Consider the following 72,089-nt stretch of genomic DNA (forward strand, 5'->3'; position numbering starts at 1 on the left):
AAGATCTACTACCGATGTGAAAAAGGAGACTTGTCCAGAGCAAACGGATAACACGAGCAGAAACAGGAAACACCTCAGAGTCTCAAGGAATGAGAACCAAGAACAGGCAAAGGTAATAGGGCAACAGGTGCCTTAAGTACTGAGAGGTGATTAATTAACCAATGAGACTAGAGGCGAGGAATTACCGGTTCAAGGTTTCTGCACATGCGCAATCTTAGTCAAGATGGCGGACGGCCGCGGCTCAGGAAAGGCGCCGGCAGGAGCGAGAGAGACCCATGTCCCAACCTAGAGGCACTAACAGTCCGGTGAGTGACACTTATCAGTTATTATTTGGGTCTGTAACTAAACCAGATGATAGAGCATGAACAGTCAACAGCTTTTTGGGCTCTCCCATAGATGAGAAGGGAAGGGGCATGGTGCGGACACGTAGTGGCAGTGCAGCAGAAGGGGGCTAGGCCACAGTTTGGAAAGTGTGGTTAACATGGGCGTGGCTGCGTCACTTTTTAACATATTGGGTGAGATTCAAATGGATAAAAATATGCGGGGTCTCTCCAGAATGACCACAAAGACACCTCGCGTTGTGCAGCCGTGATGTTCTTGAATTTCCCCCATTATGTATTAAAACATTGTTGCTCTCACCTACCTGTAGCTTTTACAACCTGGTACTGGGGGGTTATTGAAAAGTATTTTGGGCACTCTGAAATCTATTACTGCGGTACAATTGGCAGATCATATAGGGCGAGAGGGAGTATGAATAGTGATGAGGAAAGAGACTTAAGAAACAGTGGAGTTAGACAGAACATTGTAGGTCGAAAAGAGGAGTTTAAAGAGGATACTATAATGGAGGGGGAGCCAGTGTAGTGCTTGACAGAGAGTGGAGGCATATGCAGACTGCTGAGAGAGGATGAGTAGAGGGGAAGCAGCATTCAGTATGGACTAAAGAGGAGCAAGATGGGATCGGGGCAGGCCAGTAAAATGGAGGATGGGAGATGGTCAGAGAATGGATGATAGCTTTGGTGGCATCAGTGGAGAGGAAGGGTCTAATATGGGTGATATTGCGGAGATGGAAGTGCCAGGATTGGGTAAGGTATTGAATGTGGGAGGTGAAAGAAAAGGAGGAGTCAAGGCTGACACCCAGGCATTGAATTTGGGGAGAAGAGAAAATGCTGGTATTACTAATAGTGATGGAGAAGAATGGAGGGGAAGTGTGTCCAGTGGGAGGGAAGAATATAGATCACTTGTCACCTTGGTGAGGACAGTCTCTGTGGAATAGAGAAGGGGAAGCCCAATTGTAAAGGGTTCAGGGGAGATTGAACAGAGAGAAAGTGTTTTAAAGCGTGTAGACTAGCCATTAGAGTTTGGAATGGAATAGGAATAGGGGAGGAAGCTAGAGAGAGTGTCGGGGTTGAGCGATGATTTCTTGACAATGTGAGTGATGAATGCATGTTTGAAGGTGGAAGGAAAGATGCCAGTTGAGAGGGTCAAGTAGAAGAAGTGGGTAAGGTGCTGTCAAACATCGGAGGAGAGGGTGTGGAGGAGGTGGGAGGGATCAGGGTCAATGAACAAGATGATGGGGGAGTAGGAAGGGAGGAGTGAGAGGAGATCTGAATCCATGACAGGAGGAAAGATGGAGAGGGTTGTAGGGGGGTTGGGGGTGTGTGGCTATGGGGGAAGGGAGAACCTTAGGGAGGAGATTTTGTCACAAATGGAGTTAATTTTCCACTTGATTTAAGAAGTTGTGGGCAGTGAGGGAGGGGCAAGATGTAGAGGGCAAAAAAACGAGTTGATGGTGGCATAGAGCTGACAGCGATTGTTGGACTAGGGGGAATAAGGATTTTTTATGGGCAGTGTATAAGGAAGATGGGCCAAACTTGAAGTGGACAGATTTGCCATTTGAGTGCCAGGTTTGGGGCTTGATGGAATCGCAGTGTGGGTGTATGGGTGACTTCACCCAGGGATACAGACAGGAGAATTGTAGAAGGAGACTGTTGCAGTAGGGGAGGAAATGGAGGCGAAGGGAGTTGTTCAGGGAGCAGCCATAAAGGTAAGTGAGAGAAGAGGCCCACTAGGTGAGACCATGGGTGGAGATGGGTGGAAGGGAGGGAAAGGAGTTTGGAGGCAGAAGTCCCAGTGGGGTTGTCATTGGGGATGCTGAAGTCCCCAAGGATGAGAGTAGGCAGGTTGAAGGAAAGGAAGAGGGATAGCCAGATGGCAAAGTTGTCAATGAAGTGATAGGTGGGTCCCAGGGTTCATTAGGTGACTGCAACATGGAGGTCAGTAGTAAAACATCTCAAGATAATAGAAACAGCTATTTGCACGGGAAGTGTGTGCAAAGGACAGACCACCATAGGAGAGGGTGGCGGGGAAGGCAGAGGCTTTTTGTTCTTGTTCTGTGTTAGTTACATTTTAATGGGGATTTTGCTAGCAACAAAAGGAAGAGAAATAATTTAACAAATTGTAACATACTTGGTGCAAAAGCCTAAATTAGTATATCTTCTTCTTTGATCTAATACTGTTTAAATAATATGTGCAGGCAAAAATAGGTTTGAATGAAAACCCTCACTCCCTATGTAGTAGGACTGTGTCCCACCGACATCACCCCCACAGCCCTGAACCGCACATTGACAACAAGCCAGCAGGACCGTCATCATGGGGCGTACGATCGTCGACCTGCGTTAGACAGTTGGTAAGTGGTTAATTAGTTTTAGTCTCATGTATTGTGCTAATATATACAAATCCAATTGTAGGAGGTCATAAACTCAATGTTGTTTAGTGTACTGACATCAATATCTGCATGTGTGTGCTGTAAATGGCTGACCGTACTTACAACGTCCCGATGGGATGTGAGTTATCCAATTGAACCTTATACATGTAAGACTAATGTGGACACAGATCTGGTATCTTGCACTTAAATTAAGTGTAAATTTAAAGTAAAAAAATAATTAGCTGTCCAATTGTACGTAAGATATACGTCCTGCCTACTTTATTCTGAAAGAGTTCCATAGCTGAATATATAAGGTGAAACATGCCTCGATATTTGGATCACCTCATACAAGCATAATTTTTTTTGTATTGCCTTACTTTTCTCTTTGGTTATCGTTAGATTATGTGACTATGCCTTTTTTTTTGTGGGACTCTAATGGGCATGTAAATGGCATGTGGAGAGCTCTGATGGGCATTTACGGGCATGTGGTAAGTTCTGATGGGCATGTCGGAAGATGTGTAAGGTGGATGTCAGTAGACTTGTGGGGCATATGGCATGGTCTGACTGCATGAAAGAGACATGTGTGGTGGTGTGAGTGGCATGTGGGCAGGTCTGATGGCATATGTGGAGGTCTGATGAGCAGGTAAGGGGCATGTGGGGAGGACTTATGGACATATGGGGAGGTCTGATGGGCCTGTAAATGGTATGTGTGTGGAGGTCTGATGACATGATGGGAGGTCTGAGAGGCATGTGGGGAAGTTTTGTAGCATGAGGGATCTGAGAGCTTGTAGGAGTCTGAGTGGGTGCATTTTATGGTAAGTGGGGGTCTGAGCATGTGTGGGACTATTTTGGACCTTATGAGAGATCTGCGTGGCGTTGGGTGGAATTTTGTAATGAGTGATGTGGGTGTGCCATTTTTGAGATTTTTCTTCATTCTCATAATGTGCAGCACTTTTGAAGATTGGTAATTTGTATTATATACTGCATGATTTATGTTATCTACTGTGTTCACTTATAGATTGTCTTTCGTACTTCATTTACCTATGTTTTTCAAACGGTCCTCCAACATTCCAGGATCCAGACAAGAAACCAGCAGGTTGGGAATGCTGCAATAACAGGTAGGAGAGAATCACACAGTCCACTAACAGGGAAGAAGCATAGCATTTGCTTGCTCATGCTCCATAACTCTGTGTCCACAAGGTCCAGGGAGGGGTTCAAGGGGAGGGGGCCCTGCCAGTTTCATTTGTACTGGTCCCCACGATTTCTGATGGCAGACCTGAACAGGAGATTTCAAATAGTGAAGTGTCTCTTACAAAGGCACTGCTTCTTCCCTGGTTATTGATTCATGGACAGGATCAAGTTAAAACTGCTGGTAATAAGTTGTTTTGATGTTGTTTTTATTAGATGTAGCTTTTAAAAAAAGCAATGCATGCTAAAACTAATTTATAAATGTCCATGGTAATTTGTAAAGAATGAGAAGGGTAAGATTTTAGATGCTACCTGAAGCAGCAAAGACACACCCCTGACAATACTATACAGACCATAACAGGCTACTTTGCAGGAATGTCCGGGTTACGGTGAGATCTCCTGGACTCCAGCCAGAGCAGGCTATTCTCCCTGAATTTGGGATAGGATGTGCCATCATAAAACAAATTATGTCTTCAGGCCCAGACCACCACAGTGAACACTGAGTGGGCAGGTGATGACATGATGGTGAAATTTGGTTGGTCTACCTACTTGAAGGCACAAATGGTGCTATCAGGCTGCATCTGCCTCTTCTTTTCATACCTCTTCTCTACATTTCCTGGAAAGTAGGCAAGTATGATATAGGCTAATGTCTATGCGATAATGGGGATTGTGACCTAGGTTTGCTGTTTTGAAGCAAAATTCTGTTTGTTAATTAGTACTGATTTCCTGTGCTACAATGTAACATTTTGTCACCCAGAGCTCCTAAATACTTTAGTCCTGAAATAACCCTAAAACATACAAAATGTGTCTATGACAAAAGCATGTAGCAAATGCAATAACAGATGAGACATTAACAAGCAGTGCATAAACACCTTCCACCACTCCATCCAGGAAGCTAAAAATAAACGGAAAGAGGCTTAAAGAACATGAAGTAAAGATTAAGTGGAATACCACGAAGAAAGATTTGGTTTTATGTGTACCCTGGATATGTATTGCTGACATATGCTCATTAATATGTCTTGTTTACTCAAGTCACCATGGTACTTGGAGACAACACAATGGAAAACAGGCTTTCTCTGAATCACTGTCAGTGATGAATGGACATATCGTTTGTAACACTGAAAGATGTAATAATTACAGTAGCCTTCCTGTAATTTTCAATAAATCATTTTTCAGAACCTATTGCTGAAAATATGTTGAAATCACAAAAGTCCTAATTCCAAAAGAAAATCTAAATGTTCTTTTCAATATGTATTCAAATGAAAAAAATATATATGTTAATTTTTTATGAGCCCTTTCTTAATTCAACATTTTATTTAATAAATTCATACACACCACAAAATTAAATATAATACTTTTCAATCTTCAGGATAAAAAAAACAGCACTAAGATCTTTGTATCTCAACAGATCAGTGTGCAAAATGTGATGACAGCTTTTAAAACTGTGAGAAAATAGTGGCAATATTTAGGAAACATTTCACTGAACTGCCCATGGATCCACTATGTTTTCTATTTAGAGCTATTATCATAATTTCATATTAACCCTGCTCATTAACCCTTTCTATGATGCTCTATGTATTCTGTTTGTATGATATTGCATAATATAAAAAAAATCATATATATATTGATAGTGGGAGAATGGCTGTGCTGTCATATACAGTGTGGGGATGATGGAATAATGGCTCTGCTGCCGTATACTGGTTGATTAGTATGGCTGTGCTGCTATATACTGTGTAAGGAAAGGAAACGCTCATCAGACAGACAAATTGTACCTCGTTTTTCACAATGCTCCCCTCATCAGACGCTTCAATATTAAAATGTGTTGCATGAATACCCAGTCGAAAGGGACACATGTATTTTATTTGCTGTGTTTGGTCATAACTATGAGTTAGACTCGGGGCCGGATTTACCGCTAGGCAACCTAGGCACCTGCCTACGGCCTAGCGGCTCTCCGGGGGCACAGCTGGGGGGGACAGGAGCAATTTTTTATTTCTATTGCCTTTCTTCTCCGGCGCGCTGCTCCTCCTCGGTCAGTCCAGATTTTTTTTTTTTAAAAAAAAAAGAGTCACGTGATCGCTCGTCGGGTCCCGGCAGCCTCTTCTCCTCTCAGTGTCTCAGTGATAGAGAGAGGAGGAGAGGCTGCCGGGACCCGACGAGCGATCACGTGACTCTTTTTTTTAAAAAAAAAAAAAATCTGGACTGACCGAGGAGGAGCAGCGCGCCGGAGAAGAAAGGCAATAGAAAGGTAAATAAAACAACGGAGGGACAGAGGTGGTGATGGTGAAGGGGCACAGAAGTGGTGATGGTGATGGGCACAGAGGTGGTGATGGTGATTGCACAGAAGTGGTGATGGCGATTGGCACAGAAGTGGTGATGGTGAAGGGCACAGAGGTGGTGATGGTGAAGAGGTACAGAATTGGTAATAGTGATTGGCACAGAGGTGGTGATGGTGAAGGGCACAGAGGTGGTGATGGTGAAGGGGCACAGAATTGGTGATGGTGATTGGCACAGAGGTGGTGATGGTGGTTGGCACAGAGGTGGTGATGGTGAAGGGCACAGAGGTGGTGATGGTGAAGAGGAACAGAGGTGGTGATGGTGAAGAGGCACAGAGGTGGTGATGGGCACAGAGGTGGTGATGGTGAAGAGGCACAGAGGTGGTGATGGTGATTGGCACAGAAGTGGTGATGGTGAAGGGCACAGAGGTGGTGATGGTGAAGGGCACAGAGGTGGTGATGGTGATTGGCACAGAAGTGGTGATGGTGAAGGGCACAGAGGTGGTGATGGGCACAGAGGTGGTAATGGTGATTGGCATAGAGGTGGTGATGGTGATGGGCACAGAGGTGATGGTGAAAGGGCACATGTGATATTGTGAAGGGGCAAAAGTGACAATGAAGGGGCACAGTGTGATGATAGAGGGACAAAAGTGACAAGAGCACATACTTGGATTTATGCGTATTATTTTTGCAAACAACCTAAGTAAGTATTTCTGCCCTGACTTCAATATTTATTAAGTTGTTTTGACCCAACTACTTAAAAAATGGGACTGCTTGGTAATTATTTAGGGGTGCCTTTTTCTGCAGCAGGGTGGCCTTGCTCTTTTCACATGTTAGGTACGCCCCCAAAGATGCAAGCCACGCCCTCACCTCCTTTGGCGGCACATGCTTTCATATCTACTTAACTATAGGGGTATATGGTAGGCATGCGGCGGCACATGCTTTCACTTCTACGTAACTATAGGGGTATATGGTAGGCTGCAAAAATATAGTGCTATAGATTGTTTTAGGGAGGGGGCCCAAAAACAGTATCCTGCTTAGGGCCCTATGAGGTCTAAATCCGGCTCTGGTTAGACTAGACCCTGAGCAGGCGCAGACTTCATGTCTGAAAAACGGTGTACTTCTGCGTGCACTGGAGTTTAGATTGGGCATATCTGCAGGGGAATGCCTTTACTGTACATTACCTATGAGCCACTTCCCCACTATGTTCCCTCCCTGAAAACGTAGCCTGTTGAAAGTGTCCTTTGTGTTCATAGGTGAATAGGTTCAGCTGTGTTCTGTGATGTATGGTCCGGTTCTGGACATGTGCAGTGTTATTCTGCGTAATATACATGTAAAAATGACGAAAAATGTTATTGTCCTATTATAACTCTTTTTGCTGTTCTTCTGTAACCACTTGAGAATAGAAATCTTCTTGGCCAACTATTACTGTAAAAATCCTACTTTGTGGATTATGTCTTAATAAATACAACAACACCAACATATAGATAAGAAAAACACTTAGTATAACTAAATGTGGAATCTCTGCATAGCCACTTGTCTAACGAACAAATAAAGTCACCTAAGGCTAAAAAAAAATTTCTGGTCCCTTTGCCAATGGAATTCAGTATTGCCACGTACTATGAAAGTAATGTAACATGGCCATTACTAGTGTTAATGGTTCATTTAATATTGTTACTAAAGTTTTAATAGCAAGAAAAACTTTACAGCTTGTTCTATAAATATGTGAATAAAACATTTTCCTTGGAATAGATCAAAAAAGAATAGTTTTATTCTGTTGAGTCTCTTGTTAAATGCACAATATTCAAATGAAGGCCAATGTTTAGTCCTATTGCTTGGTTCTCATTCAACTGTCCATTAGAAATGTTTATTGAAACCAAAGTAGATAATATCTTTTAAATTACAAGACTATTAAAACTTGGATCCAAAACTTTGTTAAGGACTAGGTTTTATGTTATGTTCTGTAGATTTTCCAGCAGTGTTAAGGACTCAGATATAGACTGTTAAGTAGAATTGATTATATACCCAAAATTTCCATTTCTCATTATTATGGTAAGGTAGCAATAGAAATTTGTTTCCTGCAGCCCTGCTGATACTGTTACTATGCAGCTAGATTAGATATTACCCCTTATCAAATCATCTACTACCTACTGTGATATAGCATACACCTAGATAGGTACAACATTGCCAATTTAGTTTATAGAAAGAAAGGTTTGAAACGTGACAGAGTGAAACTATCATGATGGGTTCACAGTAGAAGTAATCCAAATCAAGTTGTATATTTGAATATTGCACCTCACACAGAGGTATGTTTGACACCCCAATCTTCCTCCATCAGATTGATATGTATCTCTGTGCTTTTAGGGACCTTTCTCTTTTCATCATCTAACTATCTGTAAGTTTCCCAATTGCCTTTGTTCTCCTTCCTGCATCTGACACTACCCCTGTAACTTTTTAGTCCAGTCCTCACTTTTTAATACTATCTACATAATTACTGCGCTCAGCCAGATGTTATGCTTTTGCTAATCTGTTGTTTCAGAATCCATTCCAGATTTTGCTGAATACCAAAGTTGTTGTGTTTCTTTGTTCTGGAGGTTGCTAAGCAACCATACTGACCCTGCTTCCTTAACTGCTAACAGGAATTCAACATTCCAGCTGATTTATCAGCTCTTGCAAGACTCATCCCTGCTCACTACCTAGCAGCTGATCAGTCAACACCTTCTGCTCACATTATTTATATCCAACAGCTGATCAGTGAAGAGTTTCTACTCGATGATTTCAACCCAACAGTTGATTGGCCAGGACCTACATAAATACACTCATTGCCATAATTGCCTTGCTTGCGCTAGATTTACCTAAGCTAGTTCCTGTATCTTTATCCTATATAGATTGGCATATCTTCTGCTGCTGGATTCAGTGTGTTTGACCTTGGCTTTGTTTACTGGACCTTGCTGTCTGTTCTCTGTTGATCTCTCTGCCTATTTATTGACCTTGTGTACCACTTCTGTCCTCTGACCCAACATGCCAAATGACTATCCTGTTTGTGTCCTGTTTATCTTGTTTTGCCTCCATGTTGCTCCATAGCTGCGAGTTTCCCTGACTAGTTTTTTCAACTATACACTACTGAGTACCAGTGAACAGTGTGGTTCCAGGAAAGACAGCTGCTAATGGTGAAAAACATCCCATGACATAGGTTCTGTTTAGGGGTTATCAGTCGCTAATTGTGAGGTTTATAACACTAGACTAATTATCTCATTGTCTATAGATTGTCCTATCCACAGCCACTTTAAAACTAGGAACACAGATGTGCAGGATATAAAAATTTATAATGAAAAGGAGGGTCTGACTGCAGTGAAATTATTATTATTATTATTATTATTATTATTATTATTTATTTATTTAAAAGGGGGCAACATATTCAATGGCACTATATATGTATACATGCATACATGCATATATATGTATACATGTGTATATATATGTATATATGTAAATAAATAGTACACTCTAAGGGGGATATTCAATTGTTCGGCTTGACGGACGAAAAACTCGCGCTCTAAAACTATTACCGTTAATACGGTAATTACTCGCTGAATTTCAGCTCGCAGTTCAGGGAAGTAAATTACCGTATGAACGGTTTTTAAGCGCAATTTTACCGTATTAACGGTAATAGTTTTAGAGCGCAAGTTTTTCGGCCATCAAGCCGAACAATTGAATACCCCCCTAAGAATATAAAGCCACAATTGCACTCTGGTAACGCTACCATAGACATTTCATCATGGGGAATTGCTTGCAACCTCTTATTTTCATCATGTTCCCTGTATCTCCTGCTGCTACCAGCTTTACCACCTAAAGCTTGGAGATTCTTACCCCCTGCTAGTTCCTGCTTTTGACTGTCTCACTGTTGCTCCCCAGTGGTTCAACTCATATCTTATCAATGATCTTTCCTGGAAAATGGAATTATTGAAAGTCACATATAGAATGGATGTAAGGTTAAAGCTAGGCTGCTAGAGTTAAGGTGAGAGTTAGGAGGCAGGAAAGGGTTGGGTTAGTCTGGTAGGGGGTCAGGTTAGGAATTATAAGGACAGGTTAGAATTATGCTGCGGGGAGAGGTTAAGGATAAAAGTTGGGGTAGGGTTAGTTTTAATGACTACCTTACTAGATTCATTAGTGTCACCACGTACTGAGCAATAGATCACAATAAAGTGAGCCACTATAAATTGTTTATGATAAATTGCCTGCAAATCATTATACTAAAATATATATTTTTTAATATATGCAACATATAGTTATATATCTTAGTTTTTGCTTCCTGGTCTTTCAAAGTAAATGGTGGTATTTATACCGAGAACGTATAAAACTATATGCTAATTGAAATGTTTTCTGTAATCATCAATTATTTTAAAAGTGTCAGATGTAAACAGGTGGATTGGGTACCTTATCCCAACTGTCAAATGCCCGACACCAAGGATACCTACACAAGAAACATGATCACTATAAAACCAACATGTATATAATACACACTGCTTAAAAAATGACACAGCACATTTCCGAACAGAGCACCATGCTGACAGATGCTAATTACGAACACCCTCATTGCCAGCACTTCAGTTTGACGGTACTTAGCAGAGCGACATACAGAAATCTGAATTTAAAGTGACAATGTCAGTTTAGATTAAAGTGTGTAGTTGTGGGGGCTTGACATTGCCGATTTAAATTCAGATTTCTGTGGAGGGTTCCTTGATTTCCCTCTGTTTTTGCTTGTCAAGAACATTACCCAACGAAGAGCCTACTGCACTCAGATCAAGGTGGAGGCACTGCGCTAACTGAGAATAGAAGTAAAGGAAACACATAGGTCACAATACACTTCACATAGACATCCAGGTGATCTATGGGAAAGGGGGTGCTATATAGGTATCCTCAGTGTCGGGCATTTGACAGTCGTAAAAACGAGTACCAGCGAAACAGGTAATGCTAGTTATTAAAAATGTTACACTATATATTGCTGATAACAGAACAATTTATTTTAATCCAAGTGAGAGCCTTGGGATGTGGAATATGCATTTGCAGGAATATGACAAAATGCTGTGTGCAAGTAAATTTTTTTACAAGACAAAAGAGCTATGTTGACCTTAAAGAAAAGACAAAGTTACGTAGCTCACACTGTACTGCAACATTATAAAACTCCTATTTGTAGGTGTTAGACTGTAATGCAGATCGTACCTGGTCTCCGGATTCTCTTTTTTGAATCACGACACGGCAGTGGGACAGAGAACCTTCAGGTCCCCAATACAAGTAGGACACCAAAAATCAAGTAACATTAAATGTATTATTCAGGAACAATATATTGCTAAAATGTTTATTTGGGGGCTAATAATGATTACCAAAAAATACCATATAACTACAATTTTCTAGTTATAAGCAATGTTACTCACAAATATTTTACTCTTAGGGGTAAATTTACTAAATTGCAGGTTTGAAAAAGTGGAGATGTTGCCCAATCAAATTATAACTGTCAGTCCGGTTTAATAATCTTTCTCTGTGATCGCTATGTACTTACATCTAAACAGGTTTTAAATTGTGTTGGTACGAGTGTTCGGATATTCAGGAGAATCGTTGCAGCTTATACAGAATCCATATGCGGTCTAACATCGCTACATCAGAATCTGACAAGTGATATGGTGCTACATGTACGGAGCCTGTGGAGGCCTAGGAACAGGAAACCAGGGTAGACGTTTTGGGGGGAATCTCCACAGGATAAGATATATAGAATTATAGGTGCACCTTTATATTTTTGTGGTTTCTCTATACTTTAGCTTATATTGTGATTTTACAACTGTTTGTTTATTGAGTAGTAGTATCACAGTCTCATGTGAGCTTATATACTGTTTTTAAAATAAATGTGTATTTATTACAATTATCCGCAGTGCATTAGCAGTTTATTGGTGGCTTGAGATACCATTGCATTTTTTTGCTTTTCTATTTTATGGTTTTGAGGATGCAGACCTCACGCATTGGCATCTCACGTCCACTGCCATACCTAGCGCCAAAAGAATTTTCTCTTTTCTTATACAATAGATAACAGTTTACTCCCTATAAAGGGTGGGTAACATACCTTTGTTACATCTTTTTGACTGTCAAAGGGTTAGTTGAGTTACATTACTCTCAGAGGAGCTACAAGTAGGGGCATTGATGGCGTCTACCTCAGCCTCCACATATATTACTGACCCTGAAGCTGTTCTACTGCCTGCTCTGGTGGCAATTGGGCCACAAATAAAAGTGAATAAATCATTAGGGTCATTAAAGGGATTATGCCCCAGGGGTCCCCATCCCTCTGCTGTGGGTGAATCTGCCTGTGGTCTCGGACTCGACTTGATCTAATCACTAGACACGAGTCTCAGCTTTCCATCATCCTCCACTCGAATTAGGTATGGGTGTTTCTTCTACTGATTACTTCATAAGGAATGTCTTCCTACATATCATCCAGTTTACTGTGGCGATGGATCTTTTTCTTCCTCACTCGATCTACACCCTACTTGCAAGGGTGTAGCTTTTGCACTGATGTTGCAGTTAGAGTTATAGTGGTACCAGCTTTGAGCTGACTGTTGACTCTGGGTTCCATCTCCCTCAGTTTCTTTGTCTTTTCTGTAATTTCTATACATATTATTTCGCACTGGTCTACCTTGATCTCTGGCACTTTGGCCGACTGCTCTGTTTGGCACACTGTCAATTTATTCTGGCTTTGCAATGTGTTGGTAGTTTTGCTGACAGTTTCATGGAAGACTACTGCAGTATGGATAGTGCCTATAGCGACTGAAATCCATTGCATATTTGCTGCCTTGAATTGAAGCACCTCCAGGACCAGTTACATTAGTTGCCTCTGTACCCTTCTTCCCTTCTGTCACATCAAACTCTACAGTCTCTCCATCTCCCACACTGTGCAGATACTTCTGTGGGTTGTTCTTCTTAATGGCGGTCTGATGTACAAAACAAGTCTTCTGTCACACACCGCTCTCTGGGTATCTCCACCCGAGCCTCAGTACACTGACTCTCAAATTAATTCTCCTCATTGTGCAGGCTGTCAGCAACGGTTTGCATCTGTGCTTGCTTCACCTGTGTCTGGCCTGTCTAGCCATTGGTCAGTCCTCCTTTATAAGGCTCCTCCCTTCACCTTTTCATTGCTGGTTCTTTGAGTCTAGACCTGGCCTGTCTCTGCTTCCTACTCTCCGTTGTGATCAGCGCCCGCTACCTACTCTGCATGCACCGCTGACCCCTGCTGATCCATTCCACATCTCTGTGGCTCACTGTCTGCTGCATAATTGGACACCGCTGATCTCTGCTCACATGTTCTACTCATTAGTGGTAATCGCTGTGATCAACGCCCGCTACCTACTCTGCATCCACCGCTGACTACTGCTGATCTGTTCCACATCCCTGAGGTAATTGCTGTGGCTCACTGTCTGCTGCATACCTGGATACCGCTGATCTCTGCTCACCTTGTCCACTCGTTAGTGGTAATCACTGCGATCATTTCCCACTATCTACTCTGCTAGCATCGCTGACCTCCACTTATTCGTTCCACATCCATGTGGTAATAGCTGTGGCTTATCGTCTGCTGTATATCCTGTACTCCATAGATGTTCAACTCCTTAGTGGTATTTGCTGTGATCAACACCCGCTATCTATTATGCATGCACCGCTGATCTCCGCTGATCGTTTCCACTCTCCAGTGATAACAGCCGTGGCTCATCATCTGCTGCCTACTCTGTACCCCTCTGAACTAGGCATACATGTTCCACTCCTTAGTGGCATTTGCTGTGATCAACATTCCTTATCTATTCGGCATCTACCATTCACCTCCACTGTTCCATTCCACTTCCCAGTGGCATAGCCATAGTGCATCCTATAATACACTCTCTCTGTTCCATTGAACTTTGCATATATGTTCCAGTCTTTAGTGGTAATTGCTATGATCATCATCTGCTATTAGAACTGTATTTCTCTGAACGCTGTCAAAACCACTTCTCTAATCTGTCTCACTGGGAACTTCCCCAGAGGGCCGCGACCTGCAGGGTGGAAGCCGCTGAAGCCCAAATTCCCTTGCGGGGATCCCTGGTGACTACCTTACATTCTGTCAGGTTCCGCGCCTCTGGGGCAGTCTAGCCAATACCATTTGAGACAGCAGGATCTCACTCATCCTTAGTGTACAAACCTGACATCTTCTTTGGTGCCAGTCCTGTTTATAAATCCATATTCGTTACCCACATTAAACCATTTGACAGTGCCCAAAACCTTTACATGGGAACCAGAAAACTTTTGATGACCCTGTAGGAGTGTTGAAAGGCCTTCTTTGCTGGCAACACCACTGTCTTGGATTTACTCTTGAGTGCTTCTATTAACTATTCTGGACAATTTTGAAGAACATTCATTCCAATGATTACCGGAGGTACATCATTTTCCTGGACATTGGTGATAACATATCCCTGCTGGAGTAAAGTGCTCTTCCCTATCTGCATGTCAGCCTTCCAGTAGCCATGATGTATAATCTGTTGACCATTGCTAGCCAGTAATTGTGGGCAAGTGATAAGTGTAGACATAATTTCTTGTTGCTCCCAATGGTGTAGAAACTCAGACAGTTGTATCATCGTCACCTGGGAGCCCGTGTAAAACAATGCAGACAGTTCTATTCCATTTATTCAGACCTTCAGGTGGGAGCATTTTCCAACCTAACAAGGCCACTTCTTCTTTGCCGATGGACCTATTGCCGTGGTTCTCCTTCTTGAGGTCTCGTCATTTAAATGCTTGCTTGGTGGGCAATTTCTTTCTCACTCTACTTGCACTGCTGACATAGGGGCCTTCCTTGAGAGTTGAATTGATCTGAACTCCTCCTTCGTTAGTTCTGAGGAATATCCCATCTTGACTTGTTCTGTGGCCCTCTATCAGCATGCCATTCCTTATGCCTAGATGAAATCTGCTCCTTTTTTTAGGTTATTCAATTCCTCACACACCTCCGATAGACCCTGCGTGAGCTCTTCAATCTGAGTTTTCAATGGCCCCATTGAATCAGACATGCGGATGACTGGACCTGCTGCCCAATCGATTCCTTAATAGCTAAGGTATCTGGTCTCCTTTAGTGGTTGCCTTCGTAGGGACCTTTGACCTCAAAATGTTCCTCTGGCCAATAGAGATTATCTTCTGCCTCTTGATTTAGCCCCAGAATTTTGATGATGTTCTCTTTGAATTTTAGGAAAGGGCTATCTGGATCCTGGAATCTCAGCATACGCAGTTGAGTGCGTAATGTATTCCCAAAAGCTCCTTCAATGAATTGGCTACTCAATGTTTCATCTTCTTGTGGAATCTCATTAGGACCGTGATCCTGAATTGCTTTAAGCAATTCCTGCATGCTCAGCGTGAATTTCCTTAATGAATCTCTTGGCTGTTGCGTCCTCGTATAGAACTCTATTTTAAGTTTGAATACGGTTCTGGAATCAAATATAGAGGATAATTTCTCTAATATGTCTTCCACTGTTCTCCGATAACTTCCCAGCCATGAATTGACTTCCCATAGATCTGGACCTTTTAATTGTCCAATGAGCATCTCCACTTTGCTGAACGGATATAATCTAAACACGGAATGTAACTTATATTTGAATTCTTGGAATGTGCTGGTACTCGGCATACATGCGTCACCTGAGTAGGTTGGCAACCATAGTGCTTCAAAATAATATAGCATTGTTATTGGTGACACAATTGTTGTGGATGAAGGCCTTTGGCCGGAACATTCTCTGTGGCCTGAAATTGTCGTGACATTTTGTGGTTTCTGTCGCAACACTCTGTTCTCGACCTGCAGAGATATTGCCTTCCTCTGATTCCATGGTCGGTCCTGTTTGTGGACGCCAAAATGTAACACTCCTATAGTAGGTAGGTGTTATTAGAGTGTAGTGCGGATCGTACCAGGTCTCTGGATGTTCTTCTTTAGTTCTCAACACTGCAGTGGAACACAGAACACTCGGGTCCCCAATACAAGTAGGACACCAGAAATTAAGTAGCATCAAATTTATTATTCAGGAACAATATATTACTAAAATGTTTTTGGGGGGCAAATAATGGTTAGCAACAAATACCATATAATTCAATTTTTTTAGTTATAAGCAATGCTACTCACAAATATTTTACTGTTAATCTAAGGGAATATTCATTGGCTTTGAGTGTTTTGGCAACAGTTATGAATATTGCACAATGTATTTAAACACATTTTTACATTTCTACATACAGCATATCAAATAATACAATTACTATTTTCCTTTCTATATAAAAAATGAGTAGTCATTGTGGAAATTAACGTAACTAGGCAATATGGATGCCAGCCACAAGATTGAGGATGTCTCTGAGGTGACAGTTAGTTACAGTTATAATGGAGGTTCTGTGTGTCTGTGAGTTAAGAGTCTCTGTCACTGGACACACATCACACTTATCTGGTGATTAAACATAAATTTCAGCCAAATGTTTAGTACATTTCGTCTTATAAATTTGGAGGAATAAATAATACTGATATTCTGATAAATATGTGAAACTATTTGTTGTTTTCCTGTCAGAGAAAATGTCACTTGTAAACAGGTAAATATATCTCACTGTATCTCTTTCTATCTCTTTATCAGTTTTTCTGTATAATGTTATGTTTCTCACACTTTCTAATGTCTGTCTCAGATTTCTTTCTCACTGTGTCTCACCACCTCTTCTCACTGCTGCTTGTTTGTCACTCTATCAGTTTTCCTGGTAACTCCAGTTCATTAACTGTCTTTTTTATCTGTTTTCCTCTATATTCTATTTTCATAAGGCTCAGCCCTCTCTGTTGCTCTGCTTCCTTGAATCACTGTGTCCACAGTCTCATAATTTTTCCTGTCATTAAAAACACAGAACCTTCCAGCGGCCCTCACAGACTGGACTTTTCTGGGTCTTAAAGTCTCTCCAGTATCATGCTGTGAGACGGTCCTGTTTCACTGGGTGCTAGTGCCCAACATTTTCTGGGTATCACAACATATCATAAAATGTTTGAAGAGGTTGATTTCCATTTAGCAAATAATAAGAAAATATCAGCATATTATTTTATTTTACAGAACAGCACACTATTAATGGACATTGGTTGGGTCTAATTAGCATTTCATGATGTGTGTGTCAATAAACATTATGTAGATAGGTCATTCAAGCTAGACCAGACATTCTAAAATAGTACTAGTACTCTACATTGCTCGAGTCAACCTAAGTCTTCTTTCCAAAGACGACTTCATATAAGACTACCGTATATACTCGTGTATAAGTCGAGTTTTTCAGCACATTTTTGTATGCTGAAAAAGGCCACTCGGCTTATACACGGGTGAACTTACCTGGTGTCTGGTCCCTCGGCTGTAAACTTCTGCATTGGAATGCATATGTGTTCCAACAACAGGAAGTTCGGCATTTGGAACGCAAACTTGCTTTCCAAATGCCGAACTTCCTGTTGTTGGAACGCACGTGCGTTCCACTGCGGGGTAAGTAAAAAAAATCTCTCTCTCTCTCTCTCTCTTTTACAGTGCACTGTAAATTTGCAAAATAAGGTTACACTTCAAAACTATCTACTTTGCTTCAAGGTAAATCAAATTACCTTATATTACATAATGAACAAACAATACAACACTTAATTGCAAAATAAATGTGTTTTTTGTCAGCAGGGTACAACCTTGAGTAAATATTGTAAAGTCAAATTTAAAAAAAAACCAAAAGGCAAAGTCCTATAGCTAGTATTCCTGCTACTCAACCCAGGCACACAGATCTGTCAAATTGCAAATTAGGACACATGTGCAGCCATAAATGAAAAGACCTGGCTATTTGGCCCTCAAGCTGAGTGGCCTGATTCTATGGCGAGCAATTATTATTATTTATATATAGCCACCATGTTATGTAGCACTTTAGAGAAAATGTTCATACATTTATATCCCTACCCCTTATAGTCGAAGTTCTTTATTACAAAAACACACAGTGAGGTCCATTTTTGTCAACAGCAAATTAATTGACTGTGGGAGAAAACCTGAGGACACCTACACAAACACAGAGTACACAGACTCCACTGTGATGATGACTTCATAATCATAGCTGTCATTTTCAACAGTCCTGATCAAAAACTAAATTATCTCAATCAAATGTTAATTGAGATTGGCAGATTCATTTTGGACGCACCTGTCAAAACTGTACTTTTCATTTTTTTACAAACCCATCAAAAGAGTACCCTAGGGTATTGCTTACATTATTTTTGATTTATTTAGGTTAGGTTGTACCCAATGATTTTATAATCATTTATGAATGTTCCTTGTCATGTACTGTTATTTATGGTTTAGCTAAAAATTATTTCCTAGATTGAACCTATCATTTTTATTTAGGTTTTTATGGTTAAATTAGCGCTGTTTTCCACCCTAGGCTTATTCTCAAGTCAATAAGTTTTCCCAGTTTTATGTGGTAAAATTAGGTGCCTCGGCTTATATTCGGGTCGACTTATACTCGAATATATACGGTAATTTATATAAACCATAATGTATATTCATCTATCCATTGATTGAAAACTTTGTCTGGACAGCTATCAAAAGTCACATTTTGCATACACAAATACACAGTATTGTTTTCCCTTCAAAGACCAATGGGAATCTTCTTTCCTGAAGTAGTCCAGATGGAAATGTCAATTTAGTAATGTAAATAAATGGCCGTGACTTGATATAAAACAGCCGCAACGATAATGGTTAAAGTACAGCAATCAGCTGGATGGAGTTAATATGCAATCAGCAAATCAGAAGCAGGTAGATAGTGCTACCATTACTCGTCATCATCATTGAGTAACATTGCTCCAGCACCCGCAAAAGATACTCATCCTAAAAGACAGATCTGTGGATGCCTCCAGATCTAGCAATTACATGAACACACACTTACTTACCAAGCGTCTGCTTGCTATGTCCAACTGTAAATGAGTTTGGATCTAAAACAAATGAATGAGTTGCATGAAACAGTGATATTGAGCCATATTGCTCTACACATTTTAAACATCTGAACCGACAGTTTTCTAGAGATGACTCACAATGCTTCAGAAACCAACCAACTCTGCATTTTGACTCAAAGTGAAGAAAATGGTAATGACATTACTCTAAAAAATATTATCTTTTTGTAGTGGCTTAATCGCTTAATTACCTGATCACTTAAAATGTTAATTTTGAAGGGACTAAATTCATGCAATTAAGTCTCAGATCAAATAAGCTATGAAAAGATAATGTACATTAAGTATATTATCTTTTAAAAAAAGGAAGAAATTAGGAAATTTAGAAGATGCTTTTTATGCAAGCACGTTTGCCTCATATACTGGTGTAGATCAGTGATGGGATTCAAATAACAACCGGTTCTCTGCATTAATAACAGGTTTAAATATACAAAAAGATTGAAAGGTAATTTAACATTTCATGCATTTAATACTCAAATAAGAACAATAAAAGAGGTACACAAAACTAGATTATGTTATAAGAAAGAGTTTTAAAAAATATTAATAAAAAAATATTGAATAATACCTGACGAAATACTATAAAAAATATAAAGTACCAACAATGGAAGTTACATGGCAACACATATTATTAAGACATTGCACAGACAATAGTAAAGTAATAAACAACACATATTTTGAAAGCTGCACAATGATAAATTATTTATATCAATAACAAGAGGCAGTTATCTAGTCAAACCCAAGTGTGCATGTGTGTATAAAATATTTCTTATTTTATGCTGGTAATATCAAGATAATAATAGCAATGAGTCATGTTATGTCACACAGTAGTGCCCCCATTTCAAATTATGCCACAGTAATGCCCCTCTTCATTACACTGTGCCATGCAGCTTTTGCCCCTCTTCACACTGTGCCATGCTGCTTTTACACCCTATTCACACTGTGCCATGCTGCTTTTACCCCCCTTCACACTGTGCCATGCAGCTTTTGCCCTTCTTCACACTGTGCCATGCTGCTTTTGCTCCCCCTTCACTCTCTGTCATGTTGCTTTTGCTCCCTCTTGCTTCCGTTCCTTCATTTACCTTTTCTATCAGCTTCTTTCTTCTCTTCTCTTTTTGTCTTCTGTCTTCTTGTTTACTGGCTCCTCTCTGCGCCACTCCTCACTGAATGTCAGGCATGATGACGTCACACCAGACATTCAGTGCGGATGGAGTAGGGAGGAGGAGTGCCGACGCTGTGAACAGGTGAGTAATTTTTTCCTTTAAAAGTACCCTGCTCCTCCACCAACGAAGAAGGTAGACTCTGGAGCAACCGGTTTTCCGAAATCACCTTAAACTTAGGTATCGGTTCTGGCGAACCTGTGCGAACTGGCTGAATCCCACCACTGGTGTAGATGATGCTCTCCTTCACAACCATTACCTTGAGGTAACTGTATGGGCTGGTCTCTTTACTCAGCTGAACTAATTTAGTCATGTTCATTGCTTTTGGTATATTGCAAATGTAGCATGTATGTCTGAGAGGCTTGGTGTTCAACTTACAGTATCATGCTTGCTTCATGGACAATTTCTCACTACACTTTTTTTATTTTAACAGTGTTTGCATTTTGCCAGTTGATTATTACTATACGGCAATAGCAAATGTAGCAAAAGGAATCAACATATATTTCCATACTTATTTATGGGTGAAAAAAACTATTTCAAGTACTTGTATACATGGATTTTGCAAAAACAGTCTAGATAATTTTTTTAGTTCCAAATTAAGGCATCTCAAAGCAGTGTCAGACTGGGGCATGAAGGGCCCACCGGGGGACTGCAACACTAGAGGCCCAACAGAGGGGGTGTGGTCAGCCATCATAGAGGCGGGACCTGACACTAGAGGGGGAGTGGTCAGTCCACGAAGGACAGCTAGCACATTAGTGTAGTATATAAAGCATACAGTGTGTGTGTATAAAGAATACACAGTCTTGACCTGCCCCTTAAATTGGGCAGAACAGTCACCAAAAATCAGGATTGTCCCACTAGACCAGGCTTGGCTAACCTGTGGTACTCCAGGTGTTGTGAAACTACAAGCCCCAGCATGCTTTGCCAATATATATCAGCGTATTGCTGTAAGGGTATGCTGGGATTTGTAGTTTCACAACACCTGGAGTACCACAGGTTAGCCAAGCCTGCACTAGACTCAGAACATTTGACAGACTGTCCTACCTGTTGTTGTCACTTTTACCACCTGTGGCTGCTGGTTTCTTTAGTTGCGGCTTGTCTGGATCCTGGAATGTTGAGGGTCCTATTTGGAAAAAATAATGGGTACATTTAGAAATGCCAACCATCCCTGACATTAAATCAACAGCACCCACATTTAATAATTAGGCCTCTCTCCAGCCTCAGTATTAAAGTAATAGTGCTCACATTTGATAAAAAGATCTATTTCCCTCCAAACCAACCCCAACATTAAATTAATAGTATTCCCATTTAATAAATAAACCTATTACCCTCCCTCCAAACAGCCCCAGCAATAAATTAATAGCATTTACATTTAATACATACATTTCCCACGACCATTCCTAGCATTAAATAATTATTATTCACATTTAATAGATAGCCCCCACACTCAGCGCCACATTCAATTATAGACCCAAACCAACTCAGCATTAAAGGTCCCATCACCCCCTCCCTATAGTGTTCTCTGTGCAGCCCCCCTCACTATAGTTTAGCATAGGCAGCCCCCCTATAGTTTAGTATAGATAGGCAGCCCCCCTATGCCACATAGTAGTGCCCCCAAAACAATGTTATGCCACACAGTAGTGCCCCCAAAACAATGTTATGCCACATAGTGCCCCCAATGTTATGCCACCCAGTAGTGCCCCCAATGTTATGCCACCCAGTAGTGCCCCAAATGTTATGCCACATAGTGCCCCCAATGTTATGCCACATAGTGCCCCCAATGTTATGCCACACAAGTGTCCCCAATTCTCACACACACACACACACACACTAACTATATATATATATATATATATATATATATATATATATACATATATATATATATATATAGTATAAACAAATGGTTAAAGAATATACTTACTGATATGTTGAATGCTGCAGGGCAGGCTCTCTGCTCCTTCTTCCTTCTTCAGCGGCGCAGGAACATCTGCTGACAGGGGGAGGGGGCGGGTCACATGATCGCAGCTGCGATCGCAATTGAGCAGCGGAGAGGACCATCGCGAGGACAACGAGCCTCCAGGTAAGCTCCGCCCATGGGTAAAAGGGTGTGTGGCCGTAAGGTAGCCAGGCCTACTGGTGATTTCACCAGTAGCCCGCTGGGCCAGTCCGACGCTGTCTCAAAGCTATGTTGCGCTTACATCATTTTTTTTTGTGCACCAGCATCAGAGAGAAGTTACTAGGCTTTGATGGCACATTTTAAATGTGTTTGATCCTAAAGTCAGTCTTTACATGCCCTAAATGGCTCAGTTTTTCCAATACCAGGATCAAAAATGGTGACCATTTCAAAATTCTTACTGTAGAGTTTCAGTTTCATTTAGTCATGATCTGACGATACCAGAAAATAATGAAAGCTATATACAATGTCTTTTTACTATAATAGACACATATGAGTGTATTACGTGAAATATGATAGAACTGATTTACAGATATAGACTTCTGAGACACGTGTGTTTTTACATACCTCACATATGTCCTGATTTAGGAGTGACAGTCCCAAGTTATGACAAGATCAACAGTGACATAATCTACGGTGTAAATTCTTTTTAGTGGATCCACTCTGTTGTAAGTCTCCCATACATTGAGGGAATTAGTAAAAAGAGCAAACTTTTAACTTTCCAAAAATTTATTCTGGAACAACTAAAATGTAAAATGGTGTAATATTTTAAAAACTGTGACAATTAAAAATAGCATACAACTGTGTTTATGAGAAAAAAAGTTTCTCTTTCCAGAAGTTTTGGAATTTTTTATTAATAACTCTTATGTGTTTCATGTGTTATCGTGTCAGATGACCTGTATTGTAGGGGAGTTTGGGGTTCCTAATCCTCATCGCTTCTCTGTCTTTTGGCTAAGATCAAGTGAAGTAGCTGCCTGAGTAAGGGGTTGCCAGTCCCCATGAAAGGGATACGGGAATCCTTGGTCTGATGTCAGAAGGCTGGTGGATGTTTGGAAGCTCAAGGAGCCTGTGCCTCTGGTGGACAGGGCCCAGAGTTGACCTGAAAATACACTGCTGGTGGTGGCATTCACTATCATTATTTGCACAGAGTAACGGACAAGCACAATACACTTGAGTAATCCTATCACTTTTTTATTTCTAGGTCCTAGCCTTTTGGCTGGACCAGAACATTTTTTATACCCCCGGCCATAATGCTGAGATCTATGGGCACTTTTTAAATTTTTATTTATTGAACACAAGCACTTATCAAACACAAGAACTTATTTGGACGGATTTCAGTTGGTTTGTTTTTCGTTTGCATGTTTTGTGTTTGGGCATGACCCTTATGGGCTTCTCTATCCACAAGTTGACGGAGGCTCCCTCTTAATGGGGGCAGCTGAAGATAAAGTCCTTTGGGGAAAGCTTCAGCCAAAAAGGGGTAAAGGGGACTGCTGAAGCCATGCAGCAGAGGTAGTCCCGAAGAGCCTTGACTCCTTTTGGCTCTGGGGATCGGGGAAGAATGGAGACCTTTCCCTTTTGGGGAAGTTGCAAAGGCCCAAGCCCCCAGCACAGTTTTTGCACTGCACTGGAGTACCGCACCTCAGGTTTATAAAATCATCAACATTTATTTATATAGCGCCAGCAATTCTAGAGCGCTTTACAATTGGGAACAAACACAGTAATAAAATAATACTGGGTAATACAGACAGAGCAGTTAGACCAGCCTGCTCGCAAGCTTACAATCAATCTGGGTAATCTCTTGAAGCGAGGTTGATAATAAGGCTGCATACAATACTCTAATGGCTATCATGAATACAGTGACTTTAACCATTTGTATTTAGGATTAGAGATCATTTAAGAAGTGAGTGATGGAAGGACACTGACATTTGTTTAATTTTCCTGGAATTTATATTAAAGACTAGTCTTATAAAGCATAATACAGGTGTATTCAAATTGGTGTTTTAGTTTTATTCCTGAAAATAGATATATCTCAAATTCTAGATATCTCCACACATTGTTTTTATTATTGTACAAAACATGGAATAGTTATTACCATAATGTGAGCGGAGACGAAATGACAAAGTACAAATCCCTTCTGTCTGTGTTACCATCCAAAAAAAAAAAAAACATTTCCTATTTTTTTATTAGTCATTTCCTAGGGCTCCCACAGGTACCACTTAGAACTTGTGAAATGAATTTTCTACGCAGTTTTATAATGGAGATTTTAGGGGAACCGAATGAGAAACAGGAAAGAAAAACACTGAAGAATAGTAGAAAAATAAAGCTAAAGATATAGCTATTAGATTTCAATTTTCCTAGACAGCTCTAACAGGATCAACAAATATAAAATTAGATTGTATCACTGTCTTTGAGAGTTTTCCGCATTACCACTAAACCTCCTCACTGAACAAATAGATTATAATTGCTGTAGCAGAATGTAGTACGTGCATTTAAACAGAGCTTATAAAACATCTGTGTGGAGGTCTCACTTCAGCAATGAATTCTTGTCTCTGGTCAAACCATTCATTTACCACCATGAGAACGAAAAAGCAAACTGCAGGTGTGAACTAAAGGGCAGATAATATGAGTCATGTTAATACACTTGACGCACTGTTTCCATCTGTAATTCAAATGAAAAAGTCACCTGATTCCAGATAACAAGTGTCATCTCATATGGTTTACAGTGATTGAGTCAAGAGACATATAATTCATTAAAGACTGGAGGCAGCACAGTTCCTGACCTTAATGCTGCTTATGGCTACCAGTGTTGCAACAATCTATTTCTATAATATGATACATACTGTCTCTCTCTCTGTTGTATCTGCCTACAGGTTATGGCTAATGATTTATAGTAGTAGCTAGCTGTGAAAAGAAACTTAATTAAAAACACATATGAACAAATGTTTGGGGTGCTGGTCCAAAGTGAGGGAAGTCATCGTCGTCAAAGTTTTAAACAAACATTTACACACTGAAATCTGTCAAATGTATGGAAAGGTGCATTACTGCTGTGACTGACTATTCAAAATATAGGACTGGAATACAGGCACACACTGTATGCACTAAGGACTCACTAATCACAATAAGAAACATCCATGTATTAGACTATGCAATATTGCTATATAATATCTGAAATAAACATAAATTTCTTACTGTGCATTTTCATCAAGTTGTGAATGCCCATCTACCAAGACGAGGTGACCTCATTCAGATGGGCGCCTACACTGATAAATCATTTCTAAAGCAAAGTACATACCTCCGTTACATTTGCCTACAGGTTATTGATAATGGGCCTGATTCAGAGTGAGACGTACGCCAGTTTGTGTAACGGATCTTTGCATTTTTTTGCACTGCGCCTGCTTAGAAAGTGAATGCACGCAATTGCGGCTATTCACACCTGTCACTTTTTGGCACTTACTACTCCTTATGTCTGAAGAGCGTGATAGAGGTGGGAAGGTGTGTTCTAGCGTAGGCAACATACAGTAAACGTGTGTTCAAATAATTGCATACAGATTCAGATAGGGATATAATATTAGATACGACTGGAAAAGCAGTTTTATTTCAGGTCAGGTGTAAGTAGTGATGATGTGATGATGAAGATGAACACCCAAACTAGCAAACTGCTTGTAATTGCAGGTTTGCAAATGATTTCAGAGGTTTATTGAGACTTTAGTAGTCACGTGGCCATAGATTAGGGTTTGCCAAGCGTGTTGTGGCAAAGACTTTAAAAAAAAATATTTGATGGGAAGTTGTTTCTTGCTGTATTAGCTAGGTTATTAATATTATTATTGTACATACATAAGGCGCCAAAGTGCTCCGTAGGACCACACAGCAGGAAAAATAGTGCATACATTAAGTGGGGACATACAAGACAGACAAAATAAATGCAGACATGAAAACAAAGGGTATGGAGGACCCTCTTCATAAGAGAGTTTACATTCTAAGTGGAAGAGGGCACAGCTGAACCAAGAGGAGTGAGTGTGGCTCAGAGTGAAGATTGGGACGACGATTGTGAGGGTGCATTAGTGTGAACAGTATTATTGAGGATAAGGTAAGCTCTAAAAAAAAAATGGGTTTTCAGAGAGCATCTAAAGATTTGAAGGCTGTGTGAAAGCCTGACTGGGCTTCAATAATTGGGGAATACCACGGGAGAAGCCTTGTAGGCGGGAGTGAAAGGTGTTTACCAGAGACGAGACAAGGCGCAGGTCAGAGGTAGATCAAAGAGGGTGGGAAGGAGAGCATTTTGATATGAGATTTGAGATTTATGAAGGGGTAGTGTTGTTGGGTGCTTTGTAGGTAAGGCTGAGTAATTTGAATTTGATTCTGGAGGACACAGGGAGCCAGTGTAGGGATTTGCAAAGTGGTGCAGCAGATGTGGAGCAGTGAGAGAGAAAAATTAGTCTTGCAGCAGCATTTAGGATGGATTGAGGTGTGGATATATGGGTGTCGGGAATGCCAGATAGCAGGAGGCTGCAGTAATCAAAACAAATTATTATAAATAATAAATTATTCAAGTTTAAATGATTGCTACATAGCAATTGTATAAGCAAAATATACAATAAAAGGTTTTTACTAGAGATGGTCACTGACCCCCGTGTTTTGGTTTTGGATTCGGTTTTGGATCTGGATTACCGTCGTGTTTTGGTTTTGGTTTTGGTTTTGCAAAACCGCCATTGCGTGTTTTGGTTTTGGTTTTGGTTTTGTTTGGTTTTGTTTTGCTATTTTTTGGGAAAATCCATGTTTTTGGGCCTAAATTAACCCAATTTAGTGCTCCAACTGTTTTAGAGACAAGTAATCTAATTGTTGAGGTAATAAATCATCCAAAAAAACAGTTTAATTCTTCGTTGGTAGGCCTATTCTACACACAAAACAGATTGTCTTCCTCTCCATCTATGCATATTGGCAATGCAGCCATCGTCTTTGAATGTATATTACACCCTACACTTATAGTTAAATATGTAAAGAAATGGAAAAAGCCAGTTTGGTTTCTGTCTCTCAAGGCCCCCCTCCACTTGTATAAAATACCAAAAAATTCAGCCATTATAGACTGTACAATATTAATTGACATGGAGAAAGCCAGTTTGGTTTCTGTCTCTCTAGGCCCCCCTCCACTTGTATAAAATACTAAAAAATTCAGCCATTATAGACTGTACAATATTAATTGACATGGAGAAAGCCAGTTTGGTTTCTGTCTCTCTAGGCCCCCCTCCACTTGTATAAAATACTAAAAAATTCAGCCATTATAGACTGTACAGTATTAATTGACATGGAGAAAGACAGTTTGGTTTCTGTCTCTCTAGGCCCCCCTCCACTTGTATAAAATACAAAAAAATCCAGCCGTTATAGACTGTACAATATTAATTGACATGGAGAAAGCCAGTTTGGTTTCTGTCTCTCTAGGCCCCCCTCCACTTGTATAAAATACTAATAAATTCAGCCGTTATATACTGTACAATATAAATTGAAATGGACAAAGGCAGTTTGGTATCTGTCTGCATCAGATCCTCTCTCCACTAGGAGTAAAATAGAAAACTATTCAGCCGTTATATAATCTAGAATATAAATAGAAATTGAGAAAGGCAATTTGGTATCTGTCTGCATCATAATCATCAACATCATCATTAGCGCCCTCGTCGCCTACACAAATCTCCCCCTCATCCTCTTCTAATTCCAAAGTGGCATCCTCAATTTGGGTATCACCGGCTACACTCGGGCTATTAAGGCACACATCAGCAGAATGCTCACGATTAGACATCCCACTGTTGGATGGACTCTCCACAGGGATTGTTGTCATTTGTGAATCAGAGCAAATATTCTCCTGTAATGCCTCACTGGTATCTTGCAGCTCAGCTTTGACGCGTAACAGTAGTTGTGCACCAATTGTAGGCTGGGTAACTTTTTGGGATCTGCCACTAATAGCCAAAGGTGAAGGCCTCATTCTCTCTTTGCCACTGCGTGTGTAGAATGGCATGCTTGCAATTTTTTTTTTATCGTCACTTAACTTTTGCTCAGTTACACTTCGTTTTCGCTTCAATACAGTAAATTTTTTTTTGGTTTTTGTTTTTTGCACTAATTTGAAAACACTCTGTTGTTTGACATCGCCTTGGCCAGATGACGTACTGGGAACACTAACATCAGGACTGGTGACAGAACCTGGTTGCTCATTTAGATCATATGTGGACTGCTTTGAATCCATTGCGTAGATACTGCTGACAGATATGACTTTTGACAGCCAGAAATATTAATGCACAATTAGGGAGGACACCCCAAAAACACTGAGGAGTGCTAAAATTTATTGAGTAGATACTGCTGACAGATATGACTTTTGACAGCCAGAAATATTAATGCACAATTAGAGAGGACACCCCAAAAACACTGAGGAGTGCTTAAAATTATTGAGTAGATACTGCTGACAGATATGACTTTTGACAGCCAGAAATATTAATGCACAATTAGAGAGGACACCCCAAAAACACTGAGGAGTGCTTAAAATTATTGAGTAGATACTGCTGACAGATATGACTTTTGACAGCCAGAAATATTAATGCACAATTAGAGAGGACACCCCAAAAACACTGAGGAGTGCTAACATTTATTGAGTAGATACTGCTGACAGATATGACTTTTGACAGCCAGAAATATTAATGCACAATTAGGGAGGACACCCCAAAAACACAGAGGAGTGCTAAAATTTATTGAGTAGATACTGCTGACAGATATGACTTTTGACAGCCAGAAATATTAATGCACAATTAGAGAGGACACCCCAAAAACACTGAGGAGTGCTTAAAATTATTGAGTAGATACTGCTGACAGATATGACTTTTGACAGCCAGAAATATTAATGCACAATTAGAGAGGACACCCCAAAAACACTGAGGAGTGCTAACATTTATTGAGTAGATACTGCTGACAGATATGACTTTTGACAGCCAGAAATATTAATGCACAATTAGGGAGGACACCCCAAAAACACAGAGGAGTGCTAAAATTTATTGAGTAGATACTGCTGACAGATATGACTTTTGACAGCCAGAAATATTAATGCACAATTAGAGAGGACACCCCAAAAACACTGAGGAGTGCTTAAAATTATTGAGTAGATACTGCTGACAGATATGACTTTTGACAGCCAGAAATATTAATGCACAATTAGAGAGGACACCCCAAAAACACTGAGGAGTGCTTAAAATTATTGAGTAGATACTGCTGACAGATATGACTTTTGACAGCCAGAAATATTAATGCACAATTAGAGAGGACACCCCAAAAACACTGAGGAGTGCTAACATTTATTGAGTAGATACTGCTGACAGATATGACTTTTGACAGCCAGAAATATTAATGCACAATTAGGGAGGACACCCCAAAAACACAGAGGAGTGCTAAAATTTATTGAGTAGATACTGCTGACAGATATGACTTTTGACAGCCAGAAATATTAATGCACAATTAGAGAGGACACCCCAAAAACACTGAGGAGTGCTAACATTTATTGAGTAGATACTGCTGACAGATATGACTTTTGACAGCCAGAAATATTAATGCACAATTAGAGAGGACACCCCAAAAACACTGAGGAGTGCTAACATTTATTGAGTAGATACTGCTGACAGATATGACTTTTGACAGCCAGAAATATTAATGCACAATTAGGGAGGACACCCCAAAAACACAGAGGAGTGCTAAAATTTATTGAGTAGATACTGCTGACAGATATGACTTTTGACAGCCAGAAATATTAATGCACAATTAGAGAGGACACCCCAAAAACACTGAGGAGTGCTTAAAATTATTGAGTAGATACTGCTGACAGATATGACTTTTGACAGCCAGAAATATTAATGCACAATTAGAGAGGACACCCCAAAAACACTGAGGAGTGCTTAAAATTATTGAGTAGATACTGCTGACAGATATGACTTTTGACAGCCAGAAATATTAATGCACAATTAGAGAGGACACCCCAAAAACACTGAGGAGTGCTAACATTTATTGAGTAGATACTGCTGACAGATATGACTTTTGACAGCCAGAAATATTAATGCACAATTATGGGGGACAACCCAAAAGCGCTGGGGAGTGCCAAATATGAAGAAAAAATAATAAACCTCTATCCTCCTCTCTGCACTAGCGATTTTGGTTAGAGCAATTGCAAGAACAATATTGTATTCTTTCTCTGTCCCTGCTCTAATTAGCCTATGACTACACCCTGCTCTCTCCCTCTGTCAAATGGCGATGGATTGCTGTGGAGGCGTGTATTTATAAAGTTGAAGTATCGCGAGAACCGAGTCCCGAGATCCGACGACGTCACAATGACGTTCGGCCTCGATTTGGATTCGGAATTGGCGGGAGAGTACCGAGCTGCTCAGCTCGGTACTCGGATACCCAAAGTTCGGGTGGGTTCGGTTCTCGGAGAACCGGACCCGCCCATCTCTAGTTTTTACACATGTTTGAACAGTGTGTTTGCTGTTAGGTGGATGCATCTGCTACTCAACCAGACCTGGAGGCATTTTTAGCTCTGAATATGCGTACATACGTATAAACGTGCGTGCAACTTTTTAAATCACTATGTTATGATTCCACGCTGAATCAGGCCCAGTGATGGTAAGACCTAGATGAAAGCTACCTCAATTAGTGAAGGAAGTCACATTCATTCAAAGTGTTAAACAGAAAAGTTGGGATTTAGTCTGCAATCCTAAATTTGTTAAATGTCTCTCTCTAACTATCTATCTATCTATCTATCTATCTATCTATCTATCTATCTATCTATCTATCTATCCATCCATATTTTATGACCTTTAATCTTCCCTCTATCTCCTCCTATCAACCCTGTTTCTACTCCAGCTGATATCATAAGGAGCCATATGGTGTAATCAAATGATCACTTCACTGTACGAGTGTTGCTTCCTGTACTGGGGAGCGAGTAGTGACAGCAGAAGAGACAGAGGGAGATGAAAGTTACACTGGGGGTTTACAGTTGCTCCCAGCATAACTGTACTCTGTCTCCCATATCATCCTCTGCCACCACATGCTCCTCCTGATGTCAGCCTTTGGAGGAGCAGCAGCAGTTGACAGAAGGGAACTGCAGATTAAACTCACCCTGTTTCCTGCAACCTTCACATTTTCCACAAGAACCACATTATTAAACTTGTCTCATGTCAGGAATGTCCCTAAGCGAAGGCCATTTCCTAACGTTGCTCAAAGGTGCACAGTAACCATATCAACCAACCAGCTATTAGCTTTTATCTGTCTAGTGCATGAAAATGAAATGAAATTAAATTTTCCTGACAATGAAAGCCAGCACCGGAATGGCCATCTGGCACTTCTGGCAAATGCCAGAAGGACATTTGCTACGTTTTGGTGACTGTGCTTGATCCAAGGTTTAAGACCTACATTGATTCTTTGCTTCAAAATGAGCGAGATGTGAACCTTTGCAAGGAGCTATTGGTCAGCAAGTTGTCTGCTGAACTGGGCCTTGGCTTGACGACGTGTCCTCCGTCAGTTTCTCAAGAAGCTGCTGTTCTGAAAAAATTAAACTTTCAAAAGGAAAACAGGGATGACGCAGGGGGCAGACCACAACAGTTTAACATCTGGGCTGGTTTGAAAGATTTTTTTAAAAAAATGTGTGATCTTGCCCAAAACTCCATCCAATCCGAGTATTAACATGCAAAGGATGGTGGAGGATTATTTTCAAGAGGTAATTGATATGGAAATGTCAGACAGTCCTTTTTCTTACTGGGAAGAAAAGCAAGCCATTTGGAAACCCATGTACAAAATTGCTTTGCAATACCTAAGCTGCCCACCCTCCAGTGTTTACTCTGAAAGGGTAGTCAGCAAAGCCGGGTACCTTGTCAGTGATCGATCTAAGAGGTTACTTCCGAAAAATGTGGAAAATATGATGTTCATCAAAATGAACTACATCTTCCACGAGGAAAGCCTTTACCATCAAAGACATCCAAACACTGACAGTTATCTAATGGCGGATTCAAGCGGAGATGAATTAATAGTCTGTGATGATAATGTACACACTGATCAGGGTGAGGTTGATGCTGAAGATGAAGATGACAACATCTTTTTAAAACTTTCACTCTAAGTGTATAGTGTAATCTACCCCCAAACAGCAAAGGGACTTGGGGCATTTCTTTTTCACGTACAGTCTTTAAAGGCTGCTGTTTTCTCAATTTCACTATAAGTGTAGGGTGTCCTACACAGACAGACACCAAACTGCCTTTGTCCATTTCTATTTATATTGTACAGTCTATACCGGCTGAATTTTTTTCTATTTTACTATAAGTGGAGAGGGGGTCTGATACAGACAGAAACTAAACTGCCTTTGTCCATTTCTATTTATATTGTACAGTCTATAACGGCTGAATTGTTTTCTATTTTACTACAAGTGGAGAGGGGGGTCTGATACAGAAAGAAACCAAACTGCCTTTGTCCATTTCTATTTAACGTACAGTCTATGCAGGCTGATTTTTTTCTATTTAACTACAAGTGAAGAGTGTAATATACAGACAGACACCAAACTGCCTTTGTCCATTTCTATTTAACATACAGTCTATGCAGGCTGATTTTTTTCTATTCTACTACAAGTGGAGGGGGGGGGGAGCTGATACAGACAGAAACCAAACTGCCTTTGTCCATTTCTATTTATATTGTACAGTCTATACCGGCTGAATTTTTTTCTATTTCACTACAAGTGGAGGGTGTAATATACGGACAGAAACCAAACTGCCTTTGTCCATTTCTATTTAACGTACAGTCTATGCAGGCTGAATTTGTTCTATTTAACTACAAGTGAAGAGTGTAATATACAGACAGACACCAAACTGCCTTTGTCTATTTCTATTTAACATACAGTCTATGCAGGTTGATTTTTTTCTATTCTACTAAAAGTGGAGGGGGGGCTGATACAGACAGAAACCAAACTGCCTTTGTCCATTTCTATTTAATGTACAGTCTATGCAGGCTGATTTTTTTCTATTTTACTACAAGTGGAGGGTGTAATATACGGACAGAAACCAAACTGCCTTTGTCCATTTCTATTTAACATACAGTCTATGCAGGTTGATTTTTTTCTATTCTACTAAAAGTGGAGGGGGGGCTGATACAGACAGAAACCAAACTGCCTTTGTCCATTTCTATTTAATGTACAGTCTATGCAGGCTGATTTTTTTCTATTTTACTACAAGTGGAGGGTGTAATATACGGACAGAAACCAAACTGCCTTTGTCCATTTCTATTTAACGTACAGTCTATGCAGGCTGATTTTTTTCTATTTAACTACAAGTGGAGGGGGGGGGGTTAACACAGACACCAAACTTCCTTTGTCCATTCTATTTTTATTGTGCAGTCTAAAGCGGCCATCTTTTTCTCTATTTAACTACAAGTGGAGGGGGGAGGGTAATACAGACTGACACCAAACTGCCTTTGTCCATTTTTATTTTTATTGTACAGTCTATAGCGGCTGACTTTTTTTCTATTTAACTATACGTGGAGGGGGGCCTATACAGATAGAAACCAAACTGCCTTTGTCCATTTCTATTTTTATCGTACAGTCTATGCAGGCTGTTTTTTTTTCTATTTAACTATAAGTGTAGGGTGTAACACCCAAAGACGATGGCTACACTGCCAATAGTCAAAGATGGAGAGGAAGACAACCAGGCTTGTCTGTATAATTTGCAGGCAAGTGTTAGAATTAAGGACGGCCTACCAGGGATTAAACTGTATTTTTCTTACTAGAGCCAAATAGAAAATATGCTTTGGGCATTTCTATTGATTCACTTATCCAAGAAACAGGTGAAGCACTAAATTAGGTTATTTTAGACCAACAAAATGCTATTTTTTTACAAAAATTGCAAAACAAAACCAAAACCAAAACACGCAAGGTCGGTTTTGCCAAAACCAAAACCAAAACACGGAGGTAATCCAGATACAAAACACAGGGATCAGTGACCATCTCTAGTATTTAGAGTTGGATGTAAGTCCATTTATGCAACGCAAAAGTGTGTTTTGCCGTACTGTGCATGTGCCACAACTTATGTCCCTAGTTAGAGTTAAATGTATTTTGCACTTGCAGTCCTGGTCATTGAGAGTCTAGTGAATATAGGGGAGGTAAGCACATAAAGTGAATGTTTGGCAACTTTTGGCATGTGAGCAAACACAAGAAGCCCATGCTTTTCCACCAGTGTGCTACAATAGAAAATAGGTGTGACTGAAACTGTGTGAGTGCCATTTCTCTAATGTGTTTGCAACTTTATGCAGCAATTGTCAAAAGCTATATTCATATACAATACCTACAAGCCCTACCTGATAATTATTCAATGCAGTGTTAGGAACCCCTCCAGCCAGTGCAACAAAACCTGGAGTCTGCTCTGAAAGTCTGGTGTTCACTGGAGCCCCTAGTGGTGGGGACAGACTTGGCCGCAGACAAACAGAGGGTCGTAAGATGTGCACTGACTGGGGAGAACCCAGCGCTAGTGTGTAGGAGCAAACAACAGAGTGAATCCAAGCAAGGGTTGAGGGCCGGCAGCAGACAGCGAAACCAGTAAACAAGCCAAGGTCAGAGGTCACAGGCAAAACAGCAGCGTAAGAGTCCAGGCAATAGATCAGGGTCAGGACAGGTTCAGAGTTCAGGAACAGGCAAGGGTCATACACGGATAATCAATCAGAGGTAGAAACACCAACACAGGAACAAGGTAGCAGGCAGCAGAACTGAAAACAGGAAGCTATAACCGGCAGTGAGGCTCAGTCCTCACTGCCTTAAATAGTACAAAGGACCAATCAGAACAATGCCCAAGAAACCTCCACAGGAGTAACCTAATTGACAGCCAGAAACAGGTCACAAGGGCCCCGTAAATCAGCCACTATTGGCTGTGTTTTTACTAACCCTGTGCACACGCGCCCGGCTATCTGCAGCTGGAAGGGCAGTGCGACAGGTGAGTGCAGGCGTCCTGGTTGTTGCCTAGGCAACCGGGACCGGAAGTGACGTCTCGGTCGTCAAAGCGACGGCCGGGACAGTTACCAGTGCAGGGACAAGGAGGAGTCGCGGCGGTGCCCGCGGCCGCCGCGACTAACATGCAGAGAGCATTCTAGGACCTCTTTACAATCAATACAGAGAGCATTCTAGGTCCTCTTTACAATCAATGCAGAGAGCATTCTAGGTCCTCTTTACAAGCAATGCAGAGAGCATTCTAGTGACCTCTATACAAAACAGACAGCGTTTGAGTGATCTTTATAGAATACTGAGAGCATTATAGTGATCTCTATACAATACAGAGAGCATTCTAGTGACCTCTATAAAATGCAGAGAGTGTTCTAGTGAACTATACAGAGTAAAAAAAGCCAATCTAGTGACTAACCTTCAATGCCAACTCTGTTCTGTAGGCCACTATAAAGAGCAGACTAACCAATTTCTGGTGGCTTTATAATATAGACCACCCCAAATCTTTAATGGCTTTACAGACCCCCAGATCCCTGGTGACAACCCAAATTAATTTTTTACCCCTCCTGCAGTTCCTTGCTGTCTAGAGAAGTGTGACAGCTTTTCCACTCTGATTGGTGGATAGTTCTAGCCATCCACCCATGTGCAGAGACCTCCCACCATTTTCATTGGTGAATGCCATCCACCAATCAGTGTACATTGAGCTGTCTACTTGGTATGACAGAAATCTGTCATACCCTGCAACTATGGGGTTAGCCAGCTCCTGACTGTCAAAGGATAAACAGAGATTACTCCCTGATATAGGAGGATACTTCCCAATAGGAACTGCCAAGGAGCACCCTCTGGCTGCCCTACTATATATATTTATGACAGGGGCCAGCTACTGCTGAAACACACGCAAGCAACTTCTTCCATTTTATGCAGTTTTAATGTCAGGATGGTAAATGTATTTGACACCATACAGATTTCACACCATTCTTGAAACCCTAAATGTTAGCTAGACAAAGACCAGCCAGCTTCCCCAGTGTTGGTCTCCCTGAACAATGAAACAAGCAAGGTTTTATACATGACTCTCCTCCCACAGCCCTAGCGTGATGGGCAGGTGACACACCCATCTTCCCTTTAAGAAGAAACTCCCATCAGTGTGTCACTCACCAGACTGTGAGTGCTTCTTCCCGTGTGTTTAGGAAACGTGGCCGTCCACCATCCTGAGGGTCTGCGCATGTGCAGCCCTTTCAAACCTTCTGTTCATGTTCCTTTTAGTTAATGGGCTGATCAGGCAACACTCCCTATTTAAAGCACCTGAGTTCCATACTTTGTGGCCTGATCTTGGAGTCTCATTCCCATGAGCCTCTGAAGGTGTTCCTGTGTTTCCTCGTGTATTCAGCTCTGCTGATTCCTATGGTTTCCAGACCACTTCAACTCTCCTGTGGTTTCCAGACCACTTCAACTCTCCTGTGTTTCATCGTGACTGTATTAGCTGATTCCTATCCGCTGCCTCCGTGCACTACAGTTATCAACTCACTTCTACTCTCCTGTGTTTCATCGTGACTGTATTAGCTGATTCCTATCCGCTGCCTCCGTGCACTACAGTTATCAACTCACTTCAACTCTCCTGTGTTTCATCGTGACTGTGTTAGCTGATTCCTATCCGCTGCCTCCGTGCACTACAGTTATCAGCTCACTTCAACTCTCCTGTGTTTCATCGAGACTGCACCAGCTGATTCCTATCCGCTGCCTCCGTGCTCAGCAGTTCCAGCTCATCTCAACTCTCCCGTGTTTCATCGTGACTGCACCTGCTGATTCCTATCCGCTACCTCCGTGTACCTGCAGTGTCCTGCTTGCCGCTACCCTTCAGATCTACTCGTGTCTGCAGCCAGCTGATCCGCTCTCCGTGCTTCTACAGTGTTCCTGCCTTTGTCAACTCGCCTGTCTGCATCGGATCTACGCCTCGCTGCTTTCATCTCGTCTAGACCATCTCTACTCTTCAGTGTTCTCCAGGTGTCCAGTTCTATATACTACTGCTTCCTGAGTATTTGTTTCGATCCCTGCTGGTCTACCTACCTGTGCGCTGCACCTACTTGATTACCGCTTCTACCCTCCTTCGCATCCTGCCGGCCTCCAGCCGTTCAGGTATCTCTGCACTCCTGTCTGACAGCCTGCTCCTGAACCACGGTATGCATACTTCTCATTGACTGTGCTGGTGTATTGCATATCTTGCTGGACTGAGTTGTTCTCCTCTGGAGTTTACTATCCGCTGAGACTATTGCCATCATTTGACTGTGTTACCTTTTGCCCGGATAGGTCCTGTGACTTTGTATTATTGTGCAGTGCTGTTCAGTCATTACTATATTGTGCATATCATCGTGGGATCAAGTTCAGTGTGCCCGTGTATACTCTGTATTGCTTTTCTCTCCCGTGCTCCTCCTCACATATATATTCAGTGGTACAACTTGCTAGAGGCAGACCACTGATCCCTGTTTCCCGAGTCATCTGTTTCCAGTATCCTTTCACATAGCAGTGGTACAACTTGCTAACGCAGACCACTGACTTCCCGGATACCTCCACCTGGATTCCATTCCTTCACATAGACAGCGGTACAACTTGCTAAACGCAGACCGCTGACTCTCTTTACCTCCTCGTTGCTGCTGGACATTCCTCCTCACTATAGCAGTGGTACAACTTGCTACCGCAGACCACTGACTACCCTCACGTTTCCTTTGTCCATTCAGTTCCTCGTGTACTACTACCTGTATATTACCAGTGCTGCTAGTCATAGACTTTCCACGAGCATTCTCTACCATCTGCTGTCTCCTGTTCCGTGATCACCCCGCTACCAGAGTACCATATTACCATCTATACTACTCTGGTAAGTTCATCACCTGGTGGTTCCCTGGGTAAAGACTCCTAGTGCCCGTGACAGTAAGATCAGGCCATGACAGACCCAGATTCGGAACCTACAGCTAAAGAGATGCTGCAGCATCTGGCTACCCGTGTGGAGCAACAGGATGCTCGCCAACAGCTGTTACTACAATGTTACCAGGCATTAGCCTCCCGAGGAACATCTGGACAGAATGTTACAGCTAATGTTGAAACTCCTGTGCTTTCCTCCGTTTCCCAAATGCCATCCCAGGTGTCTACGGCTTCCACGCTTCACCTGCCTACTCCGTCAAAATATGATGGAGACCCCAAAACTTGTAGGGGTTTTCTCAACCAATGCTCAGTTCATTTTGAGCTCCAACCTCAAAATTTTTCTACCCATCGTTCCAGAGTGGCCTATCTTATATCATTGTTTTCAGGACAAGCGCTGGCTTGGGCTTCCCCTCTGTGGGAGAGGAACGATCCAGTATTACAAGATAGTGCCAAATTTATTTCTATGTTCCGAAGTGTGTTCGATGAACCAGGTTTGTGTGACCTCCGCTGCTTCCAGCATTCTCCGTTTACGTCAGGGTTCTCGTACAGTAGGCCAGTACGTCATTCAATTTAGGATATTAGCCTCTGAACTTCAGTGGAACACTGAAGCATTAATTGCCGCCTTCTGGCAGGGGCTCTCCGATAAAATTAAAGATGCACTGACTACCCAAGAGCTACCTACGTCATTAGAAGATTTGATTTCCCTCTGCCATCGTGTAGACATGAGGTTTCGTGAGAGGGAATCTGAAAAAACAACTTCAGTTAAAGCACCTCTTCGCTCAACCCCTCAATTTCGTCCAGCTTCATCTCCTGTGATCCCCATGGAGATAGGACGTTCCAAATTAACTTCTGAGGAGAGGAACCGAAGAGTAAAGAATAGACTCTGTATCTATTGTGCTGATTCCACACATGTGCTCAATTCTTGCCCTAAGAAATCGGGAAATGCCAGGCCCTAATTAGTTCTGGAGAGGTGAAGTTAGGGTCCCTGGAGTCCTCTCCATGTTCTACGAAATTAAAAGTCTGCGCTTTTGATGTTACGATTTCCTTTGCTACCAAATCCTTTGAGTCCCAAGCACTGATTGATTCTGGAGCAGCAGGAAATTTCATTTCTAAATCCCTAGTAAATCAATGGTCCCTACCAGTGATTACTTTGAAAACACCGATTACTGTGACTGCTATAGATGGATCACGTCTCATCAATGGTCTCATCACCCAGAGTACGTCTCCAGTAACGCTTCAGATTGGTGTGCTACACCATGAAGAGATTTCGTTTTTAATTCTTCCTGTTACTACAAGTCCGATTGTTTTAGGCCTTCCATGGCTTCAATGTCATTCTCCCCAGATTGACTGGCGCACTCCTCAAGTTACGTCTTGGGGAGCTGAATGTCATTATCGTTGTCTTTCCCAAGTCATTCCTCTTAAAATACAGCAATCTTCCATCTCATCTTCCTCACCGGGACTTCCTCCGCAGTATGCTTCATTTGCCGATGTGTTTGATAAAGCTCAGTCTGAACGTCTTCCTCCTCATCGTTCATGGGATTGTCCGATCGATCTTCTACCTGGCAAGACTCCTCCTAGGGGTCGGGTGTATCCACTTTCGTTACCTGAAACTCAAGCTACATCTGAATACATCCAAGAGAATCTCCAGCGAGGTTTTATTCGACCTTCCACCTCTCCCGCTGGAGCCGGGTTCTTCTTCGTAAAAAAGAAGGATGGATCACTACGCCCCTGCATAGATTTTCGTGGACTTAACGCCATTACTATTAAAAATCGGTATCCCATTCCTCTGATTACTGAGTTATTTGATCGCATTAAGGGAGCTCGGATCTTTACCAAGTTGGATCTTCGTGGTGCCTATAATTTAATTAGAATCCGGTCCGGTGACGAATGGAAGACAGCTTTCAACACCAGAGATGGGCATTATGAATATTTAGTAATGCCTTTCGGGTTATGTAATGCCCCCGCTGTCTTCCAGGGCTTCATTAATGAGATCTTTCGGGACTTGTTATATGTATGTGTTGTTGTCTACCTGGACGACATATTGATCTTTTCACAGGACCTGCCTTCTCATCACCAACATGTGGCAGAGGTCCTTTCTAGACTCCGGAAAAATTCATTATTCTGCAAACTAGAAAAATGTTCATTCGAGTTGCCCCAGATTCCACTTTTGGGTTATATTGTCTCCGGAGTTGGTCTACAAATGGATCCAGAAAAGGTGAATGCTGTGTTACATTGGCCTCAGCCAACTACTCTTCGTGCCATTCAGCGTTTTTTAGGTTTTGCCAATTACTATAGACGCTTCATGCAAGACTTCTCGTCCATTGCATCTCCTATTGTGGCCCTGACTCGTAAAGGGGCCAATACTAAGCAATGGTCATCTAAGGCTCTCCAAGCCTTTCAATTTCTTAAAGAGTCCTTCTCCTCTGCTCCCATTCTTCGACAGCCTGATGTGACACTTCCCTTCTTCCTAGAAGTAGATGCCTCTAATGTTGGCTTAGGAGCCATTCTCTCCCAACGATCAGAGCTACAAAAATTCCATCCTTGTGCCTTTTACTCTCGGGGTCTCCTGCCTGCGGAGAGGAATTACACTATCGGGGACAAGGAGTTGCTGGCTATCAAAGTAGCATTAGAGGAGTGGAGATACTTGTTGGAGGGAGCTCGTCACCCTGTGACGATTTTCACGGATCATAAGAACTTGTCATATCTACAGTCTGCTCAATGCTTGAATCCTCGTCAAGCAAGATGGTTTCGAATTAATCATAACCTTCAAACCGGCTGTCAAGAACAAAAAAGCTGACGCTCTATCCCGAGCTTTTGTGACATCCTCTGACGTTGAAGAGGTTTCCAACCACTCTATACTAGACCCCAAATGTATTTCGCTGGCTGCTTCTTCCACTAAAGTGCTACCATTTGGGAAGACCCTCGTGCCTCCTACTCTTAGGAGGAAAATCCTTTCGTGGTTCCACTCTTCTCGTTTTTCTGGACATGCTGGTGAACGCAAGACCTTTGAGATTCTCTCTCGAAGTTACTGGTGGCCCTCGATGAGGAGAGACGTCAAAGAGTTTGTAGCTGCTTGTGAATTGTGTTCTCAGTTTAAGACCTCCCGCAGAACCCCAGCGGGTTTGCTTCAACCACTACCCATTCCATCCAAGCCCTGGACCCATATTAGTATGGACTTTGTTACTGATCTTCCGCCTAGTAAAAATTGTAATACTATTTGGGTAGTGGTAGACAGATTTTGTAAGATGGCTCATTTTGTCCCTTTGTCTGGTTTGCCTTCCTCTTCTACTCTGGCTGAGCATTTCGTCAAAGAAATCTTTTGTATTCATGGATGTCCGTCTGAGATTGTGTCAGATAGAGGAGTACAATTCGTTTCCAGATTCTGGCGGGCCCTTTGTAAGACCTTGGGCATACGAGTAGCACTATCATCTTCCTACCATCCTCAATCAAACGGATAAACTGAAAGGGTCAATCAAGATCTCGAGACCTTTATAAGGATGTTCTCATCAGCCAATCAAGACAACTGGGTAGAATTGCTTCCTTGGGCTGAATTTGCTCATAACAACATGTACCATGAGTCATCTTCCAAAACTCCATTCTTTGTGGTTTACGGTCACCATCCGTCTTTTCCGGAATTTCCTGCCCTCCCTCCCACCCAAGTTCCTGCTGTAGAGACTGTTTGTCAGACCTTCAAAAATATTTGGTCTCAGGTCAAAACCTGTTTAAAGAAGACATCTGCCAAATATAAGTCTTTTGCAGATAAGAAGAGGCGGGCTATTCCGCCACTGAAAATTGAAGACCGTGTCTGGTTATCTACCAAAAATATCCGTTTGAAGGTCCCATCTATGAAATTCGCTCCCCGTTTTATTGGTCCATATAGGATCATTCAAGTGATAAATCCAGTTTGTTTCAAACTTCTACTTCCTAAGAATCTTCGCATTTCCAACGCCTTCCATGTGTCCTTGCTCAAAGCTCTCATCATCAACCGTTTCTCGGTCCCTCCTTCAGCACCTCAGCCAGTTCAAGTTCATCAGGAGGAAGATTTCGAGATTACTCATATATTGGACGCAAAAATTTTGCGAGGAGTTCTTCGTTTCCTCGTTCATTGGAAGGGCTTTGGTCCTGAGGAGCGTTCATGGATCAAAGCTGAAGATCTCAACACTCCAGCTCTTCTTAAGAAGTTTAATTCCAAAAATCCGGACAAGCCCGGTTCCAGGTGTTCTGTGCCCACCTTTAAAAGGGGGGGTACTGTCACTCACCAGACTGTGAGTGCTTCTTCCCGTGTGTTTAGGAACCGTGGCCGTCCACCATCCTGAGGGTCTGCGCATGTGCAGCCCTTTCAAACCTTCTGTTCATGTTCCTTTTAGTTAATGGGCTGATCAGGCAACACTCCCTATTTAAAGCACCTGAGTTCCATACCTCGTGGCCTGATCTTGGAGTCTCATTCCCATGAGCCTCTGAAGGTGTTCCTGTGTTTCCTCGTGTATTCAGCTCTGCTGATTCCTGTGGTTTCCAGACCACTTCAACTCTCCTGTGGTTTGCAGACCACTTCAACTCTCCTGTGTTTCATCGTGACTGTATTAGCTGATTCCTATCCGCTGCCTCCGTGCACTACAGTTATCAACTCACTTCTACTCTCCTGTGTTTTATCGTGACTGTATTAGCTGATTCCTATCCGCTGCCTCCGTGCACTACAGTTATCAACTCACTTCAACTCTCCTGTGTTTTATCCTGACTGTATTAGCTGATTCCTATCCGCTGCCTCCGTGCACTACAGTTATCAACTCACTTCAACTCTCCCGTGTTTCATCGTGACTGCACCTGCTGATTCCTATCCGCTGCCTCTATGTACCTGCAGTGTCCTGCTTGCCGCTACCCTTCAGTTCTATTCGTGTCTGCAGCCAGCTGATCCGCTCTCCGTGCTTCTACAGTGTTCCTGCCTTTGTCAACTCGCCTAACTGCATCGGATCTACGCCTCGCTGCTTTCATCTCGTCTAGACCATCTCTACTCTTCAGTGTTCTCCAGGTGTCCAGTTCTATATACTACTGCTTCCTGAGTATTTGTTTCGATCCCTGCTGGTCTACCTACCTGTGCGCTGCACCTACTTGATTACCGCTTCTACCCTCCTGGGACTTCGCATCCTGCCGGCCTCCAGCCGTTCAGGTATCTCTGCACTCCTGTCTGACAGCCTGCTCCTGAACCACGGTATGCATACTTCTCATTGACTGTGCTGGTGTATTGCATATCTTGCTGGACTGAGTTGTTCTCCTCTGGAGTTTACTATCCGCTGAGACTATTGTCATCATTTGACTGTGTTACCTTTTGCCCGGATAGGTCCTGTGACTTTGTATTATTGTGCAGTGCTGTTCAGTCATTACTATATTGTGCATATCATCGTGGGATCAAGTTCAGTGTGCCCGTGTATACTCTGTATTGCTTTTCTCTCCCCGTGCTCCTCCTCACATATATATTCAGTGGTACAACTTGCTAGAGGCAGACCACTGATCCCTGTTTCCCGAGTCACCTGTTTCCAGTATCCTTTCACATAGCAGTGGTACAACTTGCTAACGCAGACCACTGACTTCCCGGATACCTCCACCTGGATTCCATTCCTTCACATAGACAGCGGTACAACTTGCTAAACGCAGACCGCTGACTCTCTTCACCTCCTCGTTGCTGCTGGACATTCCTCCTCACTATAGCAGTGGTACAACTTGCTACCGCAGACCACTGACTACCATCACGTTTCCTTTGTCCATTCAGTTCCTCGTGTACTACTACCTGTATATTACCAGTGCTGCTAGTCATAGACTTTCCACGAGCATTCTCTACCATCTGCTGTCTCCTGTTCCGTGATCACCCCGCTACCAGAGTACCATATTACCATCTATACTACTCTGGTAAGTCCATCAGCTGGTGATCCCTGGGTAAAGACTCCTAGTGCCCATGACACAGTGGTTCTGTTTGCCCTGACACAGACACATCCTGTCTGTTTGCTGTGGGAAAGGACATTTCCAACTATGTAAGCTAAACAAAACTTGAACTACTATTTGTCACACATAGGTCTTTATCTTTAAACTAGGTGCATTGTTGCTTGTATGTTTTCTCTGTATTTTGCCAGCTAAATGCCTCCCTTTGTTACATATCCCTCCCCCTTGCATCTCCAATTAGGGGGACGCGGATTTCGCGAGCAGTGCAATTTTTCATGACAACGCATCTGCATTTTTATGCAGAATCCTGGGTCTATGTTCTACTGAGAACACAAAAGATTGCAGTGCCAAGAACTAGTGGGTTACCTTGGCATTTACCTCCCGTTTGTTCTGCATCCACCGCAATGGTGCATGGTCTGTTATTAAGGTAAATTCTCTGCCTAGGAGATAATGGCGCAGAGCTTCTGTAGCCCAATTTATGGCGAGACATTCTTTCTCAACGGGGGCATATTTTTTTTCCCTTGGAAGTAACTTATGACTTAGGTAGAGGACATAGTTTTCTATTCCATACTTCTCCTACGACAATACTGCACCTAAGTCGATACCAGAGGCATCAGTTTGAACGAAGAACCTCCAGGTAAAGTCCGGTCCTTGTACAACTGGAAAGGAACAAAGGGCTAAGCGAAGATCTGACCAGGTGGTTTCTGCAAAGTCAGACCAGGTTAATCTATCAGGACAACTTTTATTTAACATGTCCTTAAGTGAAGCAGCTCTAGTGGTGAAGTGGCTTACGAACTGCCTGTAGTAACCTACTAAGCCTAGGAAGGCTCTTAACTGTAATTTTTTCTCTGGTCTTGGCCAATTTTTGACTGCCTCCACTTTATCTATCTGGGGTTTTACATGCCCACGCCCAACAACGTAACCCAAATACTTGGCTTCTCTCATGGCTATGGCACATTTCTCTGGCTTATCTGTTAGTCTTGCAGACCTTAATGAAGCTAAGACTGCCTCGACTTTGGCTAGATGTGATCCCCGGGCTGGGGTATAAACCACTATATTGTCCAAATAAGCAACTGCATAAGCTGTGTGAGGTCGTAGCAGTTTATTCATGGCCCTTTGGAAGGTGGCAGGGGACCCATGCAACCCAAATGGCAGGGAACTTTCCAATAGTCCTTTTTTAAATCAAGAGTCAGTTACTACCAGTTCATCCACACGTGGCATCGGATAGGCATCAAACTGGGACTTGATAGGCAGATGACACACCACCTTCCTTTTAAGAGGAAACTTTTTTTGCTGTGTGGCACTCTGCCACACTGCAAAAAATGTTCCGAAATGTTTAAGGAAAATGACAAAGAGTTCAATTTGTTGAGTTGGCCTTCAAATTCCCCATATATCAATCCGATCAACCACCTGTGAGATGCGCAGGGAAAGCATGTCAGCCATGGAGGCTCCAGTTCGCAATTTACAGGACTTAAATGATCTGCTGCTGATGTCTTGGTGCCAAATAACATAGGACATCTTCAGAGACCTTGTAGAAACCAAGTTGAAACCATGCCTTGATTATTATTATTATTATCTTTAATTTATAAGGAGCCACAAAGGGTCTGCAGCGCCGTACATGACATATGTACATGACAGTGACCCATCACACAACATGATACATAAAGAACAAAATATGAAGAGCAAAAATATATAAATATACACACACACAGACATAGGTAACATGGTAATGCAAATCTAATTATTTCTGGGACAATGAGAGAAAGTGATGGTAGAAATCAGCGAGAAGTAGGCCGAAGCTTAAGAAAACAGGACTAGGGAAGCAGGCCAAGAGGTACAGGGGGTGATGGAATAGTAGAAGGAGCACACAAGGAAAGAGGGCCCTGCTCCTGAGAGCTTACATCCTAAAGGAAAGGAGGAGACACAAGTAGGGTGGTACTAACTGGGGGAGAGAGCCGGGACAAGGAAGTTAGGAGGAGGACTGATAGACTTGAATAAAGAAATGAGTCTTAAGGGCATGCTTGAAACCTTTGAGAGTAGATGCTACCCTGATGAAACGTGGAAGATTGTTCCACAACTAGGGTCACATCTGTTATGTTGGCACAAGCAGGACCAACACAATATTAGGCAGTTTATTTTAATGTTTTGGCTGATCAGTGTATGTATGTTCCATAATGTGTATTATTCTTCTACTGTGGTTTTGAATACTCTGCTGATCATTTCAGCAATCATACTTTCTGCAGACAGAAACAGCAAAGCGTACCTTACAGTAATTACAGATCCAGGGTTGATTGGATAAATTTAAACTTTCCAAAAGTTAATTTGAGATCTTCAGGAAAATATACAAAGGAACTGAAGTATACCCATTGGACTATTAGCAGTGTATAATTTAACTCGGGCCTTCCGATGATGTCAGAGATTATCTTGATAAAACGTCAGCTATCCACTAGCCCTTTGTATTAAACTATGGCCTAATAAAACAATTATGCTCTTGTTCTCTTTTAGTTTTTAGCTGTCTACTTCTCTGGAAGACCATGTCAGGGTTTTTATTTCATTTGCTGCACTGAACATTACAGTATTGTAAAATTATTAAATGTTAAGGTTTGTTAGATATTTCTGCCAAAGACCACATATAGAGATGATTAAATAAACTATATCAGAGCCAAATAATGCCCTATCACGTATGCAACAGTCAGCTACAATTACATTTCATCATGTGCGCTGCACTTTTTCCATAGAAAGTGATTATGATGGTCCACTAATTATTAGCATGGTCTGAATATAGTGGCTCGTATTTGCATTTTGCAGCTTGTTTTTGCAGATCGTATATGAGGTTTGCTGTTCACAGTTCCGGTTTAGCAGAAAATTGTTTAGCTTTTTTTCAAATCAAACTTCATACACTACTGTGTTCAAAGTTCACAATTGGAAAAAAGTATACATTTTAGCCCAAACGTGCCAAATCCTGCACTCAAGTATGTGTAAATCACAACAATTAAATTGTTGTATTTTGCACATGTCATGGATTGGATGACGTCTTTTTATTGATTGTTTTGTTCAGAGTATATGTGGGTACACTCAGCCACGCTGTATACTCCTATCTATGTATATGTTCTTTTTATTTGTTGGGAACAGTTGTGTGGTTCCATTAGGAGGATTAGCAGCAGCTGAGATTAGCGCAGTCCATTACTTTTCAAATATTTTCTGTATATGTGTAAATCAGCTTGAGCCTGTGCAAACAGGCTCGTCCATAGTCAAACCTCTTCCACTTTCTCATTTTTAACTCAATATTATTATTTTTTTTGATGAGATGGCCAAGAGACAACAGGAAACACGAGACATAAGGGAAGGGGAGAGGTCGGGGGATGAAAGATAGATTTGGGTGTCATCAGCATACAGGTGGTATTGGATGCCAAAGGAGTGGATAAGGTCTACAAGGGAGGAAGTGAAGAGGGAGAACAGCAGGGGGCAAGAATGGATTATTAAGGAACTCCGCCAGTTAATGAAAGAGGGGGATGTCGAGTTAGGTGTAGAGACTGAAGGAGCAGTCGATGAGGTAAGAGGAAAACCAGTAGAGGACAGTGTTACAGAAGAACATAGATTTGAGAGTTTGCAAAATGAGGGTTTGGTCAATGTTATCAAAGGCAGTAGAGAGGTTGAGAAGGATAAGAAGAGAGAAGTGTCCCTTATATTTAGCAAAGAGAAGTGACTTTAGTGAAAGCAGTATCAGTCGAGTGGAGGGAGATAAAAGCCAATTGGTTGGTCAAGAAGGGCATTAGATGAGAGAAAGGAGATGAGACAGTTGTCGACAACCCATTCAAGAAGTTTACAGGCAAAAGGAAGGAGGGAGATAGGGTGGTAATTAGAGAAAGAGACAGGGTCCAGGGACGGTTTCTTGAGTATCGGGGAGACAAGAGCAGGTTTAAAGGAGGAGGGAATGGTACCAGGTTGAAGAGGTGGGCAAGGTAGGAGCAGGCCTTAAGAGAGAGGGATCAGAGAAAGTAATGGGGATGATATCAAGTGGACAGGTGGAGGGGACGAGGACGATAGAAGGGTACATAGTTCATCTGTAGATACCGGAGTGAAGGAAGAGAAGGAGGGTGGGCTAGCAAGAACAGGTAACAATGGGGAGCAGGGGATGGAGATACATCCACAGTGGTAGCAATAACAAACTGAGTAGTGAGGGGGGAGAGGGTGGGACAAGAAGGGACTGTCTGTCAAGAGGAGATGTCATGATGTATTGACTCAATTTTGCAGTGAAGTGCCAAAGTGGCAGCAAAGTTGAAAGCGATGAGAGAAATGGGAGGCAAGAGGAGGGCGCTGAAGGTGGAAGTAAGGTGAGGGGGGTTGAAGGATTGGTAGGAAATAAGAGTCTTTAAGTAAGACTGATTAAGAGTGAAAAGGAAAGATGAATTGTTAAAGTCCAAGACAGTATAGAGGTGAGAAAAGACCAGATCAAGGGAGTGGTTACTGTGGTGGAATGGAGAGGAGTTCCATTGAGAGAGAGACCAAGGGAGAAAGAGAGGGAGAGAAGTTTGGAAGCAGTGTGGTATGAAAGATTGTCTCACCAAGATGAGGGATGGAAGGTAAGAGGAGAGAAAATGAGGGAGCCAGTTAGCAAATTGATCAAGAAATTTAGAGATGGGACCAAGAGGTAAATAAGGACAACACAGAGATGGCTGGGTGAAAGAGGTGGATGGAGTTTACGTCAAAGGAGGAGAAAGAAAGGGAGGGTTCAGGGGAAGTAACCCCAAAAGAGCAGCGGGGGGGAAAGAAGTATTCTATCACCACCTTGCAAGCCCCCAGGTCTTGGTGTGTGGGAGAAGGACAAGCATTCAAAAAAGAGAGCTGCAGAAGAGGTAGGGTCCTTAGGATATAGCAAGGTTTCCGTTATGGCAAGCAGATTGATAGAACTAGAGATGAAGAGATCATAGATAGCTGTTAATTTATTAAACACTGACCTGGCATTCTAGAGAACATAAGATTGAGGAAGAGCGGGAAGAGGAGAGATGTGGATTAGGTTGTTTGAGGTGCTGGAATGCAAGGTTGCATTGCATGATTTTGAGAGAAGGCTGGAAGAGGGGGGAAAGGGTTTGAATTGGATGAGAAATAGAACTAGGAAGGGACCCATTGGTGGCAGGGAATGGGGGAAAGGGAACAGCAAGAGGGAGAGGAGTGGAGATGGGGCTGATTTGGGGGGGGGGGGGGAATGGATGAAATAGAGAAAGGCAGGAGAAAGAAGGGGTGAGAGGGAATAGATTTTGGTGCGTAGGGATGTGGGAATGATTGGAACAGAAGGAAGCATAGAGAAGAGTAGCAAGGGTCATAAAAGGGAGAGGAGGTGAGGGGGCCATAGGAGGAGAGAGGGAAAGATAAGGGAGGGAACAGCATGTCAGAGCAGGGGCAGATGAGCTTAGGTTGAGAAGGAAGGAGAGGGACAGGGAAGACGAAAGGAAGAAAAGGGGAAGGAGGAGATGGGAGAACATAGTAAGCTTGCAGAGGTGCAGAGGGATAGAAGGATAAGACAGAAGAGAGAGAGGAGTAAATCATGATAATGCAAGGCATAAGTGTGAAATAGAGAACAGAAAGTATGACAGAATGAAAGGTTAGAAGTGGTGTGATGATGACAATAAAGGGTGAAGCTAGTGGAGTGAGAGAATGGAGAAGTAACAGAGAAAAGTGGTGGAAAAGAGGTAAAGGGATCAGCAAGGGAATGGAAGATAGTTAGGACAGTAGAGATGAAGGATGGGTGAGTAAAACACGGTTAGGTTCAGTAGTGACCTTTGACTGTAATGGAGAGAACCTGTATAAGATTAGACGTAATAAAAGGTGCAGTAAGGCATCTGTGAATGATCACTGGACTAAGGGGAGTCAGTTAGAGTGTCAAGACAAGTGGAGCAGCAAGAATGGCTTGAAAGTGGGAATACAAGCATCAGCAAATGTAAAATCAATATAGTAAAAGTGCAGATGTAAAAAGCAAAGATTATAAACAGCTCAGCAGGGTGTGTCTAAGCTATGCACAAGGTAGGTGCATGAGGTCTAGGATGACAGGAACTCAAAAGTGATTGTTAAATGTTGTTCTCATGTAGCAGTGTTTCAAGGTAGAATGTTCCACTCCAGTTAGCCTCTTGTCCGACTCTTGTGTTACTCTTAATATGATATCTAAACCTCTATTTAAACTTGTAACAAATCCACTCTTCCTAACCAGCCTAACACAGCCAATCAGGCTGACATAGCCTCTATCTATTGATTAAGTACGGTCACAGAGTCATGTGCCTACTTCCTGGAGTTAACCCTCACTAATCTCACACTATGTTAGGAACCCCTCCAGCCGGCACAACACAACCCGGAGTCTACTCTGCCAGTCAGGTGTTCACTGGAGCCCCTGATGGTGGGGATAGACTGGGCTGCAGACTGACAGAGGGTCGTGAAGTGTGTACCGGCTGGGGAGAACCCAGGCATGAAGAGTCAGGTCCACGCAGAGGTCAAGGGCCGGCAGCAGGTATCAGTATCGATGAACAAGCTGAGGTCAGAGGTCATAGGCAAAGTAGCAGAACGGGTAAACAAGCCAAGGATCAGGGTCACAGGAAACACGAGCGAAGTCCAATACAAAGCCAGGGGTCATACACGGGAAGTCAAACGTAGATATCAGGACACAGGAACAGGAACAAAGCAGGTCAGCAGACTGGAGCACAGAAGCTATAACTGGCAATGAGGCAGCAGACCTCATTGCCTTAAATACCCAGCTGAACCAATCACAGGTTGAACACACTCCTGCAGGTTAATAGAGCAGTCACTAATAGAGCCAATCAGGGCTTGACCCTGGCCTGCACAGTTGCAGGCTAATGCCTGTAATTGCCTCCTATAATCTGCCCATATTAATTAGCCCACAGGCTGTAGAACGCTGCGCCCGGCTTCCTCCTATTGCCGGGACGCAGCTCTTAAGTGTCTGCTGGTTGCCCCGGCAACGGCCGGGTTATGGCCGGAAATGACGTCCCGGTCGCCATGGCGACGGCAGGGACGCGGATGAGTGAGTCGCGGTGGCTGGGCACCGCCGCGGCTCGTAACAGTACCCCCCCCTTGAGGAGGGGTCGAGGGACCCCGACATCCCGGTTTTCTAGGGAATTTTTTGAAGAACTCCTTCAGTTTCTTTGGGGCATGGAGTTGTCTCCGCGGAACCCAAGATCGCTCTTCCAATCCGCGATTCCTCCATTGTACAAGGAAATGCACCTGTCCTTGAACTTTTTTAGAATCAAGGACCTTTTGAATCACAAATTTTTGTGGCCCACTGGAACCTCTCCCAGGCACACTTGAAGACTGGGCTTGACCAGGATAAAGCACTGGCTTCAATAGGGAACAATGAAAGGTGTTTGGAATTCTTAACGAGCCTGGAATTTTTAACCTAAATGCGACGGAGTTCACCTGCTTGATGATAAGAAACGGCCCGATGAACTTAGGGCCCAATTTCTTGCAAGGTTGTCTGAGCCTGATATTTTTTGTAGACAGCCAGACTTTCTGGCCAACCTTAAGGGAGCAGGGGGTATGGTGTCGGTCCGAATTTTTTTTTGCAACAAGTAAGGCTTGTTTTAAAGATGAATGTACTTTCTTCCAGACAACTCTGAGATCCCTGGCAGTGGAACGGATCTCCTGGATACCAACGTACTGGAGTGAATACAAAGAGTTAGATCTGGGGTGGAAACCATAATTGCAAAAAAAACAGAGAGGTTTTGGTGGATGAGTGACAGGAGTTGTTACAGGCAAATTCTGCCCAGGGCAACAAGGAGGACCAGTTGTCACGGAACTCCGATATGTAGCATCGCAAGAACTTCTCCAAGGACTGGTTAACCCTTTCAGTCTGCCCATTTGACTGAGGGTGGTATGCAGATGATAAACTGACCTTGATTCCCAGGAGGGTACAGAATGATCTCCAGAACTGCGCTATGAACTGGGAACCCCGATCGGAGACGATGTCTGTAGGGAGTCCATGGAGGCGGAAAATGTGTTGAATGAACAAGACGGCCAAATCTCGAGCAGTAGGAAGCCTAGTGAGTGGAATGAAATGCGCCATCTTGCTGAACCGGTCTACCACGACCCAAATGGTATTGTGTCCCGCAGAGGGTGGCAGATCGACTATAAAGTCCATGGACAGATGTGTCCAAGGTTTAGCAGGGGCGGCCAACGGAACTAACTGACCTACCGGGCGAGTCCTGGGAACTTTGTTCCTGGCACAAACTTCACAGGACCGGACGTGACTCTTGACGTCAGCAGACAGAGACGGCCACCATACAGTACGGGAAAGGATTTCCAGTGTTTTGTAGACTCCAGGATGCCCAGCAGTCCGACTGTTGTGTGCCTCAGCAAGGACTGTCTTCCTTAGATGAACTGGGACAAACAAACATCCTACCGGAGTGTTATCAGGAGCCAACCTCTGGAACCTTTGTAAGGTACAGCTCAAATCTTGAGTTAATCCGGCATGAATCATAGACACAGGAACAATAGGCTCTGGGCAGGTGACCGGAGCATGATGTGCCAGGAAACTTCTAGACAGGGCGTCCGCTTGAGTATTTTTGGAACCAGGACGATAGGTGATAATAAAGTTGAACCGAGTGAAGAACAGCGACCACCGGGCCTGTCGAGGGTTCAGACGTTTGGCTGACTGTATATACTGTAAGTTCTTATGATCCGTTATAACGGAGATCTGGTGTGCAGCGCCTTCCAACCAGTGTCGCCATTCCTCAAAGGCCCATTTAATTGCCAGCAATTCTCGGTTTCCCACGTCATAGTTGGTTTCCGCTGATGAGAACTGACGGGAAAAAAAGGCACATGGATGTAAGCGGTGGGTCTGGGGGTCTTTTTGTGACAAGACGGCCCCAGCACCGACGTCAGAAGCATCTACCTCAAGAACAAACGGTACCCTAGGATCCGGATGTCTGAGAACCTGAGCAGACACAAAAGCTTTCTTCAGGGTTTTGAATGCATTTATTGCCTGTTGTGACCAAACAGTTGGATCACCTCCTTTGCGGGTCAAGGTGACGATAGGAGCCACGATATCAGCAAAGCCGCCAATAAACCTCCTGTAGTAATTGGCGAATCCCAGGAATCTCTGGACCGCCTTGAGGTTATTCGGTTGTATCCAATCCAGAATTGCTTGGACCTTGGTTGGGTCCATGGAGAAACCTTCTGAGGAGATTAGATAACCGAGGAAGGATACCTTCTGGACCTCGAACTCGCATTTCTCGAGTTTAGCGTAGAGGTGATGTTCCCGTAATTTCTGTAGGATTTGTCTGACATGACCCTGGTGCACAGACAACGATTTTGAATATATGAGGATGTCATCTAAGTAGACAACAACAAAGTGTCCCAGGAACTCACGTAACACCTCATTAATCAAATCCTGAAATACGGCAGGAGCATTACTAAGGCCAAACGGCATGACCAGATATTCGTAATGGCCCGAGAGCGTGTTGAAAGCCGTCTTCCACTCATCACCTGCTCTAATACGTATGAGATTATAGGCCCCACGAAGATCAATTTTTGTGAAGATAGTGGCTCCTCTTAATTGATCAAAAAGAACGGAGATGAGGGGAAGGGGGTAGGTGTTCTTAACCGTAATAAGGTTCAGCCCTCGATAATCGATACAGGGTCTGAGTCCACCGTCCTTCTTGGGTACAAAGAAACACCCTGCTCCTACTGTGGACTTGGATGGCCTGATGAAGCCCTTCTCCAAGTTTTCGTCAATATACTCCTGCATGGATTTGGTCTCTGGACCGGAGAGAGGATACAAGCGTCCCTTGGGTAATTTAGAGCCCGGAATGAGCTCAATGGCACAGTCGAAATTGCGGTGCGGTGGTAGTGTGTCAGCAGCCTTTTTGGAGAAAACATCCCAGTAGTCATGATACTGGGAAGGGAGCTGCTCCGGAATAGACTGAATAATACGTAGAGGTAGTGTCAAGCAAGACTGTGTACAATGGGGGCTCCACTGGACAATTTCTCCTTTTGCCCAATCCATGACGGGGTTATGGCAGGATAGCCAAGGGTGGCCCAGAATTAAAGGAACCGACGGACATTCGATAAGACGTAAGACTATGGATTCCGAATGGAGAGCGCCAATGTTCAACTGTAGTGGTGGGGTCTCCCAAGTAATCTTGCCGCCTGGCAACGGACTACCATCTAAGCCACATACCGTAATGGCAGATTGGAGTTTAATCCGCGGAATCCAAGCAGAGCGGGCAAACTCGATGTCAAGGAAGTTGCCAGCAGCTCCACTGTCAATGAAGGCTGATAGTTTCGTAGAACGAGCACTGAACGTGAGCTGTGTAGGGACCAATAGTGCATTTTTCGGGGAAACGATCTGCAGACCTAAGTGAACTTTCTCCTCGTTCCCAAGGCATGCTCGTCCCGACTTGTTTGGGCAAGAACGGGAGAAATGGCCCCTTGTGCCACAATACAAACATAAGCCTTGTGACCGTCTCCTGTCTCTTTCTTCAGAGGAAAGACGATATGCTCCCAATTGCATTGGTACCTCACCAACCTGGGAGATAGGAACGAAGGCGGATGGAGGTGATGCTGTTTCCTTTTCAGTTTTCCGCTCCTTATATCTCCTGTCAATTTTAATGGAGAGGTGCATCAGATCCTCCAGAGAGCTAGGCGACGGGTATTGCACCAAAAAATCTTTAATCTGTTCGGATAGGCCGATACGGAACTGACTACGTAAGGCAGGGTCGTTCCATTCACTATCAGGTGACCATCTACGGAATTCAGCGCAATATTCTTCTGCCGACCGTTGGCCTTGTTTCAAAGACCGTAGATGAGCTTCCGCGGAGGCCACTCGATCCGGGTCATCATACAGTAGACCCAATGCCTCAAAGAAGGAGTCTACGGACTGCGTGGCAGGACTGGTCTGTGGCAAAGAAAACGCCCAGGACTGGGGGTCACCCTGTAGAAGGGAAATAGTAATCCCAACTCTTTGCTGCTCTGAACCGGAGGAGCGGGGTCTCATACGAAAATAGAGCTTGCAGCTCTCCCTGAAGTTCCGAAACAGGGTTCTATTTCCAGAAAACCGATCCGGTAAATTCATTTTGGGCTCCCAGATGGGATCTAGAGTAGGTTGTGAAGCTTTTGTGGCTTCTTCTTGAACAGACATACGCTCAGCCAATCCCTGCATCCTCTGATACAAGGACTCAACATGGCCTGCTAGGGTTTGTGCCGGAGACGGTGTGGATCCACTTGCATCCATTCTAACCTTGTCTCCGTGAGTGGGCCGGTTATAATGTTAGGAACCCCTCCAGCCGGCACAACACAACCCGGAGTCTACTCTGCCAGTCAGGTGTTCACTGGAGCCCCTGATGGTGGGGACAGACTGGGCTGCAGACTGACAGAGGGTCGTGAAGTGTGTACCGGATGGGGAGAACCCAGGCATGAAGAGTCAGGTCCACGCAGAGGTCAAGGGCCGGCAGCAGGTATCAGTATCGATGAACAAGCTGAGGTCAGAGGTCACAGGCAAAGTAGCAGAACGGGCAAACAAGCCAAGGATCAGGGTCACAGGAAACACGAGCGAAGTCCAATACAAAGCCAGGGGTCATACACGTGAAGTCAAACGTAGATATCAGGACACAGGAACAGGAACAAAGCAGGTCAGCAGACTGGAGCACAGAAGCTATAACCGGCAATGAGGCAGCAGACCTCATTGCCTTAAATACCCAGCTGAACCAATCAAAGGTTGAACACACTTCTGCAGGTTAATAGAGCAGTCACTAATAGAGCCAATCAGGGCTTGCCCCTGGCCTGCACAGTTGCAGGCTAATGCCTGTAATTGCCTCCTATAATCTGCCCAAATTAATTAGCCCACAGGCTATAGAACGCTGCGCCCGGCTTCCTCCTATTGCCGGGACGCAGCTCTGAAGCGTCTGCTGGTTGCCCTGGCAACGGCCGGGTTATGGCCGGAAATGACGTCCTGGTCGCCATGGCGACGGCCGGGACGCGGATGAGTGAGTCGCGGTGGCTGGGCACCGCCGCGGCTCGTAACACACTACAAAGATAGTAATACAATTCTCAAGCAAACAAATAATTAGAAGAGTAAGCATATCATTTAATTTTAAACAGAATAGCAGTAGCATTCCCTTGAAAAATAGCTGGTGATGAGTTGGTACCATTTCATTTTAACCAATTTTACTCATTTTTGCCCACTATCCATTACATTGAGCTGAGTTTTGCCCACTATCCACCAAATTGAGATCAGCTTAGTACACTAGCTACTAGATTGAGTATAACTTTATATTCTAGCCAACTCAATGTAATCTGTGTATACAAGCCACTCTATTCACTCTATTATATACTAATCAACATAATTAGGGTAGTAAAGTGCAGATAGTCTAGTAAACTGAACAATGAGGACTGAGACCCAGGTCCAAAAATTACACTGGGACCCATGGACCCTTAGTTATGCCACTGTGACCAGTTACTTGTTTAATTACTCTGCAATATTGAGGGGTATATTTACTAAACTGCGGGTTTGAAAAAGTGGAGATGTTTTCTATTTAAACATCTGTAGCATTACACTTTTTAACAAATAGAATGATAACTACTGTGATACAAACTTGATAGATAGATAGATAGAGAGAGAGAGAGAGAGAGAGAGAGAGAGAGAGAGAGAGAGAGAGATGGAGAGATAATAAGATAGTTTTCCCAATATATCAGATCCATGAATATTATGGTGTCTGCCAATAAATATGACACTCTCTAATCTAGTATCATTAGCAAACTATTTATACTTCTTGTGCTTTAACCAAAAATTCCAACACGCTGTAATTTGAAATTGCATTTAACCTGAAAATATATCTAATAGAGAAACTCTCTTATATAGAATTAACAAGGTTTGTTTGTTGAATGCAGTTGTACAATTAGAGAATTTTTTAAGGAAATGCTATTTGCAAGTAACACAATATATAACAGAACAAGTTACTTAATGTTTTCACTGGTAAGTAAAATCATCAGAGCTCCATTAAACAGCAAATTGTGCAGTATAATATCCATTTCTCCAAGTGCTGTATTCTGTCCTGTAGCATACCCTATCTCATTTTTTGGGAACTGCAGACAATTTTTGCCAAACTTCTAGTCATAAATTGTCATATAGAGAAGAGGAATAGTATAGCAATAGTTGCTTTCAGGCTATGCAGACACACAAATACTATTGATAGTGATTATGGACCTACATCAAGGTAAATGTAGAGGGAAAGAAGCATATTTCCATTCTTTCCTACATATTTGTCTCTCGACAACCACTTTGCTGGAGGAGGAGTCATGTGGTGCGAGGATGAGCACACATGGTAATGAGATTAACAATTAATGTGAGGCTCATTGCACTATGCTCTCCCCACCTCCCTGTGCAGAAATCCTCCATTGCCTCTGAGGTGGTGGAGATAAGCTCTGTTTTTGGTCAGAGCTGTGTTACATGTAATAACTAAGGGTGTGCACCGGCCACTTTTGGTGTTTTGGATTTTGGGTTCTGATTAGCTTGAGGTTTTGGGTTCTGATTTGTTTTGCCAAAACACCCCACGAAAGGTTTTGGTTCTGATTTTGGGTTTCGGGTTCTGATTTTTTTTTAAAAAAGCATAAAAAGTGCTAAAATCCATATTTTGTTTTTTTTTTCACTCCTACACTATTATTAACCTCAATAACATTCATTTCCACTAATTTCCAGTCTATTCTGAACACCTCACACCTCACAATATTGTTTTTAGTCCAAAAGGTTGCACCGAGGTAGCTGGATGTCTAAGCTAAGCAACACAAGTGGGCGGCACAAACACGTGGCCCATCGTTGGTGGCTGTGTAGGCTTGAATGGCCTTTTGCTGCTCCTCCATCCTCTGCAGCATATAGAGGGTGGAGTTCAAGCGCGTCACTATCTCTTGTTTTAGTTGATGGCAGGGCAGGTTCATGCTTTTTTGATGTAGCAGGAACAGTGAACGTAGTTTAATATCTGATACTAATATTTCTGGACTGCCTATTGAAGTTGAATCTCGACGGGATTTGGTACCGGGGACACAATACCTCCATCAACCGTCTAAATTACACTGCACAGATGGCGGACACCGGACGCACGTCTAACACCAACATAGCTGTTACGGCCGCAGTTATCCGCTTTGCCATAGGATGACTCTGATGGAGATCGTGGAGGAAATTGACGAGGAGGGTGTTGCTGGTGTGGATACAACAGGACCAAGGGATTTAGGTGTCCCATCTTGGAGTGGCACTGCAGTGGCAGACAGGATGGCAGTTTGAAAAACTAGGCCCCAAAGAGCACATAATGCCAAAAAAAAGTGTTGCAAGATGGAATTGTCCTTGGGCCCTCCCACCCACCCTGATGTTGTTGAAATAGGACATGCGCACTTTAACAAACCAATAATTTCAGCGAAAGGGCCTACCAAACTGTGGCTGAAATGATTGGTTTGTTTGGGCCCCTCATCTCTCCCTGTACAAACTAAACTGGCTCTACTGAGGCAAGATGTCGTCCTCATTCTCATCCTCTGATTCCTCGCCACCTTCAGTGTGTACTTCCTCATCCTCACACATTATCAATTCGTCCCCGCTGGACTCCACAACCACAGACCCCTCTGTAGTCTCTGGAGGCCAGTGCTGTTCTTGACTGAAGAATTGATAATTCATTTTTATGAACATCATTTTTTCAACGTTTTGTGGAAGCAACCTCCTTCGCCGCTCACTGACCAGGTTCCCCGATGCACTAAAAACTCTTTCCGAGTACACACTGGAGGGGGGACAACTCAGGTAAAATATAGCCAGTTTGTACAGGGGCTTCCAAACTGCCTTTTTTTCCTGCCAGTAAAAATAAGGACTGTCTGACATGTCTACTTGGATGGTGTCAGCAAAGTAATCCTCCACCATTTTTTCAATTGTGACAGCATCCAATGCAGCGACAGTAGACATGTCTGCAATGGTTGGCAGGTCCTTCAATCCGGACCAGATGTTCTCAGCATCCCCGCCAGCGGGTCTTTTAGGAAAACTGAGCTTTTTCCTCACAGCCACAGGTGTTGAAGAAAATGAAGGAGGAGCTGTTGGCATGTCACGGTCCTCTTCAGAGGACAATCTCCTGACCAGCAGGTCTTTGCACCGCTGTAGACTTGTGTCCGCCGGCAACAGAGACACAACATACGCTTTAAACCGAGGATCCAACACGGTGGCCAGAATGTATTCCTCTGACTTTAAAAGAGTGACCACCCTCGGATCCTGGCAAAGCATACGAAGGGCTACATCCACAAGAGCTACATGCTTTGTTGAATTGCAATGCTTTAACAGTTTCTCCCTCACTTTCTCCAGCTGCTTCAACAGCCTGATCAGGGGAATCACCTGACTCAAGCTGGCAGTGTCGGAACTGACTTCTCGTGTAGCAAGTTCAAACGGCTGGAGAACCTTGCACAACACGGAAATCAGTCTCCACTGCGCTTGACTCAGGCGCATCCCCACTCCTTTTCCTATGTCGTAGGTGGCTGTGTAGGCTTAAATGGCCTTTTGCTGCTCCTCCATCCTCTGCAGCATATAGAGGGTGGAGTTCCAGCGTGTCACAACCTCTTGTTTGAGGTGATGGCAGGGCAGGTTCAGCCTTTTTTGATGTTGCTCGAGTCTGCGGTAGGCACTGGCAGAATGCCGAAAGTGTCCAGCAATTTTGCGTGCCACCGCAAGCATCTCCTGCACACCCCTGTCACTCTTCAGGTAATGCTGCACCACCAAATTTATGGTGTGGGCAAAACATGGAACGTGCTGGAAATTGCCCATATGTAATACCCGCACAATGTTACTGGCGTTGTCTGACACCACAAATCCCCAGGAGAGTCTAAGTGGGGTAAGCCACTGCGAGATTATTTCCCTCAGTTTCTCTAAGAGGTTGTCAGCATTGTGCCTCTTATTAAAACCGGTGATACACAACGTTGCCTGCCTTGGAACGAGCAGCCGTTGTGGAGATGCCGCTACTGATGCAGCTGCTGCTGTTGCTGCGGAAGGCGATGCATCTACCCAGTGGGCTGTCACAGTCATATAGTCCTTAGTTTGCCCTGAACCACTTGTCCACATGTCCGTGGTTAAGTGGACAGTGGGTATAACCGCATTTTTCAGAGCACTGAGGACACTTTTTCGTACTTCTCTGTACATCCCGGGTATCGCCTGCCTAGTGAAGTGAAATCTCGACGGGATTTGGTACCGGGGACACAATACCTCCATCAACCGTCTAAATCCCACTCCACTGATGGCAGACACCGGACGCACGTCTAACACCAACATAGCTGTTACAGCCGCAGTTATCTGCTTTGCAATAGGGTGACTACTGTCGTACTTTGTGCTTATGGCAAACGACTGTTGGAAGGTCAACTGTTTTGTGAAAGACGTAGCGTTCTTACGACTTCCCCTCTAGAAAGATGACCGACTACCAGCAGCAACAGCAGCAGCGGCAGTAGTAGGCGTAGCGCTGCAGGATTCTTTGGATGAATTCCGGATTGAAGAGGACTCAGTCATGCTGGTGACATGTACTGCAGGACTATATCTGATGGAGATCGTGGAGGAAGTTGACGAGGAGGGTGTAGGTGGTGTGTATACAACAGGACCAAGGGATTTAGGTGTCCCTGGACTGCTGACGGTCCTAGCCACAGTTCCTGAACTAAACACAGAATTATGAAGGTTCTTCAGGGGACGTATAAGGGAGGATGTCCCTAGGTGGCCAAGATCCTTACCCCTGCTTATTTGAGCTTTACATAAGGTACATATGGCCATACATTTGTTGTCCGGATTGGGATAAAAATAACTCCAGACCGAAGAGGGGGATTTTTTGGTCTTCTGAACAGGCATGACGATGGGCTTTTTCATCCCATGGACAACAACTGTTTCCCCCCCTGGTGCCTCATTTAAGATAACCACATCAGCATCCTCCTCGTCAAGTTCCTCCTCAGCGCCAGCTACATCAATATCCTCCTCCCGGTGTACAACATTGACACTTTCATTAGCCAAATCTATAACTGGACTGCGGGTGATCCTTCCAGCATATGCAGAGAGCGTGCTGCAAATGGTGGAAGGAGCCACCTCCTTCCGTACAGTGATGGGAAGGTCAGGCTTCGCAACCACCAACACCCTAGGTCTCGCCTTGGGGATTTGTGATGCCATCTCTTTAGAAGGCAGAGTTGTTTGCTGTGTTGTTGATGACAGCTTAAGTCTCTTAATTTTTTTAGAGGGGGGGGGGAGGAGGGCTTAGATCCTTGGGTGAAGCTGAACCACTAGTCATGAACATGGGCCAGGGCCTAAGCTGTTCCTTGCCACTCCGTGTCGTAAATGGCATATTGGCAAGTTTACGTTTCTCCTCAGATGATTTCAATTTTCTTTTTTTGCTAATTTTAGTGAACTTTGACTTTTTGGATTTTACATGCCCTCTACTAGGAGATTGGGCATCGCCCTTGGCAGACGACGTTGATGGCATTTCATCGTCTATGTCATGACTAGTGGCAGCAGCTTCAGCATTAGGAGGAAGTGGGTCTTGATCTTTCCCTACTTTATCCTCCAAATTTTTGTACTCCATTATAGTTAAATCTCTGGTACTAATATTTCTGGACTGCAAGAACAGTGAACGTAGGTAAATATAGCAGTACTAATATTTCTGGACTGCAAGAACAGTGAACGTAGGTAAATATAGCAGTACTAATATTTCTGGAGTGGAAGAACAGTGAACGTAGGTAAATATTGCAGTACTAATATTTCTGGACTGCAAGAACAGTGAACGTATTTTAATTTTGCAGTACTAATATTTCTGGACTGCAAGAACAGTGAACGTAGATAAATATAGCAGTACTTATATTTCTGGACTGCAAGAACAGTGAACGTATTTTAATTTTGCAGTACTAATATTTCTGGACTGCAAGAACAGTGAACGTAGATAAATATAGCAGTATTTATATTTCTGGACTGCAAGAACAGTGAATGTAGGTATTGCAGTACTAATATTTCTGGACTGCAAGAATATATTGAACTAGAATTTTTTTTATACTTTTTAAATTATTTTTTTATATTTTTTTAAAATTATTTTTGTAGAATTTTTTTTTTTTTCTTTAAATTTTTTTATGATTTTTAAATAATTATAAAATTACTATGGACTTAGCAGAACAAAGCACAGGACAAAAGCACCACTGGACTCAGCAGGACAGAGCACTGGCCAAAGCACCACTGTACTCAGGAGAACAGAGCACAAGACAAAAGCACCACTGGACTCAGCAGGACAGAGCACAGGACAAGAGCACCACTGGACTCAGCAGGACAGAGCACTGGCCAAAGCACCACTGGACTCAGCAGCATAAAGCACCACTGGACTGATCACAGGAGCACAGGAGCACAGAACCACCCTCTTCCCTGATCTCAGCCCAAATGAAGATGGCGGCCGCAAGCGGGGAATTTATGACATCCGAGTCTCGCGAGATCCGTCGCGAGTTTTGGATGTCATAGCCTCGTTTTGGTTTCATTTAGCCGCCGGAAATACCCGAACAGTGCTCGGATCCCGTCGGATCTGCACTGTTCGGGTGGGCTCGGATTAGCGGAATCCGAGCCCGCTCATCACTAGTAATAACAAAACATTACACATACTTGCCGACTTTCTGAAGATGGCGTCCGGGAGTTGCCTGAGGGAGGTGGGTGTTTTGGGAGGGGGGGGGGGGGGGCTATGCAAATTGTGCCATTCTGGCCCCACCCCACAATGTAATGACGCAAACAGGGGGAATCGCGGCTTTTGGTTCTAATTTTGCCCACTTCCTAGTGAAATGGGCAGATGTGGAAGGATGCTATACTCTCCCGGGAGTCCGGGAGAACTACCCGGAATCCCGGAGTCTCCCGGACATTCTGGGAGAGTTGGCAAGTATGACATTACATATGACTCCGCTCTACTCAAAAAACAGAGCACTTGGGCTCAATACATGTTAGAATGGATCTATGTATTTTAGTACATAGAGCCCTATGAAAACAGTATATTGCAATATTATTGATATAAAAAAAAACCAAACAGAATTATCAACCATGCCTAAATAAATTTCCCAAATGAAAAATATTTCATTTGCAATGGAATTTATGGAATGAATCAAGAGTTATCTTAATTCCAATGTACCCGCATCTGCCCACTTCCTAGTGAAGAGGGGAGAATTAGGTCCAAAACGCCACGATTCACCAGGAATCGCGGTGTTTGCATCATTACGTTACGGGGACGGGGCCAAAACTACACAATTTTCGGACCCCTGCCCCCTGCACGCCCGCTTTCCCTCGGCAGCTCCCGAATCATTCTTGCCAAAAGTTGAAAAGTATGGTCTTATTATCCCTTCTTTTGTTTTTCTCCTTTCACTTATATACCTAAAAAAAGGTTTTGCCGCATTTACCTACTGGCTGGGCAATTTCTCTTCAGCTTGTTCCTTTGCACATCTGATTACATTCTTTACCTCCTTCTGTCTAACAAGATACACCTCTTTGTCTTCATTATTCTGAGTCTGCTTATATTTCCTACAGGCCATTTTTTTTTGCACTCACTATATTTGCTACTTGTTTTGTAAACCACACTGACATTCTTTTCCTTGTGCTTTTCTTAACCCTTTTGATCAAAAGGTCTATTGCTTTAAGTATTGCACTTTTAAAATTTTCCCATCTCTCCTTCCCATCAAGTTCCTCCACTCTGCCATAGATTCACTTATACATTCTCCCACCTCTACAAAGTCAGCCTTCCTAAAATCTTACACGTTTGTTTTTGTGCAGTATCTGTCTTTATATTAAACCATACTACTGATGATCACTGGATCCAAGGTTCTCACCACATTTACATCAAATATTGTGCTACCCTTTGTAAGTATTAAGTCTAATATTGCGTCTTTGTGAGTGGGCTCTCTCACCCTTTGCTTGAGGGATGCTGCCTGCAAGGAATTCAGAATGTCTCTGCTTCTAGTGGAACTTGCAAAGACTCATCCCAGTTCACACTAGGTAGATTAAAGTCTTCCATGATTTTTACCTCTCCTTTTAATGCCATTTTATTGATGTCCTGCAATTAGTTCCTGTCCAGTTCCACTTCTTGACCTGGTGGTGGTCTATAGGTCACCCCAGTACGAATAATAGCATTGTCCCCCATTTCTATGGTCACCCAAAAGGTCTCAGTTTTTTCTTCAATACTTTGTATTAAAGTAGTATTTATGCTTTTTTTCACATACATTGCTACCCCTCCTCCGATTCTGTCCTTCCTAAATAAATGATATCCCGGTATAGCTATGTCGCAGTCATGGTTTTCATTGCACCATGACTCCGTCACACAATATTCAGATCATCCCTTGTCATTAAAGCAATTAGTTACGGGATTGTATCTCCTAAGCTCCTAGCATTTTCACTCATAGTTCTAAGAGTTTTGTTTGTGCATCTTCTATTCCTATCTTCTATGTTTATCTCTCTCTCTCTGTTTATTTTGTTTTGATCTGCATTGTCTTCTATTACTGTGGATATGTGTCCTGTTCCCGTAGCTTGCAGAAAATATACCACTTAGTTGGGGGAGCAGATTGTTTTACTGCTGTTTAGTTTACTGCCCTCCCCTGCTAGTTTAAATAGTTCCCGATGGAGCTTCCAAACTGCTCACTTAGTATTCTGACTGCTCACTTAGTATTCTCCTCCTCTTCCTCCAGCACAGAAAAGCATAACGGTTACAAGAATAGTCACAATTTAAACGTCTTCTCCTCCTGCACATTTTCTTCAACCGATGTTATTGTTATATCCTCATATCACACTCCTGCACAGTACGTGTAAACTCACAGCATGTTACGTACCAGTCACTGTTGCTGGGAGCAGTAGTTCCACAGTCACAGACCATAGGTGCATTACACCTACTCGCAGACATGCAGGCGGACAAGTACAGATCCTCGTGACCTCCATCCCAATTTCCAGGGACTCCTCAACCATACAGTCTCCAACCTCAATACCAGGTGCACTGCCCAAGTCTCAGACTCTCCCTATCTTTTTCCCTGTAGTGCCAACCTGTGTCTGCGATGGTGATGTTACTTCTGGGGTACCCCTGATAGTGGGGATCCTCTTACTGGTATTTGCTGTGGCCCTTAATTGTAAGTAGCTCAAACTCTTCCCCTCTTTCTGCTTCCCACTGGCCCTTGCTACTGTCAATTTACATGCAGGTGCCACCCCTACACTATGGGCAACACTCTTCTGGTGTATCTTGCTATTTTGTGGCCTCAACAACCTCTTATGTGGTAAAAACTCACTTCCATGTCAGCCACTGTGCCCTCCATTTCTTTCTTTCAGGGGTGTAAATGAATCCATTCCCATTCCTACTCCTACATGGGCGTCACCGGCTGTGACACAGATTTTCGCACCATATTAGGTGAGGCACTAGTCTCCTTACATTAAACCCCCCCCTGGATGGCCTGCCCATTATTATCATACAGCGCATTGTGTATGGGAAGTGTTCTTGTCTAATTCCAGGTGTAACAAAAATGATGGGTGGAATTATATGAGGAACACTTAAATCCAGATTCTGCCAGGGAAACATGTAACAGTCTGTGGCAAAATGCTTAACAAAACAATGTGATTTAGGTGAATATTTCAGAATGGGTTTAGAATACTAGTCTATCAGATATTATAAATAATAAATGACAGGATTTAATATTCTAAGCTGTTCTCATCCTTAGATCACTGTAGACAACATAGTTCAATTTTACATTGTTTTTAAAAGGATTACAATACCTACTGGAATATGTCACAATATTATACAATATTAAGTCTTCATGTTTTACTATTGTCTCCAGACTCTTATTTTTCATGGACGCAACATATGAACTATTTGTAATCTCATGTAGGCTTTCTTTGACAAAAATGTTACGATTGATAAATCCTATAAAGATATATATGTATATATTCTACTACTGAAATGCATAAGAGCCAAAATAATCCAGATTAATTATTGCATAAATGGGGAAAAACATTTAAAGGATAATTATTAGTTTTGACTTAATTTTTGAAAAGCATTAATCGCGTATTCAAGGTTTGTCCACTAGGTGGAGATATTGACACATAAATGAAACTTTAGTACTGCTATTATATGCTTTCATATTGCAGTTTGTATTGTTTAGACTAGAGATGTTCACTGACCCCTGTGTTTTGGTTTCGGATCTGGATTAACTTTGTGTTTTGATTTTGGCAAAACCGCCTTCACGTGTTTTGGCTTTGGTTTTGGATCCCGATTTTTTTTCCTAAAATCTCTATTTTTTTGCTAAAATTACATAATTTGGCTCTTTTTTTCCCCCCTACATTATTATTAATCTCAATAACATTAATGTCCAATAATTTCCTGTCAATATTTGTCAAGTGAGAAGAACACTGCTACCCCTCCTTTTTCTGTATGAGCAATGGCACTGGAGACTGGAGAGTGACAAGAACACTACTACCCCTGTTTCTGTGTGAGCAATGGCGCTGGATCTCCTGGGGAGGGAGGTACTTATGGAATCCAAAACCCGCGAGATCCGACAACACAAGGATGACGTTTTGCCTCGATTCAGATCCGAAGGATTCACAAAAGTAACGAGCCGGCTCGCGAGCATACTCGGATCACCGAAGTTCGGGTGGGCTCGGTCTTTAGAAAACCGAGCCTGAGCATCTCTAGTTTAGATTACTGTTTTACAGACACAGTTTTTGAGCTATGCTATGACAACAGGCTAGATTTATATGTTATATTTGTTCCTAACCAAGGTTTGTGTACACATTATTTAAACCTGTAATATACTATATAGACTTGGAGCGGAAATTAGATATAGGCTCTTAGTACACAAATAATGGGAGTCCATCTACCACTCCATAGTGACCACAATTTAATTGCGTTCCTGTACAAATACCATAGAACCTTTTTTTCTGGCATCAAAATTCACACCTTTTCTAACACAGGTAAATATATGTAAATAGCATGGGAATAACAACCTAACCCACTTTCTCTATTTACTGGCTTTCACTGCAGGTTTTTTTTAATGCCAGTAGATGATCAGTCTAAACAACCTACAGAAATGTATGTACACAACTATGTCAGCAGCCTATGCTCCATGAGGGGATGCAGGGCGGGTGTGCTATATTGGGGTGCCGCTGGCGCATTATAAACACAGGTGTGATTGGAGATAGGTGCCAGCCCTGTATGTGCAGGAGAGAGTTTAGTACTGCTGACATCTTCTCAGTAAATAAATGATACCCAAAATATTCAGCTGATCACAACTCCTAACAAAATAAGAGAACATATGCTGGATTTCGGAGGATATTAGTGTAAGAACCCACCTGAATTGAGGTCACCATACCATGATCATTTATGTGCTAAGAACCTCATTTTAAATTGAAATATAACTGTATATAGCTATGTTTCAGAATCTATCCATTCAATAAGTTGTCTATTTTGCTATTTTGTTTATGCCGGAAATCCTCCAAATCTGTTTTTTTTTGCTTTTTTTGAAAGCCAAAGTTTACACAGATCAATGGCAAAGTAAAAAAAAGATAAACCAGGCACATCTTTGGTAAAATTAAGGCTAATTTGCAAACTGCAAAAGTGTAAAACCATAGAACAAATGTTGTTTATGTGGCTTCACTTGCCTAGATTTGCAAAAGCAAGCAAAGTTTTATTGAGAAGCACATGTATTTGCTGGCTAAGAAGGCAAAAGTTTCAACCTGGCCAATGGGAAGGATTGAGTGGATCAAAGGCTTTTCCCGGAGATAAGGGGGGAAATTATTAAAGTGCAGTTTGCATATACTGACATTTTTTCTGCCTTTTTCATTGACGGGTTTCAAGCCCCCAGATTTACCAAAGCATAAACTACAATACGCTACATTGATCAATGTGCACTTTGTCAAACTGCCAGAAAAATGCCAAAAATCCCTTCAGAAACAAGAGGTGGTTGTGAGAGGTGAGATAGCACAAAGTGCATGCGGTTTGAGTAATATTGCTTCAATATAGTAAAATAAATAAATAAAAATGTTTAAAAAACCAAACTCTATCCATCTTTAACAGGCCGTGTTACTCAGCATCGGGCCTGGTCCTCTAGTTCATTCCCATACACCTAGAGAAGCCCAGCCCAATGCTAAGTAGAATTGGACCCCCCTGATACCCCTGAACGGTGTGTACCAGGGACATTAAATAAAAATTGTGCCCCCTTTGAATAATAAACAAAAAGACTGCCCCCTTTATATTCTATATTAAAAGGCTGTAGTATATAATAAATAAGTGTGCCCCAATGTATTTAATTTTTTTCTCTTTTGTTTATTTTTATAATTTCCCCGTATTTTTTATGTACTGTGTAACGGGTGCTAAAAGGGTACAAAGCTACGCAGCACAATCCCCTATCCCACACCTCAGTTACTCACCTGATCCCGAGGGAATACTATGGAACACCACCTCACTATCCGCAAACCCTTGATCCGAGACTCGCCTTGCTTCTCCTCCTCCTGCACGCCTACCGGTACGACCCCTGCGGGGGAAACAAACGTGAGGATCCGATAACCTTCCACGGAAGGGCAATGTCTGAGTTGACGGCTACGAGGCAGAGACACCCACTCTACCCCGGCCGCTGACACCTCGTTTAACTCTGGGCTGCTACTTTCGACACCACGAGTACGATGGCCTAGGAACAATCCAGCCCAAGTACTCCACCCACCAAAAGTTGGGAGCCCGTTCAGACAAAGGGGACTTAGTGTTATACTCACCGGATAACTCCTACCCTTAGTTCCTGCCTCCGTGCAACAACAACACCCAGCCTGCAACAACAACAACACCCAGCCTCCCACCAACTCTAACCGTGAGACTATGGTGGGGCACCGGTACATTGATACCAGCGGCTACACCGAGAACCTACCCCACACCAACTAGGGGTCAGTGAGCGACTCTGAGGAGGATCTGCACTAATCCATAATCTTTGGGACTTACCAAGGAGCAGGTATCCTCTCTAGGGGACCATGCACAGTACCAAGACACGGCAGTGGAACCCACAGAAATCGCGCTCCACCTGATTAGGCACCTGGAACCGTCAGCAGCCGCTGCCGGAACTCAGATGGGATCCGCCCCAACCCTGTGGTAACACCGCCTACAATGGAACTGTCAGGCGGGTCTGCTGAAGCTCAGCATCAGGCACCCAAGTGGAACCAAAGGCGGGGCCACTCGGAACTCACAAGGGGCATGCTGCGCGGGCAATGGGAAACTCAACCACGGTGCTCACCAACTCTGCGTGACTCCGGGGACTTACGGGAAGGGCAACTGCTGTGTATCCTACCCCTGATCATATGTGTGATGATGCTAACGACTTCCCTAAAGGAACTACACAAGGAGAGGGGAGGGGGAACAGGACTCAAAAGCCTACCTTTAATGGGGGCCTGACGTCTTGCACCTGCAAAGAGATAACCAAAGCACAGCCACGCACAGTACACAATGCTATACAGTATACTCGTTCGATACCCAATACCCCTGAATAGCAGTAGTAGGTCACGTCTATCTCCTGGACCACATGTGCCACACAATATCAGGAGCCTTGCGCTCACACTGCTGCCAGACCTATTGCCCCACCTCAAACCAGGGTCTTACACCCCGTTACCATCAAGGGCCTTATGCCCTGCTACAACTGCCTATTGGACCTTGTGCCCAAAGCTACTGCTAGGGCCTTGTGCCCTGCTCACTCTACCTATGGGGCCTTGTGCTCTACACACTCTACCTATGGGGCCTTGTGCCCTACTCACTAACTATGGGGCCTTGTGCCCTACACACTCTACCTATGGGGCCTTGTGCCCTACTCGCTAACTATGGGGCCTTGTGCCCTGCTGACTAACTATGGGGCCTTGTGCCCTACTCACTAACTATGGGGCCTTGTGCCCAAGGTAGATCTGCGCCTATCCAAGCTGTGCCCGGGCCTTGTGCCCACTATCTGTGCTACAGGCCTAATGCCTGATTTGTCCACAGGCCTTGTGCCTGATGAGAGGAAGGGGACTACAATATTCTACAAAAGGGCTATGGATAGAGGTGCGGGCGAGGGCCCGGGAGAGGGGAAAATGGGCAACCCCTAGCGACGCCGCGGTGAGCCCTGATTGGGTCGCCGTGGCGCCAAAATTCAGATGACCGAGCCAGGAATTCTGATTGGTTCTGTGTCTCGGTCACCCACACGGGCGCTGCCAGATTGGGTATGAGAGCGGCGAGGGATCCCCTGAATGCCTTGCATCAGGTAAGTCCCTCACATACTGCAGTGTAATAAAGAAGCAAATTATATTTATCATTAATTGCTTTTTATCAAGATACTCCATGACTGCCTCAAAATAGCTTAATCTCTTCTTGCTTTAGGTAGACACAGTTAAAAGAAACATCCCCAGGTAATATTCTAGATATACAAGGTTGCCATGGAGTATTTTGAGTAGAAGGAATGAATAGTAACCCAGAGAGGTTTGCTTGATATCCCTCTGAGTGAGTAAATCTAACCAAAGGTTTTGCATGTGCCGTCCTACCCAGAGGAGAATAACTATGGTGGATGAGAAAAACCACAGATGGCAAAGACCAATCCATATCAGCGTCTTTTGCTGAGACTCTAGCTGATGCACCAAAGACTGGATCTTGATACATCTCTCTATTGGTAAAGACACCCTGTTCAGTGACAATAGGAACACCCAGGAATTTTATTTACTGAAAGGGCACACTTTGCCTTGTTCCTGAAGTAATGACATTGCCTGAGCTGTCTCAAACAATGTGCAATGTCACTAATAGTCCAAAAAGGCCAGAGAGTAACTCCTTGCTTCATTGATTCTGTTACAAGCAGTTTTCCAGGTGGAAATTTAGAAGTAGTGGTATGGAAATTTAGAAGTGGCAGTATGAAAAATGTAAGTGAATGGAATTTGATAGTTTTGCAATGAAGGCAGTAGGAGAAGTGACAGTATGGCGTACCACCATATACCAGCCCTCTTCGACCACTGGACACAAGTGTAACTAACACTTTGGAAAAGGGCCTTGGAATTTAGCAAGACGAGTTTGCTGGAAGTGCTGACCTAGTACAAGGAACCTGAGGAATCAATGGTGATGAGCTACAACTGGGATATGCTTATAGTGAACTATATGCTTGAATCCAGGGTGGTTCAGATACCCCCTCAGGATTTTCTTACAAGGACGTGTCTAAAATAAAAGCTTGCACCCATCAGGGCCAGCAGAACATGGGAGATTGCCTGCAAAATCTGCAACATTTGCATACTGCTTACAATTCTACTGGAGAGGACAATATGCCAAAGAAGACCCACTGGTCTTGAATTGAATGTGTCCATATTTCTGCATAGTCTGCATTTCTGCCACCCACAGGGACTGATGTTCGCTGATCCAGGCAATAGTCATTGAGAGGCTTTCTTCCTGACCTCCCTTTTTTACTTACAGAAGCCCAAAAGGACTGTCTGCGTGTACTGATTTCCTGGTGTATTGCTTCTCTGGTCTATAGCTCCTTGTCTGTTTGAAACGCTGGCACGATGAAGTGTAAGGGAAATATATCAACCTTGGATCTTGTGGCAGATGATTGGATTTGCCCTCAGAGACTTTTTGAATCATAAGGTCTAGCTTATCACCAAACAGCAAAGAACCTTCAAAGTGAAGAATAGGTAAATTATTCTTTCAGTGAGGATCTGCTGCCCATGGACGCAGCCAGAAAGTCCTTCTACTCAGCATAGCTAAAGCCATAGTTTCCCTAAAAAAGTGATGGTATCCGGTGATGCCTCTCTGTATAACCTCAATGAACATAAGCATGTAGTCTATTTTAATGTTCTGCTGGTTTAGAGTGTCTCCCCAAACTCTGAGTGTACTGGACACTGAAGCACACACCTGATTTTATAGTTCTGGAAGAAATGTGAAGTTTCTTAAAAAAAAAAAAATCCATCCTCCTATACATAGGATCCCTCAAAGGGCCACAATTTTCCAAAGGAAT

Source organism: Mixophyes fleayi, chromosome 3, assembly GCF_038048845.1.
Source record: "Mixophyes fleayi isolate aMixFle1 chromosome 3, aMixFle1.hap1, whole genome shotgun sequence".
Lineage (NCBI taxonomy): Eukaryota > Metazoa > Chordata > Amphibia > Anura > Limnodynastidae > Mixophyes > Mixophyes fleayi.